The sequence below is a fragment of the Eschrichtius robustus genome, chromosome 7 (assembly GCF_028021215.1).
Source record: "Eschrichtius robustus isolate mEscRob2 chromosome 7, mEscRob2.pri, whole genome shotgun sequence".
NCBI classification, from domain to species: domain Eukaryota; kingdom Metazoa; phylum Chordata; class Mammalia; order Artiodactyla; family Eschrichtiidae; genus Eschrichtius; species Eschrichtius robustus.
This window is the reverse complement of record NC_090830.1, coordinates 93887090-93959178: the sequence shown is the minus strand read 5'-3', so window position 1 is coordinate 93959178 and position 72089 is coordinate 93887090.

Below are 72089 nucleotides of genomic sequence, written 5' to 3'. Positions count from 1 at the left end.
TACTTTGGTGCAACAATTAACCTTCCACATGAGTAAGATTTATCTAAGAGCAGCAGTACAGCCTCCAAAATTATCTTCTTTTCCACTGTCAGAACACATCTCTCCCATACACAAGAGGAAAATGACAAAGTGGTTTCTCTGGGTCAGGTTTTTCTCAGCCACAATCTCCTACGCTACTCAAAATGTACAATATCAGGCTCAGTATATCGTCTTCCAACGTTAATTTGTTTGAGACCAAAACCTCCAGTCTTTTAATCATTAAAAAGATGTAATGTGCCAGTCAAAGTTTGCTGCTCTGAAGTACTATTTATATTGAAAATCTCACATGAAATATGCCAAAGTTACCCACAGAGCATGTCTATTTTGCTTATATTTTACAGCTCCTACCTTTCCAGTCTATAAAAACCACTTTTTGCAGGAAGGGTTATCTTCTACAGTGACAGACATCAGGATAAATTTAAAAAACAAGTAACTAATCGCAGAATTCAGTTCCTATGAGCTAGTAGTTGATCTCACAGATGACAGATTCTTTGTTGACTTTTTCACTAATGAGGAAGTTTTGAATCAGCAGTAATTTTTTCTAAAAAGAAACTGAATAAGACTGTGCCATCTACCATAACATCTTATTTAAGTTAACAAATATTTTTTGCATGAATAATTTATTTCCTAGTGGGAAAAGAAAAGACTTTCAAATAGGAGACACTCTGTATTCAAATCCTGATTATACCAATACTGGTTTTGTAACCTACAGACAAACACTAAATATGTATAATCCTCAGTTTCCTTGTCTTAAAAATCAGATTAGTAACATCTATCTCACAGGATTTTTATAAGAAAGAACAGAAATAATACATATGAGTCTCCTATCACAGGGTATGGCATATAGTATCAGTAAACATTAGTTTCCACAGTAGCTAATTTGTCAGCTTTCTTCTCCCAAGAGCACAAAACAGTATATAATCTACTCTTTTTTCAGTTAGGTAGCACCATGTGACTAGTTCTAGCCAATAGGCCAGAGGCAGAAGTACTGGATAAAACACAGAAGAGTAGGGATAAGAGCTTAAATAAATCTCTTCTAATAGGAAAAGTAAGGAAGTCTTGCATTCCAAAAACTTTAACTATAAATTGGAAGAGCCTCTATCCCCTGCCATGCCTGAGCAAGCATGGGTAGCAGACTAACTCACCATGCAACCCAAGATAGACACGTAACTATGAGAGAGAAATAAACTTTTATTTATTGTGATAAGCCACTTAGACCAGGGGAGTGTTTCTAATCACTCCATAACCTATCTTGACTGATAAAAAATTGGAGCTAGAAATAGGGAACTACCATAATAAAAAAGCATGCCCTATATAGTATCAGACAAACTCATCCACTAAGAAATATCAGAAAAGCTGGATGAAATACAAAAATGCAAAAACACCACAAAGCTGCTAAGATAACCAAGACTTGGAAATGTAAGACCACAGAGAGAAGGAAAGTCCATTCTGGCAACCCAAATATTCCACGCTATATTTCTCTCAAAGTCTTTGTAAGCAGTATAGGCCAAGAGGTTGCCAGTGGCTGGAGCAGAGGCAGAAAACTTGATACAAAGGTGCAAAATATTGAAGTAAATGTTCTATATCTTGACTGCAGTGTTGGTTGCACAGCTGTATACATTTGACATAATTTATCAGACTGTATACCTAAAAAGTCAATATGACTTTTCTAAAAGTCTGGTTGGTTTCACTAATAATTAGAAAAATGAAAATTAAGACAAGATTAATTTTTTACCTATCAAGTTGGCAAAGATTTGAAATATTGATAATTTCCAAGAAGTTTGCCTTTATACAGTTGTGGGTAAGGACACTGTCATACATATAGTGGGTATCAAGCAGTACAAGCTCTCTACAAGGCAATTTAGTATCAAAATTTTAAAACAGCATTTCCTTCAACTCAGTGTTTTCACTTTCAGAAAAAAATTGAATATATCTTATTTTGCTTGTATGGCACTGCATGTCTACCAAAGCAATGTATAAAACAAATATGATACAAGACTAACATACAGAAATCTGTCACATGTCTTAACACTAACAATGAAGTATTAGAAAAGGAAAGTAAAAAAATAATAATAATAATCTCTTTTAAAATTGCATCCAAAAAAATAAATAAATAAAGGGATTTCCCTGGTGGTGCAGTGATTAAGAATCTGCCTGCCAATGCAGGGGACATGGGTTCAAGCCCTGGTCCGGGAAGAACCCACATGGCGTGGAGCAACTAAGCCCGTTCACCACAACTACTGAGCCTGCGCTCTAGACCCCACGAGCCACAACTACTGAGCCCACCTGCCACAAATACTGAAGCCCGCTCACCTAGAGCCTGTGCTCAGCAACAAAGAGAAACCTCTGCAATGAGAAGCCTGCACACTGCAACAAAGAGTAGCCCCCACTCGCGGCAACTAGAGAAAGCCCTCACGAAGCAATGAAGACTCAACACAGCCAAAAACAAACAAACAAATAAATAAATAAATAAAATATTTAGGAATAAACCTGACCAAGGAGGTGAAAGACTTATATGCTGTGAAATATAAAACACTGATAAAGGAAAATGAAAATGATTTAAAGAAATGGAAAGATATCCCATGCTTTTGGAAGAAATAATATTGTTAAAATGGCCATAGAACCCAAAGCAATCTACAGATTTAATGGGATCTCTATCAAATTACCCATGAAATTTTTCACAGATCTAGAATAAATAAACCTAAAATTTATACGGAACCACAAAAGACTCAATTGCCAAAGCAATCCTGAGCAAAAAGAACAAAGCTGAAGGCAAAACCCTCCCAGACTCCAGACAATGCTACAAAGCTACAGTAATCAAAATGGTATGGTATTGGTACAAAAACAGACATATGAATGAATGGAACAGAATAGACAGCCTAGAAATAAACCCACACACCTATGATCAATTAATCTTCGACAAAGAAGGCAAAAATATACAATGGAGAAAAGATAGTCTCTTCAGCAAGTGGTGCTGGGAAAGCTGGACAGCCTCATGTATACCAATGAAGTTAGAACACTCTCTCACACAAAGTAAACTCAAAATAGCTTAAAGACTTAAATATAAGACAAGATACCATAAAACTCTTAGAAGAGAACATGAGCAAAACATTCTGACATAAATCATACCAATGTTTTCTTAGGTCAATCTCCCAAGGCAATGGAAATAAAAGCAAAACTGAACAAATGGAACCTAATCAAATTTATAAGGTCTGCACAGCAAAGGAAACCACAAACAAAAGGACAAACTATGGAATGGGAGAAAATATCTGAAAACAATGCAACTGACAAGGGATTAATTTCCAAAATATACAAACAGCTCATAAAACTCAATAACAAAAAAACAACCCAATCAAATAATGGGCAGAAGACCTAAACAGATATTTCTCCAAAGAAGACATCCAGATGGCCAAAAGGCACATGAAAAGATGTTCAATACTGCTAATTATTAGAGAACTACAAATCAAAACTACAATGAGGTACCACCTCACAATGGTCAAAATGGCCGTCACTAAAAGCTCTAACAAATAACAAATGCAGGAGAGGGTGTGGAGAAAAGGTAACTGTCCTACACTGTTGGTGGAAATGTAAATTGGTGCAGCCACTATGGAGAACAGTATGGAGGTTCCTTAAAAAACTAAAAACAGAAATATCATATGACCTAGCAATCCCACTACTGGGCATATACCCTGAGAAAATCATAATTCAAAGAGTCATGGACATACCCTTATCCACCAGAGGGCAAAGAGCAGAAGCAAGAAGAACAACAATCCTGCAGCCTGTGGAACAAAAACCACATTCACAGAAAGACAGACAAGATGAAAAGACAGAGGGATATGTACCAGATGAAGGAACAAGATAAAATCCCAGAAAAACAACTAAATGAAGTGGAGATAAGCAACCCTCCAGAGAAAGAATTCAGAATAATGATAGTGAAGATGAACCAGGACCTCGGAAAAAGAATGGAGGCAAAGATCGAGAAGATGCAAGAAATGTTTAACAAAGACCTAGAAGAATTAAAGAACAAACAAACAGAGAGGAACAATACAATAACTGAAATGAAAACTACACTAGAAGGAATCAATAGCAGAATAGCTGAGGCAGAAGAACGGATAAGTGACCTGGAAGACAGAAAGGTGGAATTCACTGCTGCAGAACAGAATAAACAAAAAAGAATGAAAAGAAATGAAGACAGCCTAAGAGACCTCTGGGACAACATTAAACGCAACAACATTCGCATTATAGGGGTCCCAGAAGGAGAAGAGAGAGAGAACGGACCAGAGAAAATATTTGAAGAGATTATAATCGAAAACTTCCCTAACATGGGAAAGGAAATAGCCACCCAAGTCCAGGAAGCACAGAGAGTCCCATACAGAATAAACCCAAGGAGAAACACGCCGAGACACATAGTAATCAAAGTGGCAAAAATTAAAGACAAAGAAAAATTACTGAAAGCAGCAAGGGAAAAACGACAAATAGCATACAAGGGAACTCCCATAAGGTTAACAGCTGATTTCTCAGCAGAAACTCTATAAGCCAGAAGGGAGTGGATGATATACTTAAAGTGATGAAAGGGAAGAACCTACAACCAAAATTACTCTAATGGCAAGGATCACATTCAGATTCCATGGAGAAATCAAAAGTTTACAGACAAGCAAAAGCTAAGAGAATCCAGCACCACCAAACCAGCTCTACAACAAATGCTAAAGGAACTTCTCTAAGTGGGAAACACAAGAGAAGAAAAGGACCTACAAAAACAAACCGAAAACAATTAAGAAAATGGTCATAGGAACGTACATAGCAATAATTACCTTAAACGTGAATGGATTAAATGCTCCAACCAAAAGACACAGGCTTGCTGAATGGATACAGAAACAAGACCCATATATATGCTGTCTACAAGAGACCCACTTCAGACCTAGGGACATATACAGACTGAAAGTGAGGGGATGGGAAAAGGTATTCCAGGCAAATGGAAATCAAAAGAAAGCTGAAGTAGCAGTACTCATATCAGATAAGATAGACTTTAACATAAAGAATGTTACAAGAGACAAGGAGGGACACTACATAACGACCAAGGGATCAATCCAAGAAGAAGATATTACAATTATAAATACATATGCACCCAACATAGAAGCACCTCAATACATAAGGCAACTGCTAACAGCTATAAAAGAGGAAATCGACAGTAACACAATAATAGTGGGGGACATTAACACCTCACTTACACCAATGGACAGATCATCCAAAATAAAAATTAATAAGGAAACAGAAGCTTTAAATGACACAACAGGCCAGATAGATTTATTGATATTTATAGGACATTCCATCCAAAAACAGCAGATTACACTTTCTTCTCAGGTGTGCACGGAACATTCTCCAGGATAGATAACATCTTGGCTCACAAATCAAGCCTCAGTAAATTTAAGAAAATTGAAATCATATCAAGCATCTTTTCTGACCACAATGCTATGAGATTAGAAATGAATTACAGGGGAAACAACATAAAAAACACAAACACATGGAGGCTAAACAATACGTTACTAAATAACCAAGAGATCACTGAAGAAATCAAAGAGGAAATCAAAAAATACCTAGAGACAAATGACAACGAAAACACGACGACCCAAAACCTATAGGATGCAGCAAAAGCAGTTCTAAGAGGGAAGTTTATAGCTATACAAGCCTACCTCAAGAAACAAGAAAAATCTCAAATAAACAATCTAACCTTACACCTAAAGGAACTAGAGAAAGAAGAAGAAACAAAACCCAAAGTTACCAGAAGGAAAGAAATCATAAAGATCAGAGCAGAAATAAATGAAACAGAAACAAAGAAAACAATAGCAAAGATCAATAAAACTAAAAGCTGGTTCTTGGAGAAGATAAACAAAATTGATAAACCACTAGCAAGACTCATCACCAAAAAGAGGGAGAGGACTCAAATCAGTAAAATTAGAAATGAAAAAGAAGTTACAACAGACACTGCAGAAATACAAAGCATCCTAAGAGACTACTACAAGCAACTCTATGCCAATAAAATGGACAACCTGGAAGAAATGGACAAATTCTTAGAAAGGTATAACATTCCAAGACTGAACCAGGAAGAAATCGAAAATATGAACAGACCAATCACAAGTAATGAAATTGAAACTGTGATTACAAATTCTCCAACAAACAAAAGTCCAGGACCAGATGGTTTCACAGGTAAATTCTATCAAACATTTAGAGAAGAGCTAACACCCATCCTTCTCAAACTCTTCCAAAAAAAATTGTGGAGGAAGAAACACGCCCAAACTCATTCTATGAGGCCACCATCACCCTGATACCAAAACCACACAAAGATACTACAAAAAAAGAAAATTACAGACCAATATCACTGATGAATATAGATGCAAAAATCCTCAACAAAATACTAGCAAACAGAATCCAACAACACATTAGAAGGATCATACACCACGATCAAGTGGGATTTATCCCAGGGATTCAAGGATTCTTCAATATATGCAAATCAATCAGTGTGATACACCATATTAACAAATTGAAGAATAAAAACCATATGATCATCTCAATAGATGCAGAAAAAGCTTTTGACAAAATTCAACATCCATTTATGATAGAAACTCTCCAGAAAGTGGGCAAAGAGGGAACCTCTCTCAACATGATAAAGGCCATATACGACAAACCCACAGCAAACATCATTCTCAATGGTGAAAAACTGAAAGCATTTCCTCTAAGATCAGGAACAAGACAAGCTTGTCCACTCTCACCACTATTATTCAACATAGTTTTGGAAGTCCTAGCCACGGCAATCAGAGAAGAAAAAGAAATAAAAGGAATACAAATTGGAAAAGAAGAAGTAAAACTGTCACTGTTTGCAGATGACATGATACTATACATAGAGAAGCCTAAAGACGCCACCAGAAAACTGCTAGAGCTAATCAATGAATTTGGTAAAGTGGCAGGATACAAAATTAATGCACAGAAATCTCTTGCATTCCTATACACTAATGATGAAAAATCTGAAAGAGAAATTAAGGAAACACTCCCATTTACCATTGCAACATAAAGAATAAAATACCTAGGAATAAACCTACCTAGGGAGACAAAAGACCTGTATGCAGAAAACTATAAGACACTGATGAAAGAAATTAAAGATGATACCAACAGATGGAGAGATATACCATGTTCTTGGATTGGAAGAATCAACATTGTGAAAATGAATATACTACACAAAGCAATCTACAGATTCAATGCAATCCCTATCAAATTACCAATGGCATTTTTTACGGAGCTAGAACAAATCATCTTAAAATTTGTATGGAGACACAAAAGACCCTGAATAGCCAAAGCAGCCTTGAGGGAAAAAAACAGAGCTGGAGGAATCAGACTCCCTGACTTCAGACTATACTACAAAGCTACAGTAATCAAGACAATATGGTACTGGCACAAAAACAGAAACATAGATCAATGGAACAAGATAGAAAGCCCAGAGATAAACCCACGCACCTATGGTCAAATAATCTATGACAAAGGAGGCAAGGATATACAATGTAGAAAAGACAGTCTCTTCAATAAGTGGTGCTGGGAAATCTGGACAGCTACATGTAAAAGAATGAAATTAGAACACTCCCTAACACCATATACAAAAATAAACTCAAAATGGATTAGAGACCTAAATGTAAGACCGGACACTATAAAACTCTTAGAGGAAAACATAGGAAGAATACTCTTTGACATAAATCACAGCAAGATCTTTTCTGATTCACCTCCTATAGTAATGGAAATAAAAACAAAAATAAACAAATGGGACCTAATGAAACTTCAAAGTTTTTGCACAGCAAAGGAAACCATAAACAAGATGAAAAGACGACCCTCAGAATGGGAGAAAATATTTGCAAATGAATCAACGGACATAGGATTAATGTTCAAAATATATAAACAGCTCATGCAGCTCAATATTAAAAAAACAAACAACCCCATCCAAAAATGGGCAGAAGACCTAAATAGACATTTCTCCAAAGAAGACATACAGATGGCCAAGAAGCACATGAAAAGCTGCTCAACATCACTAATTATTAGAGAAATGCAAATCAAAACTACAATGAGGTATCACCTCACACCAGTTAGAAGGGGCATCATCAGAAAATCTACAAACAACAAATGCTGGAGAGGGTGTGGAGAAAAGGGAACCCTCTTGCATTGTTGGTTTGAATGTAAATTGATACAGCCACTATGGAGAACAGTATGGAGTTTCCTTAAAGAACTAAAAATAGAATTACCATATGACCCAGCATTCCCACCACTGGGGATATACCCAGAGAAAACCATAATTCAAAAAGACACATGCACCCCAATGTTCATTGCAGCACTATTTACAATAGCCAGGTCATGGACGTAACCTAAATGCCTATCAACAGACGAATGGATAAAGAAGATATGGTACATATATACAATGGAATATTACTCAGCCATAAAAAGGAACGAAACTGGGTCATTTGTTGAGACGTGGGTGGATCTAGAGACTGTCATACAGAGTGAAGTAAGTCAGAAAGAGAAAAACAAATATCGTATATTAATGCATATATGTGGAACCTAGAAAAATGGTACAGATGAACCGGTTTGCAGGGCAAAAATTGAGACACAGATGTAGAGAACAAACGTATGGACACCAAGGGGGGAAAGCGGCGGGGGGGTGGGGGTCGTGGTGTGATGAATTGGGCGATTGGGATTGACATGTATTCACTGATGTGTACTAAATTGATGACTAATAAGAAAAAAAAAAAAAAAAAAAGAGTCATGTACCACAGTGTTCCTTGCAGCACTATTTACAATAGGCAGGACATGGAAGCAACCTAAGTATCCATCAACAGATGGATGGATGAAGATGTGGTATATATACATATACAATGGAATACTACTCAGCAATAAAAAAAATAATGAAATAATGCCATTTGCAGCAACATGGATGGACCTAGAGATTATCATACTAAGGAAGCCAGACAGAGAAAAACCACTACCATATGACATCACTTATATGTGGAATCTAAAATATGATACAAATGAACTTATTTACAAAACAGAAACTGACTCACAGACACAGAAAACAAATTTATGGACACACAACCCACCACCACCATGTTGAATCGAGATGTCAGTGCTGCCGTTTCACACGAGGAACTCTGGTCTTAAGTGCTGGTAGCAAGGACTCTGCAGGCGGCACCCTCTGAGCAAATGAAACTAGACTAAACACAATGGAAAAGAAAAAGTGGCAGCACAGCAAGGTGGTTCAGAACCACTGATGGGATGCTGGAGCCACATGGCTGGCTTAATATCACAGCTGGATGTTACTTACAGGATGTGTGATGTCAGGCAGCTACTTGACTCATCTAATCTTCAAGCAGCCTTATGTGGGTCTTGGTGCTCTGGCCAGCTGTCAGGCCTGAGCCTCTGAAGTGGGAGAGCTGAGTTCAGGACACTGGACCACCAGAGACCTCCTGGCCCCACGAAACATCAATCAGTGAGAGCTCTCCCAGAGATCTCCACCTCAACGCTACAACCCAGCTCCACTCAATGACCAGCAAGCTCCAGTGCTGGACACCCCATGCCAAACAACTAGCAAGACAGGAACAACCCCACCCATTAGCAGAGACAGTGCCTAAAATCATAAGTTCACAGACACCCCAAAACACACCACCACATGCAGTCCTGCCCCCAAGAAAGACAAGATCCATCCTCATCCACCAGAACACAGGCACCAGTCCCCTCCACCAAGGAGCCTACACAACCCACTGAACCAACCTCACCCACTGGGGGCAGACACCAAAAACAACGGGAACTACAAACCTGCAGCCTGCGAAAAGGAGACCCCAAGCACAGTAAGTTAAGCAAAATGAGAAGACAGAGCAATACACAGCAGATGAAGGAGCAAGGTAAAAACCCACCAGACCAAAAAAATGAAGAGGAAATACACAGTCTCCCTGAAAAAGAATTCAGAGTAATGATAGTAAAGATGATTCAAAATCTTGGAAATGGAGAAAATACAAGAAACGTTTAACAAGGACCTAGAAGAACTAAACAAACAATGATGAACAACACAATAAATGAAATTATAAATTCTCTAGAAGGAATCAACAGCAAAATAACTAAGGCAGAAGGACGGATAAGTGACCTGGAAGATAAAATAGTGGAAATAACTACCACAGAGCAGAATAAAGAAAAAAGAATGAAAGGAACTGAGGACAGTCTCAGAGACCTCTGGGACAACATTAAACACACCAACATTTGAATTATAGGGGTCCCAGAAGAAGAAGAGAAAAAGAAAGGGACTGAGAAAATATTTGAAAGATTAGAGTTGAAAACTTCCCTAATATGGGAAAGGAAATAGTCAATCAAGTCCAGGAAGTGCAGAGAGTCCCATACAGGATAAATCCAAGGAGAAACACGCCAAGACACATATTAATCAAACTATCAAAAATAAAATACAAAGAAAAAATATTAAAAGCAGCAAGGGAAAAACAACAAGTAACATACAAGGGAATCCCCATAAGGTTAACAGAGGCTCTTTCAGCAGAAACTCTGCAAGCCAGAAGGGAGTGGCAGGACATATTTAAAGGGATGAAAGGGAAAAACCTACAACCAAGATTGCTCTACCCAGCAAGGATCTCATTCAGATTTGACAGAGAAATTAAAACCTTTACAGACAAGCAAAAGCTAAGAGAATTCAGCACCACCAAACCAGCTTTACAACAAATGCTAAAGGAACTTCTCTAGGCAGGAAACACAAGAGAAGGAAAAGACCTACAAAAACAACCCCAAAACAATTAAGAAAATGGTAATAGGAACATACGTATCAATAATTACCTTAAATTTAAGTGGATTAAATGCTCCAACCAAAAGACATAGACCAGCTGAATGGATGGAAAAACAAGACCCATATATATGCTGTCTACAAGAGATGCACTTCAGACCTAGGGACATGTACAGACTGAAACTGAGGGGATGGAAAAAGATATTCCATGCAAATGGAAATCAAAAGAGAGCTAGAGTAGCAAGTCTCATATCAGACAAAATAGACTTTAAAATAAAGACTATTACAAGAGACAAAGAAGGACACTACATAATGATCAAGGGATCAACTGAAGAAGAAGATATAACAATTGTAAATATTTATGCACCCAACACAGAAGCACCTCAATATATAAGGCAAATGCTAACAGCCGTTAAAGGGGAAACTGACAGTAACACAGTCATAGTATGGGACTTTAATACCCCACTTTCATCAATGGACAGATCATCCAAAATGAAAATAAGGAAAGACAAGCTTTAAATGACACATTAAACAAGATGGATTTAACTGATACTTATAGGACATCCCATCCAAAAACAACAGAATACACTTTCTTCTCAAGTGCTCATGGAACATTCTCCAGGACAGATCATATCTTGGGTCACAAATCAAGCCTTGGTAAATTTAAGAAAATTGAAATCATATCAAGTATCTTTCTGACAGCAACGCTGTGAGACTAGAGATCAATTACAGGAAAAAAACTGTAAAAAATACAAACACATGGAGACTAAACAATATGCTACTAAATAACCAAGAGATCACTGAAGAAATCAAAGAGGAATCAAAAAATACCTAGAAACAAATGACAATGAAAACACTATGACCCAAAACCTATGGGATGCAGCAAAAGCAGTTCTAAGCAAGATCTTCAGAGCAATACACTCCTACCTCAAGAATCAAGAAAAATCTCAAATAAACAATCTAACGTTACACCTAAAGCAATTAGAGAAAGAAGAACAAAAAAACCCAAAGTTAGCAGAAGGAAAGAAATCATAAAGATGAGATCAGTAATAAATGAAAAAGAAATTAAGCAAACGATAGCAAAGATCAATAAAACTAAAAGCTGGTTCTTTGAGGAGATAAACAAAATTGATAAACCATTAGCCAGACTCATCAAGAAAAAAAGGGAGAAGACTCAAATCAATAGAATTAGAAATGAAAAAGAAGTAACAACTGACACTGCAGAAATACAAAGGATCATGAGATTACTACAAGCAACCATATGCCAATAAAATGGACAACCTGGAAGAAATGGACAAATTCTTAGAAAAGCACAACCTTCCGAGACTGAACCAGGAAGAAATAGAAAATATAAACAGGCCAATCACAAGCACTGAAATTGACACTGTGATTAAAAATCTTCCAACAAACAAAAGCCCAGGACCAGATGACTTCACAGGCGAATTCTATCAAACATTTAGAGAAGAGCTAACATCTATCCTTCTCAAACTCTCCCAAAATATAGCAGAGGGAGGAACACTTCCAAACTCATTCTACGAGGCCACCATCACCCTGATACCAAAACCAGAGAAAGATGTCACAAAGAAAGAAAACTACAGGCTAATATCACTGATGAACATACATGCAAAAATCCTCAACAAAATACTAGCAAACAGAATCCAACAGCACATTAAAAGGATAATACACCATGATCAAGTGGGGTTTACCCCAGGAATGCAAGGATTCTTCAATATATGCTAATCAATGTGATACAGCATATTAACAAACTGAAGGGTAAAAACCATATGATCAACTCAATAGATGCAGAAAAAGCTTTCAACAAAATTCAACACCCATTTATGATAAAAACTCTCCAGACAGTAGGCATAGAGGGAACTTACCTCAACATAATAAATGCCATATATGACAAACCCACAGCCAACATCGTTCTCAATGGTGAAAAACTGAAACCATTTCCTCTAAGATCAGGAACAAGACAAGGTTGCCCACTCCCACTGCTGTTATTCAACATAGTTTTGGACACAGCAAACAGAGAAGAAAAAGAAATAAAAGGAATCCAAATTGGAAAACAAGTAAAACTGACATTGTTTGAAGATGACATGATACTATACATAGAGAATCCTAAAGATGTTACCAGAAAACCACTAGAGCTAATGAGTGAATCTAGTAAAGTAGCAGGATAAAATAATGCACAGAAATCTCTTGCATTCCTATACACTAATGATGAAAATTCTGAAAGAGAAATTAAGGAAATACTCCCATTTACCATTGCAACAAAAAGAATAAAATACCTAGGAATAAACCACCTAAAGAGACAAAAGACCTGTATACAGAAAACTATAAGACACAGATGAAAGAGATTAAAGATGATACAAACAGATGGAGAGATATACCATGTTCTTGGATTGGAAGAATCAACATTGTGAAAATGACTATACTACCCAAAGCAATCTACAGATTCAATGCAATCCCTATCAAACTACCAATGGCATTTTTCACAGAACTAGAACAAAAAATTTCACAACTTGTATGGAAACACAAAAGACCCCGAACAGCTAAAGCAATCTTGAAAAAGAAAAACGGAGCTGGAGGAATCAGGCTCCCTGACTTCAGACTATACTACAAAGCTACAGTAATCAAGACAATATGGTACTGGCATAAAAACAGAAACATAGATCAATGGAACAGGATAGAAAGCCCAGAGATAAACCCACGCCCCTATGGTCACCTAATCCATGACAAAGGAGGCAAAGATATACAATGGAGAAAAGACAGTCTCTTCAATAAGTGGTGCTGGGAAATCTGGACAGCTACCTGTAAAAGAATGAAATTAGAACACTCCCTAACACCATACACAAAAATAAACTCAAAATGGATTCAAGACCTAAATGTAAGGCCAGACACTATCAAACTCTTAGAGGCAAACATAGGCAGAACACTCTTTGACATAAATCACAGCAAGATCCCTTTTGACCCACTTCCTAGAGAAATGGAAATAAAAACAAAAATAAACAAATGGGACCTAATGAAACTTCAAAGCTTTTGCACAGAAAAGAAAACCATAAACAAGATGAAAAGACAACCCTCAGAATGGGAGAAAATATTTGCAAAAGAATTAACTGACAAAGGGTTAATCTCCAAAATATACTAGCAGCTCATGCAGCTCCATATCCAAAAAACAAACAACCCAATCCAAAAATGGACAGAAGACCTAAATAGACATTTCTCCAAAGAAGATATACAGATTGCCAACAAACACATGAAAGGATGCTCAACATCACTAATCATTAGAGAAATGCAAATCAAAACTACAATGAGGTATCACCTCACAACAGTCAGGATGGCCATCACCAAAAAATCTACAGACAATAAATGCAGGAGAGGGTGTGGAAAAAATGGAACCCTCCTACACTGTTAGTGGGAATGCAAATTGATACAGCCACTATGGAGAACAGTATGGAGGTTTCTTAAAAAACTAAAAATAGAACTACCATATGACCCAGCAATCCCACTACTGGCCATATACCCGAAGGAAACCATAATTCAAATAGAGTCATGTACCACAATGTTCATTGCAGCACTACTTACAATAGCCAGGACATGGAAGCTACCTAAGTGTCCATCGACAGATGAATGGATAAAGGAGATGTGGCACATATATACAATGGAATATTACTCAGCCATAAAAAGAAACAAAATTGAGTTATTTGAAGTGAGGTGGATGGACCTAAAGTCTGTCATACAGAGTGAAGTAAGTCAGAAAGAGAAAAACAAATACTGTATGCTAACACATACATATGGAATAAAAAAATAAAAAGATTCTGAAGAACCTAGGGGCAGGACAGTAATAAAGACGCAGACATAGAGAATGGAATATAAGGACATGGCGGGGGAAGGGTAAGCTGGGACGATGTGAGACAGTGCCATGGACATGTATACACTACCAAATGTAAAACAGATAGCTAGAGGGAAGCAGCCGCATAGCACAGGGAGATCAGTTCGGTGCTTTGTGACCACCTAGAGGGGTGGGATAGAGAGAGTGGGAGGGATACTCAAGAGGGAGGGGATATGGGGATATAAGTATACGTATAGCTGATTCACTTTGTTATACAACAGAAACTAACACAACAAAGTAAAGCAATTTTACTCCAATAAAGATGTTAAAAATAAAATAAAATAAAATCTCATTGCATTATATTGAATAAAAAACAAAAGAAAAAAGAAAACAAATTTATGGTTACCAAAGGGGAAACTGGGTGGGGGAGGAATAATTCAGGAGTTTGGGATTAACAGATACACACTACTATGTATGAAATAGATAAACAACAAGGACCTCCTGTATAGCACAGGGAACTATATTCAATATTTTGAATATAGTTCAAGGCCAACCTCCTGTCTACATTTCAGCTAACATAAATCACAGGAGATGAGCAGGTCATGCAGAATCAGCTCACACTCATAAATCCATAAACTCTGGAGTATCTGTTCTGACCTCCAGAAATATGCCTTTGTACATCCCCACCATCCCATTAGACACCAACTCTGCAATTTCTCCTAAAGACATGGTCATTCAAGCTGATGTAACAAACTTTCAAATTATGTTTTCGTCAAATAAACTCCCTGCCGTTACACTAGGGGTGATGTACCCAACACTGAACTTATAAATCTTCTAGAGCAACATGACCGTTACGTAGAAACAGGCTATTCAGCACCTCGTGGACCTGCTCTGCACATAAGTCAAGTGACTAAGAGATAGATGCTGCTGCCTATACCAAGTTGTGTTTGTCCCCCAGAAGTCCAGGATGGAATGACTTCAAAAAGAACTTAAGATTCAAAAGAAAAAGCCAGAGACTAAAATATGAGGTCAAGAAATGGATAATAAGCTAACTCAAAGGTACCCAAAAAACTGAAATTCTATATCCCAAAATCCTTCAGTTACAGAAATGCAACAGGTGAGAAGTTGTAATAGATACATCCAGAAGCCCCACGTTTTCATCCCAGTGCTATTAATAACCTTCATAATGATTCTAAATTTCTAGATTCTATGCTCCCAAAATGCAAAGACCAAAGGCTCATTCCCAAAACACCAAGTAGCTGAACCACAGAGAAAGACCATTTTGAAACTTCCGGCTTTAACTCTTCTTGAAGCATGTGAAATGCCAAGGAATTTCTGAGACAAAAAAAGTTCAAAAATCTCTCTAAAACATCCAAAGTTCAAGAAACTGTCTTGGGGGAAACTTTTTTGTTTTACCAATACATTGAATATTGTCAAACTGACGGTGTGACAGAAGTTTCTCACAAATTTTTCTGTGAAAAGTCAACCCACACAGCTAATAATACCTCAGTACATTGTTGTAGGCAATTAAAAACAAATACCGTATGATGTCACTTATATGTAGAATCTAAAACAGCCAAACTCATGAAAACAGAGACTAGAATGGTGGTTGCCAGGGGCTTGGGAAAGGGTGATGTGGGGAGATATAGGTGAAAGGGTACAAACTTCCAGTTATTTGATAAATAAATTCTGGGGATCTAACGTACAGCATGGGGATTACAGTTAATAATACTGTATTATAATCAAATAACTTAATATGTCAATTATACCTCAATAAAGCTGAAACTTTAAAAATTTTAAATAATACTGTATTATATACTTGAAAGTTGCTAAGAGAGTAGATCTTAAATGTTCTTGCCACAAAAAAGAAATGGTAATGTTCAATGTGACGGAGGTGTTAGCTAATGCTATGATGGTAATTATTTCATAATATGTAAGTGTATCATATCAACACATTGTACACCTTAAACTTATACAATGTTATACGTCAATTATCTTTCAACAAACCTGGAAGAAATTTTAAAATAAAATGAAATTCCTCACGTGGAAAGCAATCTGCTGGAAAAGTTGGTTGCCAGCTGCCTAACCATATACCCTGGTCCAGTACCCCATTAGGCGTAACTCTGTATATATTCAATGCTTAGATTTTACCAGTACTTTTCCAGTTATGTCACTACTAAATTTTGACACAAAGAAATAAAAGGATGATAGCTATTTGATTTTTTAAAGCTTTCAGTAAAACAATGCATCCCTGAAGAAAAGGGACGAGGCTTAACTAAACTGCTTTTGGCTGCACAGGGCCAGTGGTTGGTGGTACTCTTGGCCTTGTCTTTGTCTTCCTCAAAAGTGCCTCCCCACTGTGAAGCTTGCATGTAAAATCTAAAGATGAAAAGAGATGAAGCATGTCTTCGTACAACAGATGAGATAAAATACCCCAAAGCTTTTCTTATTGAACACATCTCCTGAGTCTGCTTGAAGTGATTTCTTTTCATCGTTAGTACTTTCTTGTATCTCTACATGTATAGTATAATAGTCTTTAGTTAACTGATTTTCTTTTTTCATTTTTAGTGAATAAGCAGGATCGTGTTGCTTTTAAAGCCTTGCCTGAGAGAAGCAATGTCTTAACGTAAAGCAACATTACGGAAATGAAGCTACGCACAAAATAACTGTCTTCTACTTATTCTGAACTTTCCCTTCAACTGTCCTGAAGTTCCGTGAAGACCTGCAGACACTACACAGGGAAATTCAGAAAATACTAAGAACCATGTTTCTAGATCATACTATTTACTGAGTATTGCAGTGGGTAACATGACACAGTGGTTTATCTTCCATGGGGAATTCAAAACTTGACAGTGAAACAAGTTTAAACTTACTTCATCTGCTCAGTGACTTAAATTTTTCACAATAGATTATTGGAAAGTACAAGTTCAAACCCAGCAACAGGAGCAGTACTTACAGCTCTCATTTTTGAGAGAAATGTAAATGCCTTATTGTTTGGGTAATTTATTTCTAAACCCAGCTTTGTGACAATACCATATATATTTTTATAAAATAAGGCTCATCAAAACAGTAAAAACAAGTTTGCTTTACTTTTTCCAGATTTAACATTGAAGCAACCTCAAGCATTCCTTTATTTTGGTGACTTCTTTGTAAGGGAAATATTTACACGATGAGGAATTTATATAAAAGTAGAAGTAAACAAAGAAAATAACCGTGTTTACAAAGACATGTGGAAATTTATGTATCAGTCCTTGGAATGGAACTAAAGGAAGAGCTGGAATGTAGCCACAGTCAAGAGGCAATGGAGACCGCCACCCACTGCAATGTTTCCAAGGACACTGAAAAATAAACAGGATTATTACACATGACCAAGGTGAATGTCAACCTTGACTCAAGGCTTTACACGTTTTAAGTGGGAAGAAATACGACACATCCTAGGCAATTAGGCAGTAGGTCCAAGGCCTGTGTTTGATGAGTTTTGTTTTGTACATAGGCCTTGTTTACAGCTTTGTCTGTGGTTCTATGAATTATCAATAAATCAGTTTTATTTATTTTATTAATAAAACAAAATTCAGATATCTTGAGTTGATGATTTTGTGACCTATGAGCAACCTTTCTTTATAACAGATTAATTTTTATAAATATGAAATATAAATTTTTCAGTTGTATTCTTAAAACTAAAAAAAAAAAAGAACCAGTGAGGATCTGGATGAGGCAGTAGCAGTACCATTGGAGAAGGATAGAATTGAGATATTTATTAGTTTAAAATCAACAACATCTATTCATTAAGTAACTGTCAGATCATGGCAGAGAACTGAGAAAGAGCAGGAGTCACTACTGACTCCTATGTATATCACATTTCCACCAACCACACTTGGAAATGTAGAAGATGCAGAGTTCAGCAGAAAATAAGGAATCTGAGATACCTATAAGGTGCCATTTTGAAAGTGATGATAACAATAATAAAAACAGTTATCACAGTTACCATTGCCAGTTATCTACTATGAGCAAAGTCTATACTAAATGTTTTATATGAAATATTCTATATAGTCTTCATATCTATCATTATTTCCATTTTGCATATGAGGAAACTAAGGCACAGAGAAGTTTAGTAATTTGCCCTAGGTCACACAGCCAGTAGGTGGCAGAGCCAACATTTATACCTAGGCAATCTGAATCTAAATTCCATGTTTCAGATACAAACCCCACCAGAAGCAAATTCCATGTTTCAGAAGCAAATCCCACCAGAATAAACTTGTCTAAGAACTATTTTATCCACACCAGGACTGGTCCCATACTTGTTTGAGACTCATACATTTGTTAATCCTGAAGCTCATGAATATTACTTGCTGGGTGTGTAACCTGAGGCATGTAGCTCAATCTACCTCACCCTCGTTTATTCACATTGGAAATAAGGACAATGCTTCATGATCACTAAACTCTCTTCTAGTGCTAAACTTGATATTCTAAAAAAAAGAAAAAAGAAAGAAACTTGCTGAAAAACTTTATGCAAGCCATAATTTGCAAGTTCAAAGGAGGAATCATACAGGGCAGTATAGATTTATAATGACCAAGAAGGCAAATAATTGCCCAAAGACAGAATGTTCTTATACCAATATTTAATTTGAAGTGAAAATAAAAACAAAACTTTTTATTATCTAAGGCTATTAAATGAGTTAAATTATTTTAAAGCAATGTTCAGGAAATTTATGAAACATTTTAGAAGGAATCTTATTCTATCGAATCTAAGCATTTGTCAAACAAACCAGGCAACCTTCCAGGACCTTGAGGTGCCTTCATGAAGAAATTAACATGTTCTTTAGGGCCAACTCATGTTCACATACTCATAAGCCTCTTCTCTGGGTTTCCAATAGTTAGTTGCTGATGATAAAGTAATAGCATCAAGTACTCATCCTCTTATCTCAGCTCAAAGTATCTCAAATAATCTTTTTTAACAAAAATAAAATTGTCCTCCTACTCAACAATGTATTTTCTTGTTTAACAGTAAAACCTCACGGGGTGGGGGGGGGCGGGCAGTGGGAGCAACAACCGTTTCCGTACGTAGCTGTGCCTATGGAGCCTATGACTATTCATCTCACAACTAATGATTTCAGCATCAATAACATATGATGTCAATTTTGGCTATGCAGAGTCATACCATCTCACCTTTCTAATTACAGCTGATTTCAAAGTAACTGTCAAATGATCTCTAAAAGGCTGACGTGATGGTTTATTAATGAATTCTTCTAGGGAGGTGCACTGTTTTCCTTAGATTAGACAGTCAGCAGAAAACCCAATGTGTGTATCTTTAGCACTGTGATGTATTATCTTTGTTAGTGACTTATATCAGAACAGGAGCAATCAGGCCAACCCTTCATCAGGTGCTTCTAAGAACCTCTAGGATTTAAAGAAAATCATTTAGTGTTACTGGCATAGTAATTGCCAAGACAGCAGTAAAAAATTTGAAATGGTTTGTTTGAAGGAATCATTTTAAAAAGTCCCTTGTTCCAGATTAAAAATTCAAAGGCGATTTTTAATAAACACTTGGCTGTTTATTAATTAAAAAAAGAATGTTATTCACACCAACTGTTTGCTCATATTGTTCTTTCATGATTTCTCCACTGCAATACAATGGTGTCAGCATTCAAAAGGACGAATATAAGAAGCAAATTCTCTGAAATAAATTTCAGTTTGGTATCTATTTGTAGCAGGCAATTTAGTCATCCCCTCATACCTTTTTGTAAGCATGAAGAAATACATGCGTCTTGTATTCATGCAAGAAACTATATTGAAGTAACATCTGCTTCCCTCACTGTTTAATATACAAAGTCCAGCTTTTCTAGGGAAGAAAGTACCATCCTTTCTGCCATCTGGATTGAGTTCTTTAAATGATCATTAAAATGCATGGAAAGTTCTGTCATCAAATGCAAGGTCTAAGTTTGATTTGCATGAAAATGTTTTCAGCATATGAAATGGTGGGTTTCATGGAATGTCAGGATTATATAGGACCTCAGTAATCACTCACCCAAAATTTTCACATTGCCCCTCATTAAGGATCACTGGCCTATGTGGATAAGTTTAGCATTTTGACAAAGGACACCTTATCCAACATACTGAGTAATAGGAACACAACTCTTCTATCTTTCCACAAGGAGTATCAACAGAGAGGGAGAGAAAATATATTCGATTTATTGATCTTGAAAATAACTACATAGGATTAAATTAAAATAATCTCCCTTAAGACTCCTTGAATAAAATCTTTTATGATGGAACTGAATAAAAGGTGATAAGAATGTGATGCATTGCAGTATTAAGGTGAAATAAATTTTGAAACGCAAAATGATGAAAGCATTGCCATTACCACACTGGTGTGGTTCATTTTAGCAGTTAAATTCCTCCTATACATGGAGCCCAGTATTATCCAGATTATCTACAAGGCAAAATTATTAAGTGTTTTAAGAAACAAGTTGGGCTGGGAGATCAAGATGGTGGAGTAGAATGACATTTTTTCAATATAAATTTATTTATTTATTTTTGGCTGCATTGGGTCTTCATGGGTTGCTGCACATGGGCTTTCTCTAGTTGTGGCGAGCGGGGGCTACTCTTCATTGCAGTGCGTGGGCTTCTCACTGCGGTGGCTTCTCTTGTTGTGAAGCACGGGCTCTAGGCACACGGGCTTCAGTAGTTGTGGCATGCAGGCTCAGTAGTTGTGACTTGCGGGCTCTAGAGCACAGGCTCAGTAGTTGTGGCACACAGGCTTACTTGCTCCATGGCATGTGGGATCTTCCCAGACCAGGGCTTGAACCCGTGTCCCCTGCATTGGTAGGCGGATTCTTAACCACTGTGCCACCAGGGAAGCCTGAAGGACATATATTTCTGATGCATTTGTGGGAGGAGGTGAATCCATCTACATGTGGAACAATTCTCACAGAATACCTACTGAATGCTGGCAGATCTCATACAACCAAAACTGCAAGACAGATCACCACATAACCAGGTAGTATGAAAGGAAAAAAAAAAAAAAAAGAGGGATCAGGATGGGACTGGCACCCCTAAAAGGGAGCTGTGAAAGAGGAAAGGTTCCCTCACACTGGAAACCTCCTTCACTGGCTGGGAGGTCAGCTGGGACAGATAGGGAGCTTCAGAGGCTCACAGGAGAGTGAGGCAGATGGCTTGTGGCAGGCCGGGCAGAGAGAGAGCAGCTCAGAAGGTCCTTGTCACATCATTGTACTCCCCAGCCCAAGAGGCACATCTGCTGGTATGTGCAGCAGCTGGGTGCTGAAACTCAGGCTTCAGTGGACAGACCTGGGGATGGGACTCCATTTGGCTGTGCAGAGAAGCCCAAGAGGCCTGGAGTGTGGTCTGGGCTTCAAATGGGGGTGTGCACAGCATGTAGCCTGGGTCCACCACAGAAGCCCTACTGTCAATGCACACAGGAAGGGAGGGGTGTGGCCTAACCATAGCAGTCACATTCCAGCCTGCTCACAGGGAGCACGGCTCCACCACTAAGAGCTCTGAGAGCACTCAAGTGCTGGCAGGTTGCCCACAAAGCTGAGGTGGGGCTGAAATCTGAGCTGATTATTGGCACTCCCACAGCAGGTACAGGGCACAGCTTCAGGAGGTTTACACCAGCACCTTTGTGAGCACAGCACTTGAGGGACATCCAAGCCAATTTCCAGTGTTCCCACAGCTGAGGCAGGTCCAGCAGCAGCACCAGGCTTGGTCAGTGCACACAACAGGTGGCACGTGACATCACAGAGCACACGTCCTGGTGGACAGCTCCTGGGGAGGAATACACAGTGGCTCCATTCCCAGCAGGAGCATTCCAGTCCCACCTACCTCACACCACAGCTTAGAACCTAATCTGATGGCTTCTATTCCAACAACTGGGGAGGAGCATACCCTGCCCCCAACAGGGCTATGACAACCACAGAGCAAAGAGGAGGCCCCGTCCAACATTCAGTGCAGGCTCTGATCACATCAGTCACACCCCCTGTTCAAGGGGATAACGGTCAGCACACACTGAGGAAAGACACATCTGGCATCCATACCCAAAACAACCCTTGCACCAAAAGTACTGGATTCGCACAGGCAACACAGGGGTGCTCCAACATAAAAACAGCCCTTCAAGACCACAGTAGATAACTGTTTCTCCTAAATTCATAAAGTCAGAGAAACATAAGTAAAATGAAAAAGCAGAGGAACCACTCCCAATTAAAAGAACAAGAGAAATCCCCAAAAAGAACAAATGATAAAACAGACCTCTCCATTCTAACAGACCCTGAGTTCAAAAAGAAGGTAATAAAAATACTGAAGGAATTAAGAAAGACTAGCAGTAGAAATGCCGGTCACTGTAACAAGGAACTAGAAACTATAAAGAGGAGCCAATCAAAATTAGACAACTAACAATTGCTGAGATGAAAACCAACTTAAGGCTATAAATAGCAAATTAAATATGAAGAACAAATAAGTGATCTGGAAGACAGAGTAACAGAAATCAGTCAGAACAGCAGACAGAAAAACAAATGAAAAAAAAGTGAAAGCAACATATGAGACCTATGGGATAATATAAAGCATACCAGTCTATGCATAATAGGGATCCTAGAAAGAGAAGAAAAAGGGGATCAAAAAATGTATTTGAAGAAATCATGGCTGAAAACTTCCCAAGCCAAAAAAAGGAAACAAGATATCCAAGTACAGGAAACACAGAGGGTCCCAAATAAGATGAACCCAAACATAACTACCCAAGACATATCATAATTAAAATGGCAAAAGTTAAAGACAAAGAGAGGATTCGAAAGGCAGCAAAAGAAAAACAAAGCGTCAGAATTTCTCAGACAAGCAAAAACTAAAAGAATACAGCAATACTAAACCTATCCTAAAAGAAATATTGAAAGGTCTTCTCTAACTAGAAGAGAAGCAAGAATCTACAGAAAAGGAAAAATCACAATAAGAAAAGCAAATATATAAAAGGATTGTATATCACTTAAATAAGCCAGTACATAGATTTTAAAAACAATCAAAAAATTTTTTGAGAGCAATTTTAACTACAATGAACAGCAAAAGGATAAACATGAAAATGTAAAAGAGGACATCAAAAACAAAACATGTGAGGGAGAGAAGTATAAAAATGTAGATATTTTAGAATGTGTTTGAGCTTATATGACTACTAGTCTGAAGCAAGTAGATACAGTAATAGGTTAACATACTTGAAAACCAGGGTAACCACAAATCAAAAACATACAATAGATTCACAAAAAACAAAAAGAACAAATATAATACAAAAGAAAACCATCAAACCACAAAAGGAAAAACAAAGAAAAAAGGGACAAAGGACACATACAAAATCAACTGGAAAACAATAAAACTGTATCTATCACTGATTATTTTAAATGTCAATGGACTAAATGCTCCAATCAAAAGACAGAGTGGCAGATTGGCTAACAAAACAAGAACCTACAATACACTACCTACAAGAGACCTACTTTAAGGCGAAGGACACATGTAGATGGAAAGTGAGGCAATGGAAAAAGATATTTCATGCAAACAGAAATGACAAGAAAGCAGGGGTAGCAATACACATATCAGACAAAATAGACTTTAAAACAAAGGCCATGAAGTAAGATAAAGAAAGACACCATATAATGATAGAAGGATCAATACAAGAGGATATTACACTCATTAACATATATGCATGCAATATAGGAGAACCTAAATACATAAACCAAATACTAACAGACATACAGGGAGAAATTGACAGGAATACAATAATAGTAGGAGACTTTAACACCCCACTCACATCAATGGACAGATCTTCCAGACAGAAAATCAATTAAGGCAACAGAGATCCTAAATGACACAATAGAACAGTTAGGCGTAATTGATATCTTCAGGACATGACATCCCCCCCCCAAAAAAAACCCAAAATACGCATTCTTTTCAAGAACACAAGGAATATTCTCTAGGATATGCCACATACGAGGACACAAAACAAGCCTCAACAAATATAAGAGAATACAAACTATTTCAAGCAACTTTCTGACCACAAGAGCATAACACTAGAAATCAACCACAGAGAAATAGGAAAGAAAATTATTACATAGAGACTAAACAACATGCTACTAAAAAACTAGTGGGTCCATGATGAAATCAAAGAGGAAATTTTTTAAAACCTGGAGATAAGTGACAATGGAAACACAACCATACAAAATCTATGGGGTGCAGCAAAAGCAGTCATAAGAGAAAAGTTCATAGCAGTAAAGGCCTTCCTCAAAAAAACAAAAAGAAACTCAAACAACTTAACCTACCATCTAAAATAATTAGAAAAAGAACCACCAAAACCTAAAGTCAGCAGAAGGAAGGAAATAAAGATCAGAGAGGAAATAAACAGAGATTAAAAAATAGAGAAAAAACAAATCAATGAAACCAAGAGCTGGTTTTTTGAAAGGATAAACAAAATCAACAAACCTCTAACTAGGTCCACCAAGAAGAAAAATGAGAGGACCCAAATAAACAAAATAAAAAATGAAAGAGGATAAATAACAACTGATACCAGAGAAATACAAAAAAATCATAGAGAATATGATTAACAGTTATATGCCAACAAACTGGACAACCTAGAAGAAATGAACAAGTTTCTAGAAACATACAGCCTACCAAAACTGAATCAAGAAAAAATAACCTGAACAGACTTATCACTACAAGTGAAATAGAATCTGTATGTAAAAAAAAAAAAACATAATACACACTTAGATGTCATACTTGGGTTTCTTGTGAGGATTACATGAAAAGTAGATAGCACAGTGCTTGGTACATAATAAATATTCAGAAGAAACATTCAGAATCTGGGGGCTATTACTTTCTCAACCCCAGGACTACAAAGGCCACAGTCAGTCTACTGAAAAGGAAGTATTATCCACTACACGGAACTTCTGGACTACACTTCCCAGAATCCCAAAGAAGTAGTAGGGCTACAGCCTCATCTGCCTGGGGCAGAAATGCTTCCAACTAAGGAGACTTAAGAGGGGGTTTTATCTAGCCTTCTAAACCTAAGTCATGTAAATCATAATATGGCATTTTCATTTTTAAAAATTATTTTCATAAAAACAGTAATTTCATTAGAAGTACCTAAGATTAATATACAACAAAATGGTATATGGGGGAGGGCCAGTAAGGACTAGGGACTCTTTTTTCTTTTTTCTTATCAAAGAACAAAATGCTGATAGATTCTTATTGTATTGATAAAGTTTTCCTGCAGCATATTGTATTGACAAAAGTGTTAAAACTCATCAGCTTGTTTTTCTTCCTCCTTAACGTAGTTTAAAAGAATTTGTTAGAGTCACCTGAAGAACCTGAGTCCTCAAATTCACACATAAATCTCACAGCAGCAGGAGCCAAAGATCTGCCTCAACTTCTTCAGAGTCATCAAGATTTCACTGAAGAGGAAACAGAGCTCAGAGATGGAGAGAAAACATTCATGTGTTTCAGCAAAGGTGATGCCTGCTGGAGAGGTGAGAAGTATTTGCTGCTTCAATGAGTCAGATAAAACCTACCAGCCTTGATGGAGGTGTACAGGCTTTGCAAAATATTTGCTTAAATAAACCGTGTCCTTCGCACGGCTCCTAGTGGCTTTCTCTTCAGATGATACCCCTCTTAGGTGCAAAGTTCAGCATCCACATTCAGTCCAATTGTCAGACCTTGGTAGAGAGGTTATATAACTGCTTTCTGTGAGAAAATTTGGTTTACTCCACGCGGGCCTGCCAACCCTTCAAGAGCTAAGTCAATATAAATTTACAGAGGGGAGAGGCTGCACCTTAAACAGTTGACATGTGTGGGGAAACTGAATTTAATTACATCAGATGAATAGAAAAGCTTTTCATTAATATACAGTGCCTAACAGGTATGTCCAAGAGTGGGCATTACTATCCTAATGTGCATAACAGCTTAGAGTACAGGGATGCAACATTGCCCAAGTTCGCGAGAAATAAGAGAACGCATGGGATAAAATTGTTTTCTCAGCCTGTACTCTTCTGATATTCACTCTGTATCATATAACCTGAAAGGCTCAAAGTCTCATTTTCAGGTACAGCCTAAATTCTAACACAAAGTAAATTAGACATCAATTACTTTAACCAATTGATTTTTTTTCTGAGACAGAGAACACTACTGACACGTATTGCAAAGATTAGGCCATAATTATTTTTTACAATAAACAATTTTGGAATATGCATGTGGATTTCTCATTTTTATACACAAAATATCACTGGTTTTTCCCAAATGAGAAAACACCAAAAATGCCAAGGATAGAAAACGGAATTTTATTTGCACTCAAGTACTTGATCAGCTGATTTTAACCCAGGACCTCAGTCACAACTATCTTTATGTTGCACATGAGCACAGGCACACATTTTGTAGCAGAAAGACTCTTCAGTTACTCTTCCAGCTAGTTTTGAATCCAATCCTGACATGTAGCCCTGGGCTTCTCATTCAAGACCACACCACTCCTGGGAGTTACCTGGCAGTCCAATGGTTAGGACTCGGCACCTCAGCACTTGCACTGCCATGGCCCAGGTTCAAGCTGCGTGGAGCAGCAAAAAACAAAAAAAAAAACAAAAAAAAAACAAACAAAATACCCGCACCACTCTAGACATACCAAAAAAACAGGACAACAACCAATACAAAGCCCAAGTTTAAAGTTAATTTTTGTTTTTATTCCCTAATTTAACTTGTGTAGTATTAATACCTTCTCTTCCTCTCTCTGTTACTCCACAAGAATTAAATGCCTTCAAATTGCTCTTTGGCTATCAAAAGTTTGCTCAGTGTGAGTCCCTTGGGCTTCCCTATCTTCCATGTCATATGCTCCACAGTTACATCTTTTTCCCTTTTCCACAAAGCTCCCCCCTTTCTCCTCCTGTGGACCTAAAATGGATGTTAGGAAAGCAATCTGATTGGACTAAAGCACCTGAGCAAAGAATTTCTGATGTGATACCTCCCCCTTACCCAATCCTCATATCTTCCCAAACAAATGTATATTTTAATCCTAATGATTTTTAAATTACAGAAATTATAGGCATAGGATATTTGAGAAGAGACTTCTTTAAAAAGAAAACTTGGTTTAATGATTTTCAAACAACTTTTTTTTAGCTCAAGAACATTTTCTTCAAACAAAACTTATACAGAATGTCAATGTACAAAACATAAAAAAAAAAAAAAACCCCACAGAACTTCTTGCTGAAGTAATGACAGGAGGACATAAAGACCAGTGCTACTATTTGCTCTCTCATGCAGAATAGCCCTAGACACACATCCTCAGAATTTTTAAGGGTTGCTTTCAGAGTGGACTTTGAAAATGACCGAAAATTCACTCTAACATGTCTCAGCTTTCTCTGAGCCTTAGTTAGGAAGAAGAGAGGCAGATCTTTAGCAACGTGCTCCCATCATATAAGACAAACTTAGGACTACAAATACAGTTACACCATTCTCACCCACCGCCAATGTCCCATCTATGGTCTAGTCTTCTCTTAGAAGAAGGAATCACAGAAAAACCACGACTAACACCATTTCCCTTCCACTACAAGAACTTTTTCTAAACTCTGATGCCTGGAGGAGCCCAATTTAATCATTGACCTACTACATAAAAAGGACAAATGCCCCAAGTGTTGAGGAACACCACACTCTTTTAAATGAGGTATTCTAAGAACCTAGCTATATCAAGCATAATCAAAAAGTTTGTGGAATGGTAGAATTATATTTTTAAATACATTAAATGTAATACATTAAATACATTTAAATACATTAAATCATCTTTTTATTTTTGTAGTATAACGGCTTCATTCATGTCGAATAGCTTTCTTGTATCATTAGTTTCAAATTGGGAAACAGAAATCACACAGACAAATTTAATCGATAAGGCATTTTCTGAATGATTGGTAAATTTTTACCCACCCAAAATTGCCAGATAGCAATATTTCTCAAGTTGAGTGCTGTTTAAAATATTATGCTTTTTTTAGCTTTTCAACAGTTTTATTAATTTGCCTGTCTTTCAGGAGCTGCTTTGAAAGATGACACATTGTATCTTAAATTGCTTATAAGATTCAGATATACTGCATATAATTTCCTCACACTTGATTAAAATTATTACTTATGAAGCAAATAGTATTTCAGCCATTGCTTTCTACTACTTTGTCACTTTCTATTAAGAAATTTGGAAGTAATTCATGGGAAGAAAAACAAAGAGGCAAAGATTTTCTAAAGAAAATCCAAATAAAATAATTTGGCAATTACAAAGAAAACTGTACATTTTTAAAAGATTTCCATGCTTTTAAAAAATATCACATAAACACCTCCAAATTTGTATAACTAGGAAAATTGTTCACCTGTTAGAAATCATTTCCTTTTAGACATTTTCCAGATTGTTACCCTATCATTTATTAGCTCCCCTAAATCTGTGCTACTGCTCTGTTGAATGGGGGAAGCCAGATGTTAGTTGGGTTAATGGTACCATGACAGTTTAATACACAGAAGCATACCCCAGATTAACAAACATTTTCTTTTCATTTGTGGATATATAAGACTTTCAAGTACAATAAACAGGATTTTTTACGTTATTATAAAATAATGGCTATATTTCCCTGTGCTGGTCAATATAGCCTTGTTGCTTGTTTGTAGTTTATCTTAATCCCATACCCCTATCTTGCTCCTCCTCCTCTCTCTCCCCACTAGTAACCACTAGTTTGTTCTTTATATCTGTGAGTCAGTTTGCTTTATACATTCGGTTATATACATTCATTTGCTTTATTTTTTAGATTCCACATATGAAGTGATACGTATTTGTCTTTTCTAACTTATTTCACTAAGCATAATGCTCTCTAGGTCCATCCATGTTGTTCCAAATGGCAGAATTTTCTTTATAGCTGAGTAATATTACATTGTGTATATATATCATAACTTCTTTATCCATTCATCTGTTGACGGACACTTAGGTTGCTTCCAACTAACTTAGGTTGCTTGGCTATTGTAAATAGTGCTTCTATGGACATTGGGTGCATGTATCTTTTTGAATTAGTGTTTTCATTTTCTTTGGGTAAATACCCAGGAGTGGAATTGCTGGATCATACAGTAGTTCTTGATAACTTTTATAGCTTTTTCTATAACAACAATGGCATCTTCAATGATGTAATCCTTCCAGACTTCCATGATGTCCTATCTATCGGGGTTCTCTTCCATAGCATTTACAATCCTTTCCATAGAGTAATGTGTGTAATAAGCCTTAAAGGTTCTTATGACCTCCTGATCTAGAGGCTGAATTAGAGACATTGTGTCTGGGGGCAAGTAAACCACTCCAATATCTTCAGTGTTGAACTCATGGGGTTCTAGGTAGCCAGGGGCATTGTCCAATATCAAAAAAAAAAAAAAAAACTTTAAGAGGCAGTCCCTTACTGGCATGGTACTTCCTGACTTCAGAAACAAAGCATCGATAGAACCAATTCAGAAAAAAAGGGTTCTCGTTGTCCAGGCCTTCTTGAACAATCAAAAGACTAGCAGCTGGTGTTTCTTTTCCCTTCAAGGCTCAGGGGTTAGCAGCTTTGTATATAAGGGCAGTCCTGATCATAAACCCAACTGCATTCACATGAAACAGCAGTTAGCCTATCCCTTCCTGCCTTAAATCCTGGTACTCGCTTCTCTTCCTTACTAATAAATGTCCTTGTGGCATTTTTTTTTTCCAGAATAGGGTGCTTTCATCTGCATTAAAAACGTGTTCATGTAGATATTCTTTGTCAATGATTTTCTTAATGGCATCAGGGAACTCGTCTGCTGCCTCTTGGTTGGCAGAAGCTGCTTCTCCTGTTATCTTGACATTTAAGCCAAACCTCTTTCTAAAATTATCAAACCACCTTTTGCTTGCATTAAATTCTCCAGTTTTCGACCCTTCACCTTCCTTTTGCTTCAAGTTGCTATATAATGACTTCACATTTTCTTGAATCATTTTAGAGTCTATAGGTATGCCTTTCTTGTAGCATTCCTACACCCACATAAAAGTTAAGCTGCATTTTCAATACAAGGTAAAAAAATGTTTCAAAAAACTAAGTTTTTGCATCTGCACCCATAGCACAACAACAGATTCCTGAATTTTTTTTTTTTTTTTTTTCTTAAACATGGTCCTTATGCTGGATTCATTTCTCTTGAAATGGCGGGCAGCTGCAGCAGTAGATCTTAATCTGCGGTACATATCAAGCAATTCAACTCCTTGTAACATCATGACTTTTCTCTGCTTCTTGGGAGCACTTCCAGTATCGCTAGTGGCACTTTATATGGGTCCCACGGTATTAGTACGTTTATGGTATTGCACTAAATGTGATGAAAAATACGTGAGAACTGCAAGAGATCACTTTTTACTGTGATACACAATTTACTGGAGAGAGAAACTGCTCAGGCAGAGAAGATCAGCATCACATGGCATTTAGGTGAATACCTGCAACATTTGAGCTCACCACAGTAGCAACAGGAGGTGGCTACAAAATTATTACAGTAGTACAATGTGTACTACAGTAAATTTTATGCAGTTATAATTTAATACTTCATCTTTACATTTGTTTACATTTCTCTCAACTGCAAATGACACCATGTATGGTGTGTGTGCATAAATTATGATAAATTTTAACTTTTTACAATAAATTTGTGTATAATTTATGGCAGTAAATGATAAAACAGACTAGTAACTACATATATTTTATGTACTCATGAAATACCATCTTAATTTTTTTGATATTTCTAGGCTACATGGTTCATCTCTGAGTTTTTGAATTGTCAAAACTCAAATATTTTCCCACCTATTTTAAAAAATCATCATGTAAGTGGCCCCACACAACAAACCCCTGTTGTTCAAGGATCAACTAAATATCTTAATTTATATGCAAAAATTGTGAAATATTTGACTATAGGCTATACTATACTATTACCATTATAATACAATGGACTGTTCTAAAATATAACAGGTTAGATTTTTTAAAGTTTAGCACTAAAGAGAAAGGAAAAAAACCTCAGCACAATCACCAGCTAATGGCTTCTGCAGCCCCTAAACTGCACATTTGCAACGCTAAGTCAAAGCTCATTTCCAACCACGGTGAGTAGAATAAGTGAAATATATCAGTTCTGCCTCTATTGTTTCCTGTTGCTGCTGATTATGTTGGCACTAAGTTCTTAAGAATTATTTTCTTCTAGTATCTCCTCTTCACCTCCTGAACCAAATGTTGATGGTGATTATGCGGATTAATTTTGTGTATCGACTTGACTGGGCCATGGGCTCCCCAGATATTTGGTCAAGATTATTCTGGATGTTTCTGTGAGGGTATTTTTGGATACGGTTAATATTTAAATTGGAAGTCTAAGTAATGCATACTGCCCCCCACTAAGGCAGGTGAGCTTCAGTCAGGTGAAGGCCTGAATAGTATAAAAAGGCTCAACCTCCCCAAAGTAACACAGAATTCCTTTTACCTGACTGCCTGCAAACTGGGACATCAACTTTTTTCCTGCCTTCGAATTTGAACTGAAACACTGGCTGTTCCTGGGTCTCAAGCCTGCCAGTCTTTGAGCAGGAACAACACCATTGCCTCTCCTGGTTCTCAGGCCTTCAGGCTTGGACTGGAACTAAACTATCAGCTCTCCTGGGTCTACAACTTGCTGAGTCACCCTGCAGTCCTTGGGACTTGCCCACCTCCATTACCACAGGTCAGTTCTTTACAATAAATCAACATATGATATTTATAGAGGGGTGATATATAGAGATACAGATATAGAGATATAGATACAGATCTCCTATTGGTTCTGTTTCTCTGGAGAGCTCTAATATAGTGATGTTACAATTTTATTGCTGCAATCCCCAAACCAAAGGTTTGTGCACTGCTTGCAGAAGATGTGGACTATTTGCAGAAGCAAATTTAAGACCCTAACTTATTTTTATGTCTGATATATTTGCAGGCCCTTAATGTTTCACACAAACATTCGAGAAAAATTTGTCCTAAAACCCCAAACAGAAAAATGTGGCAATGGAGATATAAACTTGAGTTTCAAGATAATAAAATTGTCTCTGAATTTCCACCTGCAAGTCAGCTTTCACTGCACATACAGCCATTTTACCAGTTTTCCTGGAGCAGAATAGGAGGAGGATCAAGCAAGCATTATGTAACAAAATACCTGCCCTCCCAAGAAATTTCAGCAAGTTCTGGTAAAATGAACTATTTTCTCTTAGGCCAGTATTGATTGTTCATATGTCTATACTGGTATTAGTAAACCAATTAGTTCATAGCTATACAAGTTATATTAACTGCAAAGTACAGTATTAAAGCTATTTGTCTCAAGCAGTTTTTTGCTTTTGTTTCTGTTTTTTTTTTTTTTTTACATGTAATTACAGTTATTCCAGATTATTTGAATATCATAAGGCAGTTCTGAAATTTCTTGCATATCATGCAGTTTGTCTATGGCTGAAGAATAATGATAAAAGAGGCCCATTACCTCTCTAGCTATGACCAGTAATTCTGGAGTATGTTTTAAGCTGTGTTTTCTTTCTGAACACCCAACTGAAAAGTGTGCATAAACATGGGAGGCTTCCCATATCCTTCACAGTCCTCACCATGTGTATGTGCCACCAATAACATTTCTATGATGTTAAAATACATATGCAGTTACTCAGTTTCCCAAAAGCTAAGCCATATAGCAGTTTCATGCAGACACTGAGACAAGACTAAAGACAAGATTTAGTGCATCCCAAAAGCCGGGCTGGGAGACTAAAGCAATTAGGAGCCAAAAATATAGGAAAGGCTGGCCCACCCTATCTCCTGGATCTAGCAAAGAACAGCCACTTGCCAAAAGTAGTAAGCAATGACTCAGATCTCTGGGTGGTGATCAGCGCTACTAGAGGTGACCCACAGCTAATGCCCACTGACGGTGCACCATGACGACATTCCAGGTATTACACGGGCAAGAAAGAATCCACAACAAACTTTCCGGTTATACCCATAGGTTTAAGGACAGTTTCCTTTAACAAGAGAAGGGCCAATAACTAACTGGGTTACAGATCAGATTATCTTATTTCCAAGGTGACTGACATATGTGTTTCTACATACACCCCTAATAGGTACATATATCACAGCCTGGCAATAAAAGATGAGAATACTCATGGTAATATCAAGGCTTCTCTTCTTAAAATCTCTTTTCAATTTTGGTTTACAAATGAAATGAACTCAATTTAAAAAAAAAAAAGGAATTAAAATGGCTACTTGTCATGTAGAAAAATGGCCCCCAAAAGTAAAATATCCCATTATTAGGGAAAGGTGAGCAGTTCCCATGATGAAAAGTTTGCTCCCTTGTTTAATTTGGTTGTGACCAAAACTAATCTGGAATCAAAGTCAGGGCAGGTAAATAATGAATCGCTGAATTTAACCAACTGAACCATTTAGATAAGAAAAAAGGGCTTATCTTTTAAATGCTGCACTCATTTCAGACATTTTGCTTCACTGATTTTGGGAAGTAAAACATTTACGTGCTTTTTATGGGCTTTGTGATAAGACTTTATACAAAAATGTTACAATATGCATTTGCTTTACTGTGAGAACAGCTCTTGTATCATTGAAAGAGGACTAAGTCACAATTACCATTCCTTTCTACATGCCAAGTTTTCTGGGTTATTTTGTTTGAGAGACCATAAGTCTACCTAATTGACCAAATAGATCACTAATTCTATCAGAATCAACAGCTGAAGTTGAGTGTGGCTAAATTTAACTTCTCCTGGGTCATTACAAAATTCTCGCTTAATATTTTTATTGAACTTTTCTTATTACTCAAATAAATATATGATCAATGGAGAAAATTTAGAAAACACGGATAAATAGAAAAAAAGACACAAAATAAATGACTTAAATTCTACCATTAAACACTGAATAAACAAAAGGTTTATAAAACTATACTGGTGAATCGCCAAAACGTTTTGTTAAGCAAAAGAAATCTGACACAAAAAACTACATATTGTATGATTCCATTTCTAAAGTTCAAGTAAGTAAAATCATCTATTATAATAAGAATAATCACAGTGGCTGCATATGGGGATGTTGACTGGAGGAAGGTACAGGGGAACTTTCTGAAGTAATGAAAATGGAAACATTCTGTATCTTTATAAGATGTGGGTTACATGGTTCCATGCATTTGTAAATCTTATCAAATTTCATACTTCAGATCTGTGCACCACATTACATGTGAGTTATATTTTAATTAAAAACATGATGCTGTTATGGATTTTCCAGGAGGGCTAAATGATTTGCATCATTTTACTTTCTTGTCATGTTATTTATAAACTTTTTTTAAAGCTTACCTTAAAATTATACATAGAAAAGCTTTATCAGAATACTGTTAGTTTGTTTTAAAAGTGAACTTTAGGACCACTAGCCATTTCTTTGGAAGTTGGACACAACAATGTTACTAGAAGAACTTTAAATGGTCCCACCACCAGCCTGGTTAAACAAGTTATCTTATAGTTATTTGAATCTATAAGAATAACTTTACTTATTGACTTATAATTAATTAGGGCATGTAAGCCAATATGAATGAGCCAAATTCAGTCAATTGCCATTTAAATATTTGCTACATCAATTTAATTTCTAGCACTATTAGTACCAATACCTAACACAGATTAACCATTTATAAAATTCTTTCACACCTGTTATCTTACTTACTGCTCTTAACAACTCCATATGGTACGTACTTTTAGCCCCATTGAATTGACCTGACATGAAAATGGGCAATCAGTCAGATTAAAGGATTTTTCCAAGAACATGTGTGTCAAGTATGAGAGTCAAGATTCAAAACAAGATCTTCTGTTTCCATACTTAGTGCTCCATCCAACAAACTAGATCTGACTAGTGGATGAAAACAAGGTTATTTCTCAACAAATTCATAAAAGCAAGAAGAGAAATGAGAAAGTCTGCTGCTTTAGGGTTAAGACAGTTGCCATGTCTTAAATCATAGACTAACAAAATATCTGAAAAAAAATTTTAGATGACTTTAAAAAGAGTATGCAAAATAAAATTGTTTAAGCCTCAAAAAAAGCTAACATTAACACTGAACTCTATTTTTCTAATCTTTACCTATCCAAACAATGTTTTTATAAAAATCAGTTATTTTATTATATAGCTTTTTCCTTATCTTGTTAGTTTAAATTAACTACATATGGTGTACTCATTGCCATTGTATTAACTATTCTTTTACAAAAGCATTTTAAGAGCTACATAGCATTCTACTGTATGGGTATGCTATAAAAATATTTAGCCATGGAATTATGCATTTGTAATTTGATGATGGATATGTTTAAGTTTTTAAAAATCAATGATGATTCAAATTGCATCTTTGATGCTTTTGACCATTTCTCTTCGAATTACTGAAAGTCATAAAACTGGTAGAGATTTTAAGTTATCCATCGAAGTCTATTCTCCCCTTCTTCCTGGAAACATAGCTGGGGATCAACTACATTCTCCAAATCCCCTTGCTTCTAAGTGTGGAAAATAACAAGAATATGTGCCATTTCCAGGCCTTGACTTTAAAACATTGCACATGGGCTTCCCTGCATTCACCTCTCCCCAACCACATCCCATCCCACACATGACTCAACTGAAACCAAGAATTCACAGCAGCCCATCTTTAATCAAAACAGATGACTACATACCCTAGAATAGTGCACTGACTTGAAAGGAACCTGATTCCCTGAATGACTGAGTGGAAGATAACTTCCCCATACCGTTCCAGGATGACTGTGAGGGAAAGAAAATAATGTACAGTGGCCCTTGGTATCCACAGGTTCCGCATCCTCAGATTCAACCAACTGCAGATTACGTACTATTACTATAATCTGCAGTTGATTAACGTATGGATGAAGATCCACAGATACTGAGGGCTAATTATGAGACTTGAGCATCCATGGATTTTGGTATACTGAGGTAGGACTATATTTGTTCTTTAATAGTAACTTTTTATTGGCACTCTTTGTTACAGGAGCAGTTACACCTAATTCACCTTTTACTTGTCCAATGGTGGTTTATCTATAGTAAATAGTAACCCCATTTTAGCTTGGTCTGTAATTCATTTCATATTGGAACTTCTTCTTCCTAAAGTCTTTAAGATCTATGTGAAGCAACTCAATCAATTTCCATTTCTGCATCTAGTGGTAATAATATGGAATAAACAACATTCCTTTTGCCACAAATATGGAAGGTTCTCAATGTTATCTGCTTCCACTAGAGCTTATTGACATTTGACAAAACAAGACAATACCCACCCTCACCTCAAGAAGCTCACTAGCCCTGTCACTGATATCAAGTTGCTATTCATATAATAATAGGATACATGTGCAAAGAAACCCTGGAAATCAAGTTAAGAGCCTTCTTTTCACATATACAGAAACTGATGTCCAGAGAGGTTAGGAAGCTTCCCAATGGCACATAGATGTAGATGCCATGGAAGTACCAGAATTGGAATTCAAATCTTGATCTGGTCAAGAAAACGTTCGACTGCTCTAAAATACACAAGCATAAAAATTTTCCAAATGTTCTGACTTTGAATATCCAGCCATATTTCCTTTTTTCCCCAATGTTACCCTTCTTTGAAGCCAAATATACTGCAGTCCAGTACACACAGTCCAATCAGTTCTTCCAGGCTGAGTGATAACCATTCATTCATTGATCAATTATTACACAACCACCACGAAGTTAGCACTAGTGAGTCAGATAAAATTCCTGTCTAAGGAAGCATACATCTGGAAAGCAAGAAATTATAATACAACACTCTGAGTGTTAAGAGCTATGTAGGATGGGGGAAATACAAAATGTTTATGGTTTTATATAATCACAAACCCTAACCCACTCTTGAAGGTCATGGAAGGCTTCCTGGAAGGGTTGCCATGAAGTTGATTCCTAACAATGTATAGATGATACACAGATAAGGAGGGAAGATGGAAGCACCACATATAATGGAACTCCGACGAATCCCAATTTAACAGCTGTGCCCATCTCCTTCAAATCCATTACCTTCTTACCCTCCCCATATTCTTCTTCTCATATTCCAATTTCTGTTCTAAGTGGTGAGCCAATACTAGTCATAACCATGGAAAAAAAAAAAAGTAAAACACCTACAAGACCACAGACTCCAATTTAAATTAAAATTGTTGGAAATAACTTCATTTTACTGCCAATTTACAATTCTTCTTACCATCACATTAATATTCTCTACAAAACTGAAATATATGTGCTGAAAATACTCAGGTTTTGCATGCATCAAGGACCACGATTTTGAAACTTTTCTCTGTAGTTCCTTAAAAGCTTGATGAAGCCTGTAATCATTTGTCTGGATGGAGGTGGTAAATGGGCCTGCAGTGGGGTCTCTGGGTCAGGTAATCATCTGCTTCTCCAGTCTCTAGAGTTAAACAAGGAACGTTCCCGATTGATAGCACAGGTGCAAATTATCTCACATAACACTAGCCTTCCCAAAAAACCTCTTAGTTGTAGATGTGGAGGTTTGTTGCATTTTATTAAATGTTTAAATAACTATGAAAATGATTTATACTCCATGCTTGATAATAAAATAATAGATTTAAACATCTGTTACAACATTACCAATAAAACTTTTAAAGCAGCTTAATATAGGTAAGGAAATATGATATTGTATTTAAAAACATATCATGGAATGTGATATATATATAAAATGATGATGTACAAAAGACCTAATGTGTCAACATAATGAAGTCTTCTTTTCAAGGATGTACAGATATATACTAAAAATTCATTAATGACACAATCTTGTGATTATGCCCATTTTGAAACATTCCAACCTGACATAACAATCTTAATTATTAGAAACATGAAATGGAGCAAAATTAAATATTTTCTACCCATTACTGAAAAGGCAATTTATTAATGATGCACACCAAAGAAACTGTGTTCTGAAAAGATACGGAGAAAATTCAGTATGTATCAGTACTATGCAAAGTTACTGAATGAAAAAGTTAAAATTTAAAACCAGACCAAGTGATCACATTAGCGTAGTCCAATTTTAAAATAAAAGTTTACACAATGAAAAAGCCTCATTAAGAAATCCTTATGCTAAAAAGCCACAGATGTAATAATACCATGATAAAGATGCAGTTCTTACGAACCAAACATTTCCTGTTTTGTGGGAAGGAGTACGCTCAAAGAGCAGGATATTTAAAAGATTTAATAATTAAAGCCTTCATTTTACAAATAGCAAAAGGGCAATAATGGTGCTGTTTCCATCACTATTAAGTGCAACTTGTGTTCTACTGCTCTCAAGAGAAAGTGAATGTTCTCCAATGGGTTCTGCTATCCTCTCGTCTGCTTCCAATTGATTAACTATCACATGGTTTGAAAAAATTAGTAGTTACACAGGTTTAAGCATAGAAAGTTGGAAAAACAGTAAGCCACCACCTTACACGCTCAGTGTTTTTATATAATGCCATATAATATTTACATAAAACAAAGTTCTTTATTCACTTTTATATGTAATAAGACAAACCAAAGAGGAAAAACACTTAGAATTCAAAAAGATGGACTGCATAATGTCTCACCTTGACTGTAATAATTGCTTTGATCCAGTTTATCAGAGATGTCTCTCAATTGTTTTAAGTATCAACATCAACAGTTCAATTCAAACATTAACAAAATGTTCCTTCTATAAGATAAATGTATTCCCTCAACCCCACCTCACCTTACTAAGTCTCTCAATTTTATCTAGTGTTTTAGTTCCAAACAAATGCCATTTCCATGAGCACATCCCCAATAATTTGAGAAATTCAACTCCTAGTCACCTCCCATGGAAGTTCCTTATTCACGCTAAGGCAGTGGTTCTGCTTCTTGAGTCAAATTTGATGAGCTCAGTAACAAACCAACCCAAAAAAAGCACATCTTTTCCTCTAATGACTACATCCTGAAAAAGGTAAAACACCCCACCCAGAGTGTTATGTACTGCTTGATTACTAAGTACCCCTTTCAAATACATCATTTGAACAGCAAGCCTTCAATTGCATAAGTTGCCCTTTGGGAGCTGTACAATTTACTGTCAGGATTAGTGTGGCGTTGTTCGCCTACTTTCCTGCTGTCAACATCAACCGGAAGACTACACCCCACCTGTTCCAGTGTCCCAGATAGTCCAATAAGTCCTGTCTTATTCTGATTACCCAATATCAACCCTTCTTCTCTGACTTAACCCACCTTTTAGTCCAAATTCAGCTGCGCTAATCATTTTACACGCCTGATTTGACTCTTTCATTAGTCTCAAAGCACCTAGATTGCACTCAGCTGTGTACCCCTGTCTGGCGCCATCCTGTGCACCTGATCTTGCTTTGGTGATGCTGACACGTTTCTGCCTGTTAACATGGAGGTGAGCAGAGCCCCCTGCTGGCTCGTGTTGGACATGAAGTATTAGCAAGAAAAAAACTAGCATCGAGCCACTGAGATTTTTGGAGCGGTTTCTTACTTCAGCATAACATTGCCAATTCTAATACAGGAATTAAAAGAAATGTAAAGGATAGCATTAAACACACTTGACTATCTAACAGCATCTAGTAATTAGTTAGAACTAAGGGAACGTTTTAGCATAAAGCAGTGACCCAGAATTCAGTTGCCATCTACTTAAATAGAAATCGATTGACATTTTTCTCATTTCAACTGAAAAAAAAAAAAAAAACAAAGGTAGCATTTGGACTCCAATCCTTCATCATTTCTTCTAAGTTAATAGTATAAGAAATCAAGGCCAGTATTTTCATTCCATAACATCCTCAAAGAGTGCAACTCTAAAAATTAACCTCAGGAACAACACAATTTAGGGCTTTAGTCACACATTTGATATTAAACTAGCTATAAATTAGTTGAACTGTAGATTCCTTATCTACAGATTAATTCAGATTATAATTTTAGTACATTTTATGGAATTAGAAATCTGTGTCTACTAAAAATAATATTCTAAATGTTCTTAGCTATTAATAAAATGCCTAAAATATGATTTTTTAGTAAACAATTAAAAACCTCATGATCAAACCACCCAATGATCAAACTGCTTAGAACATGTTATCATTTGTCTAAATAGTGAAACCTGAGAAGTATCTATTAAAGTATATTTAGTCAAAACGTGTACCCATAAGTTGTTAGTGGTTTAAAGATAAATTTTGGAACTATCACTTTTTGATAATGAGGGACACAATTAAGCTAATGAAGAAAAAGGTACTTGCATCTGGAAATGCATAGCTAAATTCATTACGGTGCTCATAATTGGAACATATTTTTCCACTTTGATTTAAAGTGTTTGCATCCAGTGCTTCTATTTATATAGTCCTTTAGTGTCTTCAGACATAGAGAACAGACTTGTGGTTGCCAAGGGGGGGGGGGGGGGGGGGGGTTGAGGGATGGATTGGGAGTTTGGGAGTAGTAGATGCAAACTATTATATATGGAATGGATAAACAAGGAGGTCCTACTGTATAGCACAGGGAACTATACTGAATATTCTGTGATAAACCATAACAGAAAAGAATATGAAAAAGTATACGTATGTATAACCGAATCACTTTGCTGTACAGCAGAAATTAACACAATATTGTAAATCAACTACTTCAATTAAAAAATAAAGTCCTTTAGTGTCTTGCTCTTATTTCTTTTCTATTTCATTTTCCTCTGTTCAACTTAGTCATCACAGAATTTCATTGGATTTTTATAGTCTGGTATTTCCGCTAATGACGCAATAGTTTTTGTATAGGTTCTCAGGATTTCTATGCAAATTTCCACCATTTTTACAATTGTAAAAAAAAGAACAGTGGGAGAGGTTGTGCTTCTGCGGAGGTAAAGGGCATATTAGAACTCTATTTTCCACTCAGTTTCACTGTGAAGCTAAAACTGCTCTAAAAAATATTCTTTTTTTTTTTTTTTTATCAGCCCAAGTCCCATAAGGACAGAAGCACCATACGAGGGCTGAGGGTTACCACCATTCAAACCCCATCAATGTCGCATTGCGGGGTGGGGGGCGGGGTGGGTGCGGAGCGGAGCGTTAGCCTCAGGAGGACGGCCTGGTGGGCAAAGGCCGGCAGATTACCCAACAAGCCTAGAGAGCACGACGACCTGCGCAGGTGCACAGGAGCGAAATGCGCATGCACGTACCTTGCTGACTCAGCATCCAGGCTCCCGGGATCCGTCTCTGGGCCTGGACCATGTAGAGATAGGGCACAAGCGGAGATTTCTGGGGGGCAGATCCGGCTACCAGGGTCCTTCCCGCTCCTAAACAGAGTTGCTAATTCCCCTGAAGCCAGCTCTCACGGAAACTCCTTACCCTCGTCCTGGGCCGTGCAGGGGAGTCCGCTGATGAGAGACACCTGGGAGACCTGGGTCCCGCAGACGGCCTGTATATCTTCCCAGAACAGGGCCAAACTGGTCTGGCTCAAACGACCTTCACTGTCCTGTATCAGGCGTGCTGTCCGGGGAACCGCTGGCCCAGGAAGATGGCCTGCTGGGTGTGGGCAGCCCATGTCCACACAGAGCTAAAGGTCCTGGTGCCTGAGGTTCGGTGAGCAGAGCGAACTCCACCGGCGCGTGCCGTGTCACTCTGCTTCCAGGCTCCTCGGGAAGAGTTCCAGGTCCAGGCGTGTAGGGATAGGCTGGGCCACAGGTGGGGACTTCAGGGGGACACACCGGCTGTCCGCGTCCAACCCAGGACAGAGTTGCTAATTCCCCTGAAGCCAGAATTCGCAGGATTTCCGAAGCCATTAGAGGCCTGACCAGGGCTGCAAGAGGTGGGAGACAGCTGCGAATCAAGATTGTCAGACAGGCCCCAAGTTCCATAGGGCCACATGCGGTCTAACGGCTGCCACGACGCACTGCAGAGAACTGCTGACACAGAAAGACTGACTGACGGCTGCTACCAGGCAGTATATAACAGGCGGAGAGGGGCTAATGAAAAGCAGGTGCGTGGACGCCGAAGACGCTGCGCTTGCGCAAACGACGCTGACTCAGCCTCAAAGCTTCTGGGGATAGATGCCCGTGCTCTAGCCACGTCAGAGTGAACTGGCCACAGGTGGGGGCTTCTCCGAGACACGCCGGGCTGCCAGGATCCATCCCTCTCCTAAACAGAGTTGCTAATTCCTAAATCTCCCGCAAACTCCTTTGCCTGGCCGTCACGGGCAGTACCGGGAGTCCACTGATAAGAGACACCTGGGAGATCTACCCACGCAGAGGGCCTGTTTATCTTCCCAGAACAGGACCTTAAGTGCTCTGGGTCAAACCAGCTTCCCTGTTTCTGGAAAAAAAAGAGGGAGAGAGAGAGAGAGAGAAAGGAAAACAAATCACATTCTACAGGCCATTTGTATCTTTACTGTATTAAGCTAACCCAGACACCCCTAGAGGGCCATGGCTACCAAAACAGAGGTGGATATGGCATGGGTAGTAATAGTCAAAAACCACAATTATGATTTACTATTTTTGGGGGGGGGTTGGGGGACGGGTAATGACCCTGAAGATAGGCATGAATATTATCTTAATTTAGTAATATCAGAACAGTATTAGTGAAGCTGAGCAATTTGCCCAATATCATACAGCGAGTAAGAAGAGCTGGGAATTTATCCCAAGCCCATCTGATATCAAATCTATGCTCTTAGCCATCCATTGATTCAGTATTTATGGAGAACCTGTTATGTCCTTGACTCTTTTCTAGATACTATAGACACAGTGGTGAACAAGACAGATTCCATGGAGGTGATATTTTAAGTCAGGCTAAAAGAAAACTATATATACATTTATAGAGAGAAATGATATATAATTTATGTATATGTATGTATACTCAAAACACACACCAAAAAAATTTTTTTTTCAGAAAATATAAAGGCTAAGCAGAGATTTAGTAGAGAGTGACTGGGAGACCACCTCAGACAGGTTAGTTAGGGGAGGGGTCCCTGAGGAACATGCATTTTAAACTGAGACAGGAATGACAAAGAACCAGTCATCTGAAGATCAGAGGAAGAACATCCCAGTGCAAAATTCCTGAGGCAGAAATGAAGTTAGTTTTGCCTAAGCAACCAAAATAAGGACATTATGACTGGAGCATAATGCAGCAGGGAGGCAGAAGGGAGGGGCCAGGATATGGAGTCTGGATTTAATTCTAAATGCAATGGAAAGAAGCCACTGGTGGTTTTAAGCAGAAAAGTGACATTCCAGGTACTGTGTAGATAACAGATTGTAGGGAGGCACACAGGAGACAGTCTAGTTAGGCACTGATAAGGCTAATCTAAGACGGAAATGATGGTAGTTTGGACTAAGGTGCTAATGGTAAAAAATGAAGTAAAAAAGGTAAATTCTGGATGTGTAAATAGAGACACAGGGTTTATGGTCCTAGCTCCCTACTGAATGAACATCCTAAAAATCACTATGAAGACAACAGCACTGTCACCTTCCATGAAATAGTTCCACTTTAGTGGCTTCAGCAAAGAGCTAATATCCTATTGAATTTTGGTTTGAGGTGATATAAAGTCCCTGGGGAAATTACTTCTACATGTCAACACCATTATACTATTTGCTGAGTTCATCAATGATACCATACTATAATGGTAGAAATAAAATTAAAGTGAAATAAAACCTTAAAAACTCTAATCATCTTAATAAACACATATTTTTAGTTCCTCCCTGCATTTTATTGCATGATTTTAAATATGAGTAAGACTCAGAAACCAAACTATCCTTCTTTAAAATTGCCTGCCTAAGTGCATTTTGTAATATATAAGAGTTCTGTAAATCTCATTAAATGATGCAAGTAAAGAACTAATAAAGAATACTGGCCTGTGTGTTTACAGAGGTCCTATTTTCCTTTACAGGCTCTTAATGAAGTTTAAGCAAAGTGATTCCCAATAAAGTGAGAAATTGTCAGTACAATTTTGAATTTAAACCAGGGCATTAAATGGTTTTAGAACTCTCAGGAAAAACACATCCATAGATAAATTTCCTATCATCTTACTTAATAGGAATATCACAAAAACTACTTTTATATAAATATGATTAGTGAGATCCTATAAAATCACAATCTAAGATTTCAGCATTCTTCTTTCACTACCAAGACTAGTGAAGTGGGGTCAACAATTATTCTCACCACATCCAAACTCCATGTACAGTTTCCATCTTCTTTTCTTTAAAAATACATTTACTGAAATGTGCTTAAATTTTTCTACTTATTCTGCTTTCCTTGTTCTGCTTATAGTCATTTATCGTGTCGAATTTCAGGGGTTCTGTTTCCTACTTGCTTGACCTTATGATCTGGGTGGGCAATTTATAAACATGTATTATTAATGTACAGTTTGTGCTTTATTTGTGTTTCTATTCCTCTATTGCTTCTGAAACTTGTATTGTTCTTGATTTGAGAAATTTTGAGCTGATAAAGATTTACATGTTTATTTATATATCCTGGCTCCTCCCCTACCTCTTCAGAGCAGTTCCTCAGAGCTGAGAGGCTGTTTCCCAGGCTATTATCCTCTGTAAGCTTCCTGAATAAAACTGAAACTCACAACTCTTACCTTGGATGTTTCTCTTTCAGTTGACAGTTTGCACTAGATGAAAGATAGTTATTGAGCACTTGACATGTAATTGGTCAAAATTGAGATGTGCTGTAAGTATACAATACACACCAGATTTGGAAGACTTAGTACAAAGTGTGTAAAATACCTTATTAATATTTTAATGGGGACTTCCGTGGTGGCGCAGTGGTTAAGAATCCGCCAGCCGGGCTTCCCTGGTGGCACAGTGGTTAAGAATCCACCTGCCAATGCAGGGGACACGGGTTCAAGCCCTGGTCTGGGAAGATCCCACATGCCATGGAGCAACTACTCCCCATGCACCACAACTACTGAGCCTGCGCTCTAGCCTGTGCTCTAGAGCCCATGAGCCACAACTACTGAGCCCACGTGCCACAACTACTGAAGCCCACGCATCTAGAGCCCATGCTCCACAACAAGAGAACCCACCGCAATGAGAAGCCCGTGCACCGCAGCAAAGAGTAGCCCCTGCTCGCTGCAACCAGAGAAAAGCCCGCGTGCAGCAACGAAGACCCAATGCAGCCAAAAGTAAATAAATAAAATAAATAAATTTAAAAAATATATATTTTAATGGATTACATGTTGAAATAATGTTTTGAATATATTACACTATGTAAAATACATTACTAAAGTTAATTTCACCTGTTTCCTGTTACTTTTTTTAATACAGCTACTGGAAAATTTAAAATCATACCTGTGGCTTGCATTTGTGGCTCTTTCATCCAGGCATATTTTCAACTTGCTGAAATTTCAAATAAAGCATGTGCCTTAGATCAAATCCCTATGGCATGTGAGATTTCTTTATCACTTGATTGAGACTTCTACTTCCAGTAACAGAAATTTATATCACACTATATTTTGACAGGCAAATTTTTTCACATAACTAGCTTATAACCCATCCAGTATCTAAATGATTTAAATTTTGCTCAGTATGTGTGCATGTGTGTGCATCTTATGAGAACCCATAATTTGCTCCCCTCACTGAAGAATTTTAAGTAGCCCTATTATCTCCTGCTATCTATAAGTGCACATACTTTCTATTCCGTGACCTTACCCATTTCATAGATCAGTAGTTCTCAGTCAAGGAGAATTACTACACCAGGGTAACATGAAGTTTTCATAAGTGTGCCACCAAAAATGTTGACCACTAAAAATTTGTTTTTGCAATAAACAGGCTGAAAAACAGCTATATATACCTGTCATATGGAGCATTGAGCTGAGAGGGCAGAACTGATAAAGCATGTACACACTTTCATGCAGCACTAAGAGGTATAAGGTAATATCAAGCAGGCACCAGAGAACCAGAACATACAAAAATGTTGCTTCACATGTGCATATGAAAGTAGAATGCAGCCAACATTCAGCAGTTCTATTCTAATAAGTCTACTAACAAGGAACTGGGGGAAAAGAGTGACCAAGAGATAAGCCCAGTAACTATGGCTGTCAATTATTTCAATCATACTATCAAAAATTCTAGATTTGAAAGTGTGCCACAAGTTTAAAAACATTGAGAACTACTGCTGTAGATTAAAATTTTAAAGAAGAGGACCAGACTAGACTTATGGGACCCAGCACCGGAGAACTTCTTTCAGGAAAACATTGAACTTTAATTACTATACAGTCTGAGTATAAATTCAGCCAATTTTGTCATAAGTAAGTCTATATGTTATTATCGTGTCCATAATTGTACACTATGTAATAAAAATATATCTATAGGGCTTCCCTGGTGGCGCAGTGGTTGAGAATCTGCCTGCCAATGCAGGGGACACGGGTTCGAGCCCTGGTCTGGGAAGATCCCACATGCCGCGAAGCAACTAGGCCCGTGAGCCACAATTACTGAGCCTGCGCGTCTGGAGCCTGTGCCCCACAACAAGAGAGGCCGCGACAGTGAGAGGCCCGCGCACCGCGATGAAGAGTGGCCCCCGCTTGCCACAACTAGAGAAAGCCCTCGCACAGAAACGAAGACCCAACACAGCCATAAATAAATAAATTAATTAAATTACATAAACCCAAAGTTTAAAAACTATATATATATATATCTATAACATTCATCTCCTTAACAAGTCTGTCTTTATGAAACCAGGTTTAGCATTACCTATCTTTAAAAAACCAGTGTTGACGTTTAATGGTTCCTTCTTTCTTTTATAACTGTTCCTAAACTATTTAATAATCAATTTCAATGTCTGGATCAATATCAAGCTTATGAACTTTAGTTCCTGGGATTCAAATTTTCCTCTTTTGGGATATTTGAAATATTTGTCCATTCCTAGGCTTTTGATAGATTTCCAAAACAGTTTGGTGTAGTATTAAAAAAAGATACCCTCCCAAGCCAAACTAGCTCCAGCTTTGGTACTGTCTATAGAACTTCAAGCTACTTACTTTACCACAAGACTTCAGTTTATTCATCAGTAAACCAAGAATAATGAAATTACTTGCTGGTTATTTGCAAGGACAAATAGAAATTAAAATTGTGGACTGAAAGGCATTCAGTGGATCTAATTCTTAAAAGGACAAAAACTGAAACAAATATGGCAAAACATTAAAATAAGTCTATGTAGATATATGCTATATCTTTTTTAATATATGAATGAGTTAGCAGAGTTTGTCATAATATGAACAAAATGTTAAGAATTTAACATAATTTAGCATAGTTAGCTTCATCATTACAATTTTTTTTTAAACTACAGGTAACAAATCTATAAGTCTTTTCAAGAGAGTTCACATAGCATACAGAAAAAGGACAGATCTTTAAATCAGACAGATCTGTATTTTAGTTCTTGTTCAGTCACTAATAAGCTGATTAACGCTTGGGAAAATTTCTTTACATCTAGGAGCTTTGTTTCTTAATTTTTAAAATTAAAATAATCATATCTACCTTCAAGAGACATTGTAAGACTTATACACAATATGCTGTATACCACATATCTAACGCAGCATTTCCCTGAAAATTCATATTTGTTGTTATTATTACCCTGGGATATGATTTTTCTAGACCCATTGATACAAATTTATTTAAGTCAACAAAATACTTCCCCTTTTTTTTATAGTATTTTTTAAAATTAATTGTTTATTTATTTTTGGCTGTTTTGGGTCTTCGTTGCTGTACACAGGCTTTCTCTAGTTGTGGCGAGCAGGGGCTACTCTTCGTTGCGGTGCACAGGCTTCTCATCATGGTGGCTTCTCTTGTGGCAGAGCACGGGCTCTGTGCACACAGGCTTCAGTAGTTATGGTGCACAGGCTCAGTAGTTGTGGCGCACGGGCTTAGTTGCTCCACGACATGTGGGATCTTCCCAGACCAGGGCTCGAACCCGTGTCCCCTGCATTGGCAGGCGGGTTCTTAACCACTGCGCCACCAGGGAAGCCCGAAATACTTTTTCTTAATGATTCTAGTTTCACAGTTTTAAAGCCTCTTAACTATTTCTTTTTCTTTCCAGTTTAAACACCATTTTTATGCCCCTAGCCAGGTAACATCTGACTCCTGCCCCTCCCATATGTCTCATATCTAATTAGCCAACCCGCCCTATTCAATCTATTCAATCAGCCTAAGTGGTGTTCCTTGCCACATTCCCTCCTCTCCTTTCCCACTGCCACCATCCTTGTTCACACACTCATTGCCTCTCATCTGGACAATTAAAATAAATGTCTAGCTCCTGTTTGTTCCCCATCCAGTGAATTTTAGACACCAATGTCAAATTAATCTTCTACAGTTCAGAACAAGCTACTCTCCCGCTAAGAAACCTTCAAAGACTCCCCGTTGCCTACAGAATAAAATTCTTACCCTCACTTTCTTACCCTTCATGAAATGGCCTGAACTTTCTTTTCCAATTTAATTTCCCACAGCTTCCTGCAGTATACCTTCTAGGCAAGTGGGTAAAGAGCCACTTGAAGACATGATGGCTATTTCTGATCTTCTGACTTATGTGAGTTATTTAAGATAAGAAGAAAGTCCAGAAGGAAATGATTGCATGATAAATAAATTCAATAAAAATATCAATTTATCAAATTGCTTAGTTGAATTTCCTGGTTCACAAGTACTAAACATATCACTGGTGGGGGCTTGGGCTATTTTAACCCAGGTTACTTAAATTTTCTCTTAAATGTTGAGGATATTTTCCTATCTTATTAAGTAGTAGATAAGATAAGAGCATTTCCTTTTTTGCTTCTCTAGTGTCTGACAGGGATCACATCTTGAATCACAGAGTTAAAAGGAGCATTAAGATACATCTCTCCTGTTGTACAAATGACAAAACTAAAGCTCACAGAGCAACCATGTGAATTGCTATAAGTCACCTTCCCACGTAAGGGCACAAGGAGGTTGAGCTCAATGTGTATACTAACCACACAAAGTTGTATACTATTTTTTTCCTTATTTTTGTTTGTTAGAATGGTTTGTATATTTGTTTGGAAATACTTCATATGCATGCGTATCATACCCATTTTCCTATAACCTCTAAAAATCAAATATAATTAAGAGATAGTTTAAAATTCACTATTTTGGTTAATCACATGCAAAGTATTGTTATAATAAATAGGTGCTACCAAATAGACCTCTACTTCCAGTAAAGAAAACTGTTTCCAAAAGTTCTTCAGTGTCAAGGTTGTTAATAAAATATTTATTGATTTTCTCTGTTTTATGTCCAACTCTATCTTTCCCCTAAAATCATAAGCATTGATAGGGCAGGGAACAATTTATGAAATTATTTTTTAGCTAATATCATTTGGAACACAGGGCTATGCACTCAATAAATACATCTTGAAATGAGTTTTGCTTATAATTTTCTCAGAGTCTCAGGCAGTTATATAATTATTTACATCCTAGAAGTTGTCATTCCCTGAAAAATTGGAAACAAAAAATGCAAACATGGTGTACAACTGTAGGAGAGGCAAGTTTTTACCTCTACACTCTTAGGGCTTTTCAGCTGGGCCTGAGAATTCACCTGGCATAAGGCAGATTAACAGGAGAAAAGCATACAAATTTACATATATTTTATGTGACACAAGAGACCTCATACTGAAAGGAAGGCCCAAAGAAATGGCAAAACCTACATGTTGATATTTTATATCAGGTTGAACAAAGAGAGGCAATGGTGGAAAAGTAACTAAAATTTATGGAGGAGCTAAAGGAAGACAATAATTATTTTAACACGATCTGTTTGTACAAAATTCTCACAGCTTTGACTCTGTCGAAGAATGTTTATTTCTGCTGTTCAAGGAGGGCATCTTCCATATAGGAGTTTTTATCTCCTGTTTTCAGGAATAAAAGAGGACATTAGAACGCCCTTCTTGCATCTGCTGCTTTTTTAAGTGCCCTTAGCTCTAAATAATCATTATGCCAAAGTCACATATTTTGTGGTGGCATATACTGCCACCCTGCATAACTAACATCCATTTACACAAAGTAAAAAGTAAGGCACACAAGCTCTCTCTTGACTCTTAAATTCCAGATAGATTTGAGTTTAAAAAAAAAAAAGGGCAGCTCTTTTTGACCTGCCACAAAAATGAATAGACTCCTGGCAGGGTCACATCAATGAGCAGGGAGCATTAACACAGGTGAGAGAGGTCCGTGTACTTCAGCCACATTACCTGGGACTTGCTCTTATGAATGATGCATTATAGCACCAAAACAGAAAGCGGACATTACCTGTTCTGTTAGGTTTTACAGTAGAAAAAGAAAAATGAAAAGCATTTACTTCTTGGTAAACACGTATTAGGAAGACAGAGACCATTTGATCTGCATCTCCACTAGATCAACAACTCACTTTTGAAGTCCTGAAGGCAACAGTCTGCCTACAGACATGTTCAAATGGACAAATGGGTCCATTGGCTAAAGACCTGCAAACTGTTTTTCAGTAAACTTTTTTATTAATCTCATTCTGACATGGGGTATAATTCACAAGCTACACCAGGTCTAATGAATGAGCCCACCAAAAGATCATATGATAAGGATTTTTTTTCAAGAACCGAAGAAAAGATTTCAGTATAAATCACTAGTCCCTCATCTTATCCAGCAGAGTTGCAATTCTACTCTTTGTCATAACTTCACGCTAGTCCAGGGGCCAATCAGTTCTCCCCTGGAAATTTGCAGCAAATTTCTAACATCCCCATTCCAATCCCTACTCTGATACATTCCTCTAGCTCCCCTTCAACGCATTCTGCACACTGCAGCCAGCATGCTGTTTCTAAAGTGCAATTCTGAAATGTTCCTCCGCTGCTTAAACCTTGCCATGGTTTCCCATTGCCCCTAGGACAGAAAAGGTTTAACATCACTGCAAGACTTTTTGTATCTCGTTCTTCATCAGTCATATGGTTCCATTTGGTCCAATGGCTCCAGTGGACATGGTACCTAGAATCCTCAAGTTTCTCAAGTATCTGTGGAAGGGTTTGAAAGCTTAATAAAAAGTTGGCTTCACAATATAAGAAAAATCAGATATCAAATTTGCCAAATATTGCATGAAATTTTCACAAAACATAACATTTTATCAACTACTCAATTGCTATTCAATACAGTTCTTGTGACCTTATCTATGAGATATATTTAATGTGGGATATGGGCGCTGGGTGTATTGTGAATTGAAAGCTTCAAGGTAAAAGTGCCTAGGGATTCAAATGTCTTAAAATCACCCTGATGTCTTGCCACTTTCCCACCCTCCACCCCATCCCACTCTCACTCTTCACTCTAGCTATACTGAACTTCTTTTGGTACTATAACATGTCATGCTATATTTTTCTTCTAGAGGTCTCATCAATGCCATTCCTTCTCACTGGATGACTCCTTTACACATTTGGCCCCTATTCACCTGGCTGACTGCCCAACGTAACCAATCTGGATTCAGTGGCCTCCCATCTATTTCCATGGCATCCAACACTCTGCTGTCATTAACACTTAGCACACATGATTGTACCTCATTGTCCAGCCACTGGTATCCCCATTCAGGAACATAAGTTCTGGATTGGCATGGGCTGTGTCTCTCCTTCTCTCCTGTTTACCACCAAGTCCCCACAGGCTAATACAGAGTCTAGCATGCAGTAATGAACATTTGTTGGTTGAACATGTAAAACTCTCTGCCTCACGCAACCATAATTCCACTGTTTTGGTGAAATCTTCATATAAAACAACTGATTGGTATTTTTATTTTTATTTGACAGTTGATCTCAGTGGCCTCATACAGCCTGCCAAGTGTGGGGAGCTCATCATTGTCTCTTAAATTCAAACTGTTCTTATTTCTCTTTCAAATGTGCCCTACCTTACAGGAAATACTGAAATTTATGGTCTAAAATTTTCTCTTTACTTTGTATTTTTCTTTACAGTGAATTACCATCTGTGTTTGAATTGTTTATATGTCTATAAATTGAATTTTCCAGAGTCTTTGAAAATTTTATTATCACTGTTTCACTATAATACATTTTTTGATTCTTTAAGTGAATTCATTTCAATCTGCAGCTGAAAAGAATAACTAATATGTATCTCAAACAGGCAATAAAAGTTAGGATAAGTAATTTCTCAGTAAACCCTAACTTCTGTTATGAGGATGTCACATAGCAACCTCTGGAAACAGCCCTTTCCTTCCTTCCTGACAGGAAGAGAGCAGCGTGATAGAGTGGAAAGAGTACTCAAACCTGGGTTCAAATCCTACAGTTGGCATTTACAATTCATTAACCTCGCCAAGTTACTTAAGTGCAGCCAGTTTCCCCATCTATAAAATGGAAAAATAAAACCCACATTGCATAGTTTTAGTGTGAATTATAGATTACTTGGACAAAACACATTGCTCATTTAATAAAAACCAGCATAATTTTTATGCAGTTTTTCAAATATTTTTAACTCTGTGCAAATGGTGTATTCTTGAAACTGTTTCTTGTAAAGCAATGTTCTTCATTCAAATTCCTGGAGGGACCTTCAAGATGGCAGAGGAGCAAGACGTGGAGACCACCTTCCTCCCCACAAATACATCAAAAATACAGCTACATGTGGAACAACTCCTACTGAACACCTACTGAACGCTGGGAGAAGACCTCAGACTTCCCAAAAGGCGAGAAACTCCCCACGTACCTGGGTAGGGCAAAAGAAAAAAGAAAAAACAGAGACAAAAGAATAGGGACAGGACCTGCACCAGTGGGAGGGAGCTGTGAAGGAGGAAAAGCTTCCACACACTAGGAAGCCCCTTCGCAGGCGGAGACGAGGAGTGGGTGGGGGTAAGGTCGGAGCCACGGAGGAGAGCGCAGCAACAGGGGTGCAGAGGGCAAAGCAGAGAGATTCCCACACAGAGGATCAGTGCTGACCAGCACTCACCAGCCTGAGAGGCTTGTCTGCTCACCCGCCAGGGCAGGCGGGGGCTGGGAGCTGAGGCTCGGGCTTCGGAGGTCACATCCCAGGGAGAGGACTGGGGTTGGCTGCGTGAACACAGCCTGAAGGGGGCTAGTGTGCCGCAGCTAGCCGGAGGGAGTCCAGGAGAAAGTCTGGAACTGCTTAAGAGTCAAGAGACCATTGTTTCCTGGTGCGCAAGGAGAGGGGATTCAGAGCGCCGCCTAAACAAGCTCCAGAGACAGGCGTGAGGCACGGCTATCAGCGCGGACCCCAGAGATGGGCATGAAACGCTAAGGCTGCTGTTGCAGCCACTAAGAAGCCTGTGTGCGAGCACAGGTCACTCTCCACACCGCCCCTCCCGGGAGCCTGTGCAGCTGCCACTGCCAGGGTCCCGTGATCCAGGGACAACTTCCCCAGGAGAACAGAGGCACACCTCAGGCTGTTGCAACGTCATGCTGGCCTCTGCCGCCGCAGGCTCGCCCCCACATTCCAATTATAACTACCGTACCCCTCCCTCCCCTGGCCTGAGTGAGCCAGAGCCCCCTAATCAGCCGCTGCTTTAACCCCATCTGTCTGGGCAGGAACAGACGCCCTCAGGCAACCTACACGCAGAGGCAGGGCCAAATCCAAAGCTGAACCCCAGGAGCTGTGCGAACAAACAAGAGAAAGGAAAATCTCCCCCAGCAGCCTCAGGAGCAGCGGATTAAATCTCCACAATCAACTTGATGTACCCTTCATCTGTGGAATACCTGAACAGAAAATGAATCACCCCAAAATGGAGGCAGTGGACTTTGGGAGCAAATGTAGACTTGGGGTTTGCTGTCTGTGACTGACTTGTTTTTGATTTTTATGTATCTTAGTTTAGTTTTTAACACTTGTTATCATTGGTGGATTCGTTTATTGGTTTGGTTACTCTCTTCTTTTTTTAAGAAATTATTATCATTTTTTTATTTTAATAATTTTTTTAGTTTTTTTATTTTAATCTTTTTTTTTTTCTTTCTTTCTTTCTCCCTTTTCTTCTGAGCCGTGTGGCTGACAGGGTCTTGGTGCTCCAGCCTGGTGTCAGGCCTGAGGCTCTGAGGTGGGAGAGATGAGTTCAGGATATTGGACCACCAGCGACCTCCCAGCCCCACATAATATCAATTGGCGAGAGCTCTCCCAGAGATCTCCGTCTCAACGCTAAGACCCAGCTCCACTCAACAGCCAGCAAGCTCCACTGCTGGATGCCCCATGCCAAACAACTAACAAGACAGGAACACAACCCCACCCATTAGCAGAGAGGCTGCCTAAAATTATACCAAGTTCACAGACACCCCAAAACACACCACCGGACGCGGCCCTGTGCACCAGAAAGACAAGATCCAGCCCCACCCACCAGAACACAGGCACCAGTCCCCTCCACCAGGAATCCTACACAACCCACTGAACCAACCTTAGCCACTGGGGGCAGACATCAAAAACAATGGGAACTACGAACCTGCAGCCTGCGAAAAGGAGTCCCCAAACACAGTAAGTTAAGCAAAATGAGAAGACAGAGAAATACACAGCAGATGAAGGAGCAAGGTAAAAACACACCAGACCAAACCAATGAAGAGGAAATAGGCAGTCTACCTGGAAAATAATTCAGAGTAATGATAGTAAAGATGATTCAAAATCTTGGAAATAGAATGGAGAAAATACAAGAAACGTTTAACAAGGACCTAGAAGAAATAAAGAGCAAACAAACAATGATGAACAACACAATAAATGAAACTAAAAATTCTCTAGAAGGAATCAATAGCAGAATAACTGAAGCAGAAGAACAGATAAGTGACCTGGAAGATAAAATAGTGGAAATAACTACCACAGAGCAGAATAAAGAAAAAAGAATGGAAAGAATTGAGGACAGTCTCAGAGACCTCTGGGACAACATTAAACTCACCAACATTTGAATTATAGGGGTCCCAGAAGAAGAAGAGAAAAGAAAGAGTCTGAGAAAATATTTGAAGAGATTAGAGTTGAAAACTTCCCTAACATTGGAAAGGAAATAATCAAGTCCAGGAAGCACAGAGAGTCCCAAACAGGATAAATCCAAGGAGAAACATGCCAAGACACATAATAATCAAACTATCAAAAATTAAGTACAAAGAAAAAATATTAAAAGCAGCAAGGGAAAAACAACAAATAACATAAAAGAGAATCCCCATAAGGTTAACAGCTGATCTTTCAGCAGAAACTCTGCAAGCCAGAAGGGAGTGGCAGGACATATTTAAAGTGACACAAGAAGGAGGGGATATGGGGATATATGTATACATACAGCTGATTCACTTTGTTATACAGCAGAAACTAACACACCATTGTAAAGCAATTATACTCCAATAAAGATGCTAAAAAAAAAATTCCTTTCATCACATTGGCTTTAATTATAATATGTAAATTTGCTGGGGGGTGAGGAGGAAAAGGAATTCAAAAATGTGACTTTGACATTTTTTTAGGCCTGTAAACTTTTCTAAAACAAATGTTTAAGTGGAAGAAACACGATCATTTTTGGCCACAGGAAAAATGTTCAAAGTCCTAAAAGGTATGGATTAATTTTACTGGGGCACGATAGTTTAAGTTTGGAGTAGAATAGCTTAGAATCTAACTTTAAGTATATAGCTCAACAAAACCCTGTGGACTGAAGTAACATTCACGTCGTGATCTGAATAGACTTGAACTATAACTAAAGCTATAAAAATAACAATTTTTAAAAATAAAATAAACCATTATACTCAGATTGTCTTGTAGTAATTTGGGGCCATAGTCTCCTCCTTTTTCATATGATAGATTTGGTTGCGATAATGTCAGTGGTCCCTCCAGCTGTACTAAATATTCCCTGACTCACTTATCTGATACTACAGATTATGGGAAACGTTGATAAAAATGAGGTTCGTCATCACAGTCTACCACCACAATGACAGATTTGTGCCAATCCCAATAAAGCATCATAGCCTAAAGCAGTTGTTCTTAACCTTTGGTAGGTCACAGAACCCTTTAAGACGCTGAGGAAAGCTATGATGTCTCTCATGAGAATAAAGTTTATAACTCCACATAATATCTCAGGGAACCCGTAAGCCCCAGATTAAGAACCTCTGCATCAGGGAGTTTCCTGCTTTGGGGGCTGTCTTGTCAGCTTGGGCTGCTACAACAAAATACCATAAAGTGGGTGACTTATAAACAACAGAAATTTACTTCTCTCAGTTCTGGAGACAGGAAGTCTAGGGTATTTATACACCAACTTCCAGCAGTCTTTGAGTGACGGCTGCTCCTGTGAAGCATTACTTCTTAAGCGCTTCTGGATTACCACTACACAGATCTGCAGCCTACAGCTGCTAGAAAAGGTCCTCAAGCAAAGAGATACAGATGCTGCTGGTAATTGAAGTCCAGCCTGCCTGCAATGATAATGCCCAAGAGCAAAGGTGCAGGACACAAACAGCATTTGCTGCCCTCAAAGTTTCCTCGACTGGAAAAGACCTACCCTTCAGGTAGCTGCAAAATGAGCCACAATGTCTATTACTTGCCTGGAAATGAGGAGGCCTCTAGGATCAGTCTCCGCTCTTCACCAATATAGCCAATGCCCTTTTCGGCAGCTACTACCTTTCAGTTCCTATCTGTGTTAATAGGTAGGCAAATCTACACAGAACACATGCATAATATGACAACATAGGATTTAACACGTAAAGAAGTTTGGATTTCTAAGAAAGAACTGTACTATTTAAATTCAAACTATTCCATTAACTTTAATATTATACGGGAATCAAAAGAAATTAATAGAAAAATAAACATCCCTGCAAATGGGCAGATGCTTACTTAGGTATACACTTCAAAACATAGATAGAGCTCAAGGGGAATATAGTCAATATAGTTTAGAAACCTGGTCATTCACACTGTGTTTAAAGAGGAGTGAGCCTCACAAAGGCTGAATGACTTGCCCAACGTCTCACTGGTAGTTTCTGGCATAGCACAGCTCCTGTTTCACTGTCCTCTTCCATGCATCATTCAGCCTTCTGTGGTTTTCCCAGGATTACAGAAGTGAAGTCTGATTTCCTGCAGTTATTATTTGCTCTAGTACTAACACTTATTATTATTAGTTTCACAAGGAGCTGCCTTCCTAATTGGCTTCTCATTTCAATCTAAACTACAATTTAAGCTAACGCTGATCTTCAGTGAGCTCATCTCTGCAAAGGATTAGAAAAATGTCCTCACTGAGACTACCAACAAAAATCACATCCTGGAAATAAAAACACAAATAAACAAATGGGACCTAATGAAACTTAAAAGCTTTTGCACAGCAAAGGAAACCATAAACAAGACCAAAAGACAACCCTCAGAATGGGAGAAAATATTTGCAAATGAAGCAACTGTCAAAGGATTAATCTCCAAGATTTACAAGCAGCTCATGCAGCTCAATAACAAAAAAACGAACAACCCAATCCAAAAATGGGCAGAAGACCTAAATAGACATTTCTCCAAAGAAGATATACAGATTGCCAACAGACACATGAAAGAATACTCAACATCATTAATCATTAGAGAAATGCAAATCAAAACGACAATGAGATATCATCTCACACCGGTCAGAATGGCCATCATCAAAAAATCTAGAAACAATAAATGCTGGAGAGGGTGTGGGGAAAAGGGAACACTCTTGCACTGTTGGTGGGAATGTAAATTGATACAGCCACTATGGAGAACAGTATGGAGGTTCCTTAAAAAACTACAAATAGAACTACCATACGACCCAGCAATCCCACTACTGGGCATATACCCTGAGAAAACCATAGTTCAAAAAGAGTCATGTACCAAAATGTTCATTGCAGCTCTATTTACAATAGCCAGGACATGGAAGCAACCTAAATGCCTATTGACAGATGAATGGATAAAGAAGATGTGGCACATATATACAATGGAATATTACTCAGCCATAAAAAGAAATGAAATTGAGTTATTTGTAGTGAGGTGGATGGAGTTAGAGTCTGTCATACAGAGTGAAGTAAGTCAGAAAGAGAAAAAGAAATACAGTATGCTAACACATATATATGGAATCTAAGGGAAAAAAAAAAAAGGTCATTAAGAACCTAGTGGCAAGATGGGAATAAAGACACAGACCTCCTAGAGAATGGACTTGAGGATATGGGGAGGGGGAGGGGGAAGATGTGACAGGGTGAGAGAGTGGCATAGACATATATACACTACCAAATGTAAAATAGATAGCTAGTGGGAAGCAGCCGCATAGCACAGGGAGATCAGCTCGGTGCTTTGTGACCACCTAGAGGGGTGGGATAGGGAGGGTGGGAGGGAGGCAGACGTAAGAGGGAAGAGATATGGGAACATATGTATATGTATAACTGATTCACTTTGTTATAAAAGCAGAAACTAACACACCATTGTAAAGCAATTATACTCCAATAAAGATGTTAAAAAAAAAAATCACATCCTGAAGATAATACACATTTTCCAAATTAAAACACACACTAAAATGAGTATTACCCTAATAGATCAGGATGCATTATTATTCAAACAAAGTATCACATGCATGCCTTTCTACTACTGTGTGTTATTTAAATGTGGCTTGAGCAAACAGCAGGTATTTTAAAAACCTTCAAAAAAAAACTCTAAGTTCAAAAAACTCTAAGTTCAGCATTATCTGCATATTTGTTTTAAAAGCAGTAAAAGGAAAAGCAATTCAGTTAATATTTCTTTGGGGTGTCCTTGGGACTGCCTTAATCTAAGGAAAGCATCTTCAAAGACTCATGCACCGTGATATCTTTCTTCCAATGAGAGGTTAGCTCAGAAATAACATCACACTTCAGGAGGAGTTACTGATCGTTTATAGTCACTCATCTTCTGTGACAGGCAGAAGAGGGAGACCTTTATCTAACCTGACTTAAAGAAGGAACAAGTAGCCAAAAGAGTAATAGGCTATGGGGTTTGTTCAAATTTTAAAAACTGTCATTTACCAGCTGTGTGGCCTTAAGCAAGTTACTTGACTTCTCTGTGCCTCAGTTGTCTTCATCTATGAAAATGCAGATAATAAAACCTACTTGGTGAGGATCAAATGAGATAATATATAAATATCATGCATCATTGTGCTTGGCACAGAAGAGACATTTTTTATGAAAGTTAAGAAAAATTCTCCAAACTTGGGGGGAAAAATAAAAAGATAATTATGTGATCCTCTACTGTCCTGTTAAGGGCATCTTTAAACAAATCAGCCCCAGAGTCATCTGACTTTGTTGGAGAATGTAAGTGTATTGGCATAAATAATTAGCATGTAAACATTTTATAACTTAAAAAACTGTTAATGTATGTATAGTTGGTTGAATAGTTTCCCCCCAAAATTCATGTCCACTTGGAACCTCAGAATGTGACCTTATTTGGAAATAGGGTCCTTACGGATGTAATTAGTTAAGGATCCCAAGATTCAGTCATCCTGGATTTAGGGTGACTGGTGTTTTTCCAAGAGGAGAGGAAACAGATAAAGAGGGAAGAGGCCAAAATGGAGGCAGAAATTGAAGTTACGCTGTCACAAGCTAAGGAATACCAAGGATTGCTGCTAGAAGCAAGCACTAACTTGCCTTGCCTACGAAAAGGCAAGAAAGGATTCTTTCCTAGACCCTTCGGAAGGAGCATGGCTCTGTAGGCACCTTGATTTCAGACTTCTAACCTCAAGAACTGTGAGAATAAATGTAACATGTTGTTTTAAGCCACAGTGTTTATGGTAACTTGTTACAGCAGCCCTAGGAAACTAATAGAGTATGATTATCTTACTTTCTGTTTAGTAGAGAAGAAAACCCCAACAGTTATTCCCCTATGAGACATGAATCAGTTTTGTTTCTAATGTGGAGATCTTATCTCAGCATTCCTTTTTTTATTTCTACCAACTAAAAAGACAAAAATAAAACCCCAGTTTCTCCTATTCTCTTTTGAAGCCATTCTGTCATGCCACTGGCATCTTCATTAATGCATTAAGTAAAAGTTGATGCTTACATTCTGTATGAGAATCATGATTTTAACATTTTTAGAATTACACTGTGACAAAGTACTCCTTGATAACTAATGATGATGATAATGTTAGAGATGGTCATGAGGATGAAGAAGATAGAGATGATGATGATTCATTGTTTTTACCATCATGGCAAGCTTTCACGTGGGACAGAAGAGAGGGCATTACTCTTATGCTCTCGAGCCAGCCCAGGCATTGGCACACACAACAGGCAATGTGAGAGTTCCTCAAGCCACCAAGGATGATGTGTAGAAACTGAGCTCTGTGGTGGCCTAGAGGGTATTGTCTCTCTGATTTTAGGAAAAGAATACCTTAAGTTCCCACCAGCAGCCTTTTAAAGAGCCCTGTCAGAAAGAGGTCCCTTCCAACAAAGCCCAATCAACATTTGAGTCAAATGCTCCCTCTTGGATCTGGAGCAACCCAAAGAGACTTCAGGGAAGTCCAACCTGATTCTGTGGTGGGTTTTGTGGGGGTAATTCAATGTACACAGTTTCCATTTTCCACACATGCTGATGCTCTTTTATGTGAATACTCGTAGTCTTAAATACAAATTTTATTATAGTTGAAGCCCATTTTTTTCTCTCAGAACACAGAATTTTGAAAACCATGATTTTATCATCCTAATCAATGAGGAAATGATTCAATTTTCAAAAATTCTAATATAGGATAAATTTGCCACTATGGAAGAGTTCTTATAATTTTTGTGACAAGCTATATATTTTTCTCTCCTGAAAGGAAACAAAAACAAATGAATAGATTCAGAAAAATAATAAACCGATTACTTTATCCTGTGTCCTTTTGGCCTCCAAAACCACATCTTGCTGGATCGTGATTGGTTTGGAAAGAGGGAAATATGCAGGATAATAACCCCGGAAAGAAAGAGGATTATGGCATGAATCTGTCATTCTCACAGCTGGTCAGTGTTGAGTCTCCCATTCTGTCCCATTGCCCGGTGGTTTCTTTAACCCTCCTGAAAGCAATCTATGCTGATTAGCTAAGAAATGGGGATGTCCATCTTCCTCTGTTTCATTTGTAAACTAAATGGATGGTTTTCGGTTGTGGATCACCCCATGAAAAGCATTTTGTCCATTTCAAAGCAATTAAGAGTGGTAATTGCTCCAGAGCCACTTTTTCCCTCTTCATTTCTCACAGAGAGGCCAGCAGTGTGACCTTCCTGCCTGTACCCTCCACCGTGTCTCTGAGGGCTCAAAGCAGGGAAAGCAACACCCCAGGGACACGCTCCATTTTGACAGCAATTTTCTCACTTGTGCTCCCCTTGCTGCAGGCTAAATCACCCATAAGATCAATAGCCCCCAAATGACAGTCTCAGAGGTGTGAGATAGGGTGTCAGCAGCAGGGGTTGGAGCTGGGGGCACTGAACTGAACATTAGACACAGAAGAGGACTTGGTTCTGTTTTCAGCTCTGCTGGAAACTTAAGCAGCCCATTTACCCCTCTGCATCCATGTGCTCTCATCTGATCTATTTTAACATTTCTTTTGCTAATGTCTTGGGATAGAGGTCTTTCCAGATACACATACATATTTTAATAATCTAAATGAAAATTTTTAAAATTATAATAGATCCAAATGGTGGAATATAATGTAGCCATTAAAAATAATGTTCATGAAAGATCTTTACTGACAGAGAAATGCTTGCAACATAATATTAAGTGAGCAAAGCTAAGCCAGAACTTGTTTTACATTATGCTCAATATATATGCTCATATGCTCAATGTATTTGGAAATACATCAAAGTGTTATTAAGTGGCTGCATCTGGTCAACCACTTTTTCTTCTTCTTTACACTTTTCTGAATTTTCCACAAAGAAAAGGAATAATTTTATTTGCCAAATAGTTATTGAATACACATATTTTTATATATGTGAAACAGCTACAGTGGAAGTATCTTAAAATTTATTCCTCTCTTAGCCATCTGTAAATCTCCTACTATCTCTTTGTCCTAACTTTCTACCCAAACTGGCAGGTTCAAACTAGGTTCCCCAAAGAAATACTTTTCTTGACTGTTACCTGTACAGAAAACCTATGCTTTGACTCTTATAGAAGTACTAAGAGAGAGAAGATACGTTCTCTATTCTCAAAAAAACAAAAGAAAGATTTTGACCACCACAATGCATACATGAGAAATCATATCCTCTGATGGCTTTATATCCAACCTCAGTGACTTTAAATCCTACTTGAAAAGAGATCTTTCTCTCTCTGTAATTCCAACTTTTAAAAGCTTAAAATGGTGATGAACCTGTTATCTCTCAATATCCTACCCCTGCCTTTATTCATTCCCAAACTTTCCTCAGTTGATAGTGGTTGATGGCTAAAACACCATGCAGATAATTAATACCCAAACAACATTCTGTGGCAATGTTGTAGAGTATGACCTACCAATACTTCACAAGATATGTGACCAAGGAGACTGGGGCTAAGATTCTTGGGTAAACTTTCCAGATCAATTTTAGTTGGGAAACAACAAAATTAAATAGATTCCTTTATTGCCAACCTTCTGAAGGCCGTTAATATGTTAATGTGTATTGTTCATATGGAGAGTGAATACTGTATCTAGCATTTCCCCAACACAGGTAACCACAGAAATTTTTTTGCTTCTCTTGAGACTCTAACCTTCTGAGGGGAACAGTTTTGGAAGTACTTCTCTAAAGGGTTGAATCAATTTGTGAGGTTTGACAGATGAGACCAAAATGGACCACCCCATGACATGCAATTCAACATGTCGTACCAATTCATTTTGAATCTAGCTGCCTGGCCTACAGAATTCTACTGAGTGGTCAGTCAGTGGGTGGTGAAATGTCAGGCAACAGACCCAGGAGAAGGGAAAGCCTCTGCCTCTCCCATTGTTTTATGTATTCATGAGAACTGCTGTTGATGGGGGAACTCAGTGAACTTAATCTTTCCTGGAAGGACCCTGGAGACCCCATCTTGCATAAGCTAATTTTTAGTGTCCCAGCCTCTCTCCTCTCCTAGCTGCAAGGATCATGGCAAAACTGCTTTGAACTGAGAATTACTGGCCTCTTAAGAGAATCTGAGACTCAACTATTTGTTGGGCTAATAGAATAGTAGGGCTGGATGAAGGAATTCATGTTGCACCTAAAAGCAACAGCTGCTCGGTTCCTGCTGATGGCTGCCATGTGGGAATGTAAGTCCAGGATTGCCAGATAGTTTGGATTTTTCAAGAGAAATAGGAAATATAGATTTATAATAACTTTACTGATTGTAATTCATATAATATACAATCCATCCACTTAAAGTATCTTCACATAGTATATTCACAGAATTGTGTAACCATCACCACAATCTAATTTTAAGGAAATTTTTCAATTTTTTTTTCATCTATGAATTTTTAACTTTCAGGCCAAGCTAACAACCTTTGCAAAATATCAAGAGCTTGAGATTAAACTCCCCTACTGACACTTAGACTTAGGTCACTGAGCAAAAGGTAATCAATTTCCAAAAGAAAGAAAATATCAAGAACAGGTATTTCCTCCTATAAGGAAAGCAAGTATTAAAATTATCAATCTAATTGGCAAGTATATATTTATGCCCCAAAAGAATTCTTAGTTATATCAGAGGATTTATAAGAAAAGTGTCTTTTAAAATAAAATTTTATAGGGAATTCCCTGGCGGTTCAGTGGTTAGGACTTGGCGCTTTCATTGCTGTGGCCTGGGTTCAGTCCCTGGTCAGGGAACTAAGATCCCACAAGCCACGCAGCACGGCCAAAAAAAAAGAAAAAAAAGAACAGAAAAGAAAATTTTACATACAAAAGAACTCAATTACATTTCAGGAAGTCCTCTGTATTCTATATTCTATAAATATAAATATCCTATAAATATATAAGTATATATAAGTATAAAGATAAATACATTTACAAATATATAAATATTCCATAAATATATTTATATAGTCAGACATATTCTCATAATCTAACACAGTACTTGTTTTCCAGATATTTCCCCACACACTTTGCATAGCTATGGACATTTGGAATTAAAGACAGCAAAATTTCCTACTCATTTTTGTTGTTCAACTTTTCCTTTGAAAGCTTTATATGCCTAATGTAGAAAGTTCAAACAATTTCTCAACCAATAAACCACCAGCTACCAGCCAATATGAACACCTAATCCAGCATCTTTCGCCAAGCTACTTTTTACTATCTTGTTCCCTCCATGACTTCAAAGTCTGACCAACAGACAGAGAAAGACAATTGGCTGATGCTTCTAGTCATCAACATGCATTCTCCATGCCCCATCATCAAAGATATTAAGAACTTTGGGAAATCAAAGAATTTGAGAAATCAGAAGGAAATTCCTAACCTGAAATACATGGGTCTGTTCTCTCTTTATGATCTGGTATTTTGTGAGATGTCTCCTTCTTTCTGCCCATCTCACATTAGATCATCATCGGCACCCTGAAACTTGAAGGCCAGAGAGTTATTAGAAGTTTAATTTCATTTTATCCCCTAAGCCCTTTTCTTCTCCATGACACTCACACTGACAGTTGAAAGAAAATAAGTTTTGTGCAAAATTCCTTCTAGGGCAAAATTATCCACAGTTCTTAACTGAAAAGTGAACTTTATGACAATGTCTGATCATAAAATTTTGCCAGGGTTAAAACTGGCAGCAAAAAATACTTTTAGTGAGAAATAAATTGACAGCACAATTGCTCCAGTCCTACAATCTTTTGGTGCTCATTTATATTCAGGATAATTTCACTTGTCCATTACATAGATCTTTTTTTTATACATAAATTTATTTATTTATTTATTTAATTTATTTTTGGCTGCGTGGGGTCTTCGTTGCTGCGCGCGGTCTTTCTCTAGTTGTGGCAAGCGGGGACTACTCTTTGTTGCAGTGCATGGGCTTCTCATTGTGGTGGCTTCTTTTGTCGTGGAGCACGGGCTCTAGGCACCCGGGCTTCAGTAGTTGCGGCACGCGGACTCTAGAGCGCAGACTCAGTAGTTGTGGTGCATGGGCTTAGTTGCTCCGCGGCACGTAGGATCTTCCTGGACCAGGGCTCGAACCCATGTCCCCTGCATTGGCAGGCGGATTCTTAACCACTGCACCACGAGGGAAGTCCCTTCATAGATATTTTGATCCTTAAGACCCAAAGGGGAGAAAAACGGAAACTGGGACTCTGGCATCTGCCCAGTAATTTTCATCTCATTTTAGTCCTAAAAGTGTCATAATTTGACAAGTAGCTCTAGAAGAGCTACTGTTGTACTTTTTGAATTGATGTGATGAATTGGTATTATATTCCTAACATATTGATTTATTTCAATTATTTTTCCTTTATTTTCTTCTAAACTGTTCTGACCACAAACAGATATAAACAGGAGAACATTAATGTTCAAATTCACACGAGAGGTTGATGTTCAAACAGAGAGTCCAAAGTGAGAAGACCTATGAACTTTACCGTTTCTCAGGTGATCTGGGAACGTGTTAGAAATGCAGATTCATAGGCCCCACCCTCCCGAGGCCTACTAAATAGGAATCTGCATTGTAACAATTCCCCAGAATTCCCTCAGCTGATTCAAATATACATTAAAGTGTGAGAAGCACTGCTCTAAGCCACTTAATTGATACATGCTCTTTGTTGTAATATGTAGTTTTCAATATTGAAAGTCAGTAAGGAATATACATTAAGTTGTTTTCACAATCATCATGCTGGGTTACATAAAATCAGAGATTTTTATAGTTGGAAAAAATTAGAGAATATTAAGTCTAGGTATCTATTTATTCATGCAAAAACAAAGCAATACAAAACTTAATCGAGGCCCAGAGATGGCAAGTGATTTGCTGACAGCAACACAGCATTTTAGTGGTAGAGCAAGGACAGGACGCCAGGCCCACTGATTCACAATCTAGTACTATTTCTACCCCCATGCTGCTTTCCACCAAGCAGATCAAACATGGGCATTTATAACAAGAACCAAAAAAAGGGCTAATATTGATCAATTCCTTACTACATATCAATCTGTTACTTGCTCTACATGTATATTCTCATTTAATCTTGATAATAACAGTACAGTAGAGGTAAAATGATCACTTTCATTTTACAAATGAGAATACTGAGGCTTAAAGAGAATGAATTATGAGTCTAAGATCACACATCTAGAAATGGTAAATTACCTTTTCAGAATGACAGACTAGTCCCCTCTGGCCACCATGTCATTAATGTCACACTTTTTATAAGGCAAGTATTCATTCTCCATTAATCTTTAATCCACAATACCCAACACACTCACTATTAGAATTTATCATAATTACTCTAAACAAGTGTGCTGTTTCACCCACAAGTAACATAGCCTTACTGCATTTGATTCCATTGCGATTACTTCCAGTGATAAACAACAGAGAATTTAAACTCAAGTAAATAACAGTGGTCCCCCCTTATCCTTGGGGGATACATTCTAAGACCCCCAGTAGATGCCTGAAACCACAGAGAGCACTATATCTTTTCCCATACATACATATCCATGATAAAATTTAATTTATGAAGTAGATTATAAATATATATACATAAATATATTAAAATATATAATATATAAATAAGTAAACATAAGATTAACAATAATAATAAAATAGAACAATTATAACAATATACTGTAATAAAAGTTATGTGAATGTGGTCTCTCTTTCTCTCTCAAAATATCTTATTGTACTGTACTCACCATTCTTCTTGTGATGATGTGAGATAAAATGCCTACATGATGAGATGAAGTAAGGTGAATGGTTTAGGCATTGTGATGTAGTATTAGGCTATTATCGACCATCCAATGATATGTCAGGAGGAAGATCATCTGCTTGGGGTGATCCTGGATCACTGAGCCATAATGATGTCCCTAGCTGGATCTCAGCAGCAGACAATGTCCACAGTTGGGGATCCCAGGCAGGACAGAGCAGGATGGTGAGGGATTTCACTGTGGCACTCAGAATAGCATGCAGTTTAAAACTAATGAATTATTTATTTCTAGAATTTTCCATTTAATATTTTTTGACCACGGTTGGCTACAGATAACTAAAACCACAGAAAGCGAAATCATGGATAAGAGGGGATTGCTGTATGTCTGTATAGATCTGTTTTTTTCAGGAACCCATTACTTCACATTTCTAGGCAAAGGAATCAATGCAGCATCATACAAGGTGTTTGTGACTCTAACAGACAGCCGCACCTGTTTTATAAAGCATTGATTCTAATTTTTTTAACTTGTGTAAATTATTACAGCCAACATCTTTGTAGTGCCAGATTCATTTTCTTGGAAATATCACTTCACACTCATTTTAAGACTCAAATAAAACAGGCCACAAGAGCTTCATGCAAGGGAAAATGTGGTAACTCCTGTGTTGGGAAGAGGGGACGAGGAAGATGTACTCCTAAATAAGATGATTCACATGGATTCACTCCCCTGAATATTAAGAAACATGGCACTAGTGGTCTAGACATAAAAGGCAAAAAGACAGTGTCTCATCCTAGATTTGGTACTGACTTCCACTCCTTAAAGGAGACTGCTCATGATCCACTGCCTGGCATTTTCATGAATCATTCCATTATCTATGAACTTCTAATTTACCAGGCCATTAGTGTATTTGCTGCTTCAGAAATTTGGACTTTTGCACAAAAAGAAAGAGTATGTTACAAAGTAATAACGTCTTATACAGTGTTCTAGAATTCATCACAAATATTTATGTGTGTACCATACACAAAAATTCTGTGATGGCATTAACAATGATTATGATTAAAAGTGCCTGATAAAGGGCGGGGGGGGGGGGCGGAAATTTAGGAGAAAACACCATACACTCTTAGCATGAGACTGGACCTTTTTAAAGGCCCTACCTAGTCCCCAAATCCCTTCTATGTAATCACTGTTGGAATAGTCCTAGCTCCAGGTGGCTCTCAGCTCATGTAATTATTGAACAGCTCCAATGCTTAGAAACGTTTTGTCTTACTATTTGAGAAATCCTCTTAATGGGACATGAGATCATCTGTAGCAAACAACAATGTTTTCTTCTTATGGAAAGCAATGATTATCATCTAGTCTTAAAAGAGATATCAAAAATCCATGTGCCCCTTCACAGAAGATAGACCACATATCTGCAAAAACTGAAATACATACTGTCTGCAAATCCTCTGCTTAAAGCCCCCCCTTTTTAAGAAAGTATGTATGCTATACTTTCATATTCCTGCAAAAGAACAGAGAGAAAAGTATACTATAGTTTCCCAAATGGGGATTGTGTTCCATGTCATTATTCCACACAATTTCCACCCTGAATGAAACAATACAAGAGTTCAGTACCTTTCACTCCCACCCCTGGAAACTGATGGTGTTAGGGAGGGGGATATTTCCCCCTCTACCCCTCTTGAGTTCTTCTGGTTGGACTAATAATAAAATTGACACAAGACAGATTAACAGGAGAAAAAGAAACACATTTAATTTTTGCACACAGAGATCTCATAGAAAGGGACCTAAGAATGGCCAAAGCAGGAAGCTTTTATAATTTTTACACAAAGAAACAATAAATATGTGAATAATTTTCAGAAAAAAAGAAACCTATGTTTGAGTCCTTAATTAGTAAGGAATTTAAGAAAAGTTTGGGCTTCGGTAGTAAATTAGTAAAGAAGTAACAAGGTTTGCTTCTCAGCCCTGAATTTCCTGTATCTGTTGATAATGATGTCTTTCTACACCCCCGTTACAGGGAAGACCCCTTTCATATGGGAGATTTATTTCCTGCTTTCAGTGAGACAGAGAGTAGGGTCAAAATGTCCCTCTTCCATTGGCTGTTTCCTAAGTAACTTTAAATCAAAGTAATCAATATGCTATTGAGACATATTTTGGGGTGGTGAGCCCCGTCCCCAACTCTGATCAATGGTAAAACAGGGTGGCAGGGAGTTTGCTTCACATGGTCACTCAGAGACCTAGACTGTTGGAAGAGTCACCATCCAGAAAATATAATCTGATCACCAGATGGAGAAGAAGATGTTGGAGGGCCTCAGACCAGGAATGAAATACTGCAGCCTGGAAGTGACACACACCCCTTCCTCTCCGGGTTCATTGATCAGAACTACTCACATGGATTACACAGCTGCAAAGAGGCTGAAAAATGCACTTCTCCAAGTTCTTGGAAAAGGAGAACTGGATATTGGTGAGCTCTGGTAATGGCTGCTTCAGGTCTCTCTGGTATCTTTCCTTTTTTAAATTAAACATCCATAATTCTATCAACTGATTTTCATATGACATGGTTTCCACAGCCCTCATCTTTCTGATTGCCCATTTGAGAATTCCCTCCAGGATGACACAATTGTGGTCATCAGCACACTGGACTGTCTCCCTGCTCTGCATCTATTCCCAGGTTTGCCAATTTTTGCGAATGTGCTTACCTCCCTATCATGGTACACTTTCCCTGCCCTTCTATAAGTGAGCAGGTTTCTGGTCCCATGCACACTCTCTGTGATAACCTTCAGTCCAGTTGATTTTTGTGAGTGTTTTTTCAAATTTCCTTGACCCTAAAATATATTTTTTAACATTAATATTTTAATCGCAACTCTTACACCAAATCTGAATTCAGGCAAATTACTTAGTGATTCTGGGAAATATTTTTTTCATCGATAAACAAATGGTTGGACCAGAAATCTTACAGCCCATTGTAACTCTAGAAATGTAATAGTCTCTGAGCTTTGCTAGACATTTTCATCTGAAGAGTGACAAACTTTGCAGACAGAACTGTACCGATGCTGTGATGACAAAGAAAATGAAGCATGAAGAGATGAAGGGGTTTTCCAAATTGTTTTACATAGTCCATTATAGAATGGGGAAGAATCCCACCCCATCTATATTCCTGCTAGAAAAATAGCACTTCCTCCTCTTGCCAGACCCTGCAATGGTCCACGTGCTACCTAATAGTAATAACTGTTTAACCTTGGCTAATGCAGCCTATCAATTCACATTACTTTGGCCTGTTAGCTTCACAAAACCTCACAAGGTTAACCATGCAATAATTCAATGACATTTATCTAAGGATCAAAATATCATTAGGCCACATACAGAAAATAATACAGATGTCATACACTTGTTAGAGCTATTCAGCTAAAATAGAAAATTTATAGCTGTATTGCTCTGCCTCCTCTTGTGTAAACTATCCTAGACAACCACTGTTCTCAGACTAATGCCATTCAATCTTATCTCAAAGGGTTGACAGTGGTGCCCCTCCTCCCTTACTAGGGTCCTACCTGATAATCACACAATATTCCAGAAGGACCTCTTATATTAAGTCACCAGAAGCCGTTTTACGGGTTTCAGTGAGCTACCTTCCTTTCAATATGAGAGAGGACATCAGTTTTCCTTCACCATATTAAAAAAACCATAGCATATACTCTAAAGCTCAAATGAGTAGATCGCTTAAATGCATTTCAATACACTACATTTCAATACAATGCATTACAATAGCTTAACGTATTCCTTGTTAAGAAATTTTTTAAGTCTATAAATAAACCCTATGCCTGAGATGCCTGGCCAACCACTGATGCTCCAGGGAAAATGGGAGTTGTTTTTAGGAAGCAATTAAACTGATCGTTGTATTTCTGCCTTCTCGCCTCTGTTCTCTTCACTTTAAACTAACATTCCTTTGCAAAGTAATCTTTCCCTAAGGCACATCTAAACATATCAAATAATTGTCTTATACTTCACTGTAAGAATAAACAAGCTTGCTGTTGGTCTAAGCGTAAGAGGGTCACATCTTTCTCTATCTCTAGTGGCAATGAAACCACTTTGAGCTGAGTATGTTTTTTAAAGGCTTTCCTCAGGCCCTTCATGGGTGAAAACATGAGTTATGTAGAGACGTCAATCATTACAAGGGCCTCTTGCTACTCATCCAGCAAGCGAAAGTCTTTCTGAAACCAATTATCCCCTTCCAGGGGAATGGACAAACACTCTTTGCCAACCTGGGCAGAAAAAAGTCCTTAATTATCATTTATACCAATTGATAAAGCAACAGTGGCTTGCATATTATAGGTCTTCGATAAGTATCTGTAGATATGTTGGCTGAAGAGTGTTTATTCAGTACCTACTATGTTTCCAGGACCAGAAAAAATTAATTTAAAAGTATAAGACATGGCATGGGGTTTCAAAGAATTTATAGTACATCTGGGGAGAGCAATGACATACTTAATATAATTGGAAACCAATATCAGAAAAATGCACACTTTAAAAGACTTGTATTATAGATTTTAAGTTCTTTGTAGACTTTGGAAAAGGAAAAACAAACATAAGCTAGGATAAACACTAAAGACTTTGTGGAAGAAGTGGATATGGAGCTTCTGTTTGTTTATGCTGGGTTACAATACTAGAGTAAACAAATAACCAAAATTTTCAGTGGCTTACCACACATTTATTTTTGATTCACATACACGATACCTGGAGTTGGCTTCAGCTCTGCTCCGTGTCTTCTTCATTC